We start from the raw sequence: 61,383 nt of genomic DNA, 5'->3' as shown, positions 1-61,383 counted from the left end.
ATTTAGCCCAACCATCAAATGCATGTTAAAAGAAATGGTTACAACAGAGAATTTCGACCAAACTCTCTACATTCTATATTTCTATGTATAGATTGGTCACAGAGAAAATGGCTCAAATATGTGTTTGGTTAAGGATTTCTTTTATTTATTTTTTTGTAGATCTCCAAAAGAAGTAGTGTGCCTCTCACTGCCCTTGTGCATCCACGCCCCTTTGTCCAAGTGTCTCCTCCTCCCCGGTGATTACCTAACCTCCACCACCTGTGTCTTGTTAACTCCTCTGTATATATACCTGCCACTTCCTGCCCCTTCTCTTTTGTTTGTTACTCTGAACTGATCCATTGTTTTTAAGTCTAGCCTGTGTGACCTCACTGCTGTAGCCTAGCGCTTTAATGCTTGTCCATGTTCCTATGTTTTGTCAGCATGTTTGACCAGGTTTTCTTAGGGTCTTTCATGAGGGCGCTTGTCTCATGAAGCCACGATGTTAGAAACTGTTGCTATAAAGTGAATCTTCCTGAGAATTAACATGAGCTGTGCTAAAACAATTTAGCCATAGCAGCTAAATACAGGGTAACTGGTTTCTTGAAAATGTTTCACAGCTCAAATACCATTTTCACACTCAATCCTTCATCTACTTGGTCTACTCGGATAAAATAAACTGAATAACAATTTACTTTTTTTTCTTTTCCGGATTTGACGTTTTATTAATAAATAAGACACATTTGCATTCTGAAAAATAAAACCAATTTTATTTTCAGGGAACACAGATAGTAAAATACATTTAATTAGTTCAAAAAAACCAGAGAGTATTTTTGGAGGACACAATTGTATCGTAACCTCAATTGTATCGTAACCTCTGACTGGTTCCGTTAATGTCTGCCTCCTTCAGCACGGAAATGTGGCGTCTGTCTCACGTCAGCGATGGCTTGACCATTTAGACTGTAGTCACCTCAAAAAAAATATGAAAGAGAGTACAAGCAAAAAGGTGGCCTGGATCTGGAGTCAGATCAAGAAAATCCAAAACAAATTCAGGAAATCATATAAGGGTCAAATGATGGCAAAAAGTCAGTTTGGACCACATTTGTCTGCAGGGCGAAGAGAAACAGAGAAAAAGCTGCTGCTTTTTATGATGTTGAGACCAGACCTTGACTTAAAAATAAAAAAGGTCCTGACAGAATTCACTTTTTAAAGGCAATGTAGCAAAATAACACTGAAAATAATTAACTGAATGAAACAATGTTTGCTATCCTGGCAAAGAGACAAAAAATAAGTTCTAATAATGGATTAAAACCCAAATTTTTTTGACTTGAACATCAAATCATCGACTCTTATCTTTATCTTTCCATAGTCATCCATCACACCAGTCCACTGCTCCACCTGTGCTCTAACTCAGCCTGATTATCTCAAACTTGTTGGGCCTCCTATCCTGCAGGGGGCGAGGCAGTCGTCCACCCTGCCTGTCACCCGTCTCCCCTCCTTCTTCCTGTGCATCGTTCTCCGAGCCTCCCTGTCCTCCCTGTCCTGTGTCCACACTTCCCGTCTGTCTATCCTTGGGACAATCCCCGTTGTAGGTTTTGATGTAGTCCTCCACGCGCCAACCCTTGAACTCCGACGGTGCTGTGCAGATCAGACCCGAGTAAGCGACGCCCGGGTGGTGCTTCAGCCAGTACATCAAGTAGTGGATGTTGTAGTCGCAGATCCAGGGGTTGTTGTCCAGCGGGAGCTTCCGTAGGAAGTAAAGGTCTTCTAGCACGCCGTACTGGAAGTGGTGGAGGCTGTTGTTGGACAAGTCAAGCTCACGGAGGTACAGCAGGCCTGCGAATGCAGCTGAGAGAGAGAAGACAAAAACCAGAACAAAATGAGATCATGGAGCTGTAGGAGAACCTAAAATATTATCCTTCCTCCCTGGAAACTTCCGGTGTTGCTGCCTGTGTGATTTAAACCAGAGCTAAAAATCGTGTTGTGTTTTTATACAGCTCTTCTCATAGAGACGTCGACGTTTAACAATCCTTAGATAACAAGGTGACTGTTGGCATTATTAAGAGATCCCAGACATTGTGTGTGTGTGTGTATGAGTGGGAGTAATGAGACAGTGGAGACAGCTTCACACTGACTACTGTAGCCCCGGGACAAGCTTTCATCTTCAAAGGCAAAAAAACAACATAGACCGTACAGAGGTAATGGACGTAGGCACCTGGTTTTTAAAAGTGAAGCTCTGTAGCACTTTGTAATTTGTTTGTGCTTTGGTCTGTGTCACCAGTCTGCAACCTTAGACACTTAGACACAACCTTAGAAAAAGTGATCATTTAACCCTGCAAACGCCACGACATGATGTTGTTGTTTAACCTATTTATACACAAAGCCAAGATTAATACCATCACAGTAGCAGGCAGTATTCAGTATGACATGCTTACTCAATCACCGGCAGTGACTAAAGAAAAACTGCATAACTAAGCTTTGTTTAAAGAGGACAGTTACAATATGTTATTTTGCTGTTAGCAAGCAAGCTGAACATTAAGTATAACACATACGTTTGGTTTGATCGTGATTTTTTTTATAGCTGTGCTATGTAAACCAGCTGAAGTCGATGCATCAGCCATAAATGTATTTTTTACGAAAATTTAGTATGACACATACGTTTGGTTTGATCATGATTTTTTTTTAATAGCTGTGCTATGTAAACCAGATGAAGTTGATGCATCAGCCATAAATGTATTTTTTATATTAGCACAGTATGGCTAACTACAAATATAATCTAGCAGGAAGCCAATGCAAAGAAGCTAAAGAGCCACAGGTCGCAAACAACTGTTCCATCAGACTAAAAAAGCCTACATTTTAAATGATCACTGACAGTATGGCCAACTTGTCCATCCATATTTGAATATAATTAGATTTTGACGATCCTATTTAGAAAGAAATAGAGAGTAAAGCACAGGGGAGGAGTGCCGACGCTCTGCCAACCTTTGCTGCACGGGAATTATATAGGTTCCTAAACACAGGCAACTGCTGTTGCTTTAGAGGTTTGATTTTTACTTGCTGTCAAGCTAAATTAAGCTAGCTAAGTTAGCTTCTGCCCTCTTGCCCGCTGTTCTCTTCTCCCCAGCTTTTACTGCTGTCAGTGGAACAAATGACTTAAAGCCTGTTGTCTTTAATCCAACATCCCTCCGGCATGACACATCCATAACACATAGCACCCACTTAGACTAATGCCTCAGAAAACACTGTAATTATTTTTCCTGTCAGTGTATATGCACTTGGATTAATATGTGTTAAGTGAGTGTAATTTATCAGTGCAGAGATGATGAATTGAAACACCTCCAGGCGTGTCTCGATCTAAGCAAGTCTTCCTACGAATCTCCAACCAATCACAACAGCTATGTCAGCACAACCACAGAGAACACAGTGGCGGGTCTGTTTCTCTGTGGTTCTTAAGGCTATATTCAGGTGCTGAATTCTAATGCACTGTATTCAAAATGTTAAGTCATTACACAAGAAATGTATATGTCTAAAAAAGTGAAGCATTTAGACAGAAACAAAACGGCAAGAAAAAGTTACAAAAGCAATTAATGGTTAATGGCTATTAGCCTAGCAGCTAGCCAAAAAATAACTAAATAAATAAGTAAATAAAATAAGCCAACAGATAAAGATCAAAAATAGATTGGAGTTAGACAAAAGAAAATGTTTAGCGTTTGCAACTGTGGAACTGTAATTGTAAAACCTCAACTTTAACATAACTTTTTTTTCCTTCTTGTTAAATAGGTGTGCCTTATGTAACACCTTGAATTCCTAGGTTGGGCCTGAATGCAGCCTTGGATATGCATGACTTGGAGGAAGATATGGCTCATAATGTTTGACGTTGACATTTATAAAAAAAGTAGACGGAAATGTCCTTCAGCTGTGTTTGCATATATAAAGTCAAGCCGATTCCCCACTAGGATAATTCCTACAATGTGAAGTTATTAAACCCAGGGATACGCAGCAAATGGACCTTCACATACAATGCGTTTCCCTGTGACTGGTTAAATTATCAGTCTGTCAGTCTCAGTGGTGTCCTTCCTGGAAAAGCCACAACCATCTGGCATAACATTCAGCCACAACAGCAATAAAAGGAAAAACTCAACTTAAATAAATAATAACACAAAATGGCTTTTTATTCTTTTTTTCTTCCCTCTCTGGGAAACCTCCACATTTAAAAAGAGGCTTAAAACATCATCTACAAAACATTCCTTTGTGTTTTAATTTTATTCCTTCAAAACAACTCAACACGGCTTTAGAGACAACTTTAAAAAACCCACAGTTTCACTTTCCAGTTTTCAAAAACTCGTTCCTAGTTGATTGGGCCGTGTTTGGGTGCATTGGGGGAGATTGTTTACATGTGTTGCCGGTGATGAATGGAACAGCAAGCTTTTGTAAAGGATTCCCTCTAGGACAGGGCAGCGTAAGCCAAAACATCATCAGCCGGGAAGGAGTAATGAGACGGCAATTTTTCTTTTGTTGTTGCTGCCGTTGCAGTGTAAAGGCAAAGGAAGGAGTCAATGAAACGGTAGAATGTGGTGATTCATAAACGGAAGACACAAACGAGAGCCAAGAGAATAAGAGTAGAGTGGGTGAACTGTTGGAAAGGCAGGGACAGGAGCAGTGAAAGTGTCTAAATCATGGGGGCGTGGAGCTAAGATTGATATTTACTCTGACAAAATAACTCAGAAAAAAACAAACAATTCTCTTAGCCTTTCGTAGCTTGGTCGTAGCTCGGAATTATATGGGGCAGAGCATTTCTCTCATGTGTTCGACATCTGGTTTGTGATTGGTCACGATACAAGCGCTGATAAAACCATGAATCTAAGTCCTGGTTCTCTCAAGTCAGGACTTTGAATTTGTACTTTGCGAGAAATTTGACAGATACAAAAAAGCGACAGTGAAAAAGGCAGTTACCGAGGAATTGGAGGAGAAAAAGGAGGAGGAGGAGAATGAACATGGCTGAAGAGGAGGAGAAGGAAGATGTGTTGTTATAATATAGGATTTATCGAAAAGATGGAGGAAAAAGTGAAGATAGGTGGCACTATAAACAACCAGAGATGGAAACGGTGGATTTTGATTGGTGGTGACCAGGAACCCAAACATTAAGTCACATCAAGTGTCAGGATGTAGTAGATCTACTTTGGTCCCCGTCCTCCCCCCGCACTCCCCTCCGAATTGATCAGCCAATAGAGGATCTAGGTTTGGAATGTGGTTTACCAGTGTCTATATGATGCAAGTTGTTGCTGCTAAGGTTGAGCAGTTTGAGGTCTTTGGAGAGCAGGAACTGCTTGGCCCTGAGATGTTTGATACTGTTGCTGGACAAGTCCATCTTCACTATATCGGATGGCAGGTCAGATGGGACGTGGTCCAAACCTGCAGACAAAGACAAAAACAGATGAATGTTAGGCTTGGGAAAAATAGATACAAATCCAGCTAGAAGTTGTACGTGCGTCCCAGAGGATATGATGTCGGCTGGAAAGTCCAACGTGTATCGGATCGTCAGCAGGTTTTAATGTGAGTAATGTCTGGATAAAGGTAGTGGTTTCCAGTGTGGGAGAAGCTCCATCCCTGGACTTGTAATGACAATTTGCGTACAGACCTGTATGGGTGTGTCGGGATTTGGAGGGCGCGGAATGTCTAGGGTGGCACGCATATTTGGTTGTTTTTGCTCCTTGGGGGAGGCCCACAATGTTAGACCCCAATGAATCATTGACCTCAGGGGATGAAAATGCACCATTGTTTTCACACCTGGTATTAGATTCACATGGACTGAGGCAGATGTTCACAAGAAGTGAGTCAGAGTAAACAGACAAAACCCAAAATCAAGATATGGGACAACGTCCACTCCGTCTGGATCTTTATACATGCATAATTCCAAGACGATGTGTGGGCCGCGTACAACATTTCAAGATGGGGTCTTGAGTGAGACGACGTGTACAACAGTGTTTCCAGTCTCTCTCTCTCTCTCTTTCTCTCTCTTTCTCTCTCTTTCCTCACACCCACACACCTCCCCTTCGCCCCCAGTAAGAGACCTTTTGAAGACACCACTGTAATGATAGAAACAGGGATATCCCACATGGTTCCACTGCAACCCTCGCTGGAGCGTTCAATCACAACCCCACTCTGAGGTCATTCCTGTAACATTCTAGGGATTGGAAGTGGTGATAATAGAAATCTGTCACAGCCATTAGGCAAATGCCAACAAAGGAGAAGCTTCAGTTCTTCATATGCAGAGCTCGTATACACACGGAACATAGATCTGGATCTCACAGATTTGGATTTGTATTAACACAGTCGCTGCCAATGTGAGATTTTCATTGTGTTTATCACCTGGCATTGCAATGCCTTGCTGTTCCACAAGGGGCTGTCAACTGCAACCTTTAATTGCCTTGTTAAATTAGGGATGTCCAATAATATCGACCGACTGATATCATCTGACCGATATTAACATAATTATGTAATATCTGTAAGAAACATGTTTTTCCTCATTGTTTTCTCTTTTTATCATTGTTTTTTCCTCTTCTTCCTCTGAAAACCCAATAACCCAATGCCTGTGTTTGCCAAATAGGCTGGAATTGCTTGCAGGGTCCTGAGACGTTTACTACAGTTTTCGTGGCAAACGGCTGCATATATCGGTATCGGTTGATATCAGAATCGAAAGTGATTTGGACAATATTGGCCCGTCGGATATTGTCAAAAAGTTAATATTGGACATCCTTACTTTTATCTGCTTCATCAAAAGTATAGACTGTGTTTAAAGGAATAGATGGACCACAAAGATCAGTAAAGGCTAGTTCTTGGCTGGTTTATTATAATCCAGTTAAAAGGAAAATTAAAAGATAAAGCAGGACAGACGAAGGTACATGAGTACTGGGTCTGAAAACTCAGTTAAAAAACTTTTCTATTCATTTCTTCGAAAACCAAATGACAGAAAGTTGCTGCATCTTAAAGTCATTATCCAGTGAATTCCAGTCTCTGCTTTCTGTCTTTTTTTAATGGAAATCCAACACCACAACTAGTACAATTAGCACTTAGCTAAGTTTTGGGTGAGATTAGAGTAGTGCTGAAGAATGCTTATGGGAGACTTTTGTTGTGCAGATGTTGCCGTCTTGATGCATCACTAACACAGATGTTGTAACCAGTTTATCGTGGAAGCGTGTTGTCATAAATCACCTCCGATTTTTATAAAACGTAATCACCCACACATGGGCTCACACACACATACACACACGCATCGTACAGCTAGCAGGCTGAGCCAGTACAGTCAGGAAATGTAATAATTATTGTTCATGGTCATGTGACACCCAAACGATAGCAGCAGAGAGAACATCAGGCGGAGACATTAACACAACTGGCAGTTAAGTCACAGGTTACAAGCCGCAGTAACAACGTTTTGTCTGAGTAGCTTTCCGCAGGTGTCAATTTGTCCAAAACTAAAAAGAATCAACAGTTGAAGGGAGAATTTGCTTGAATTGTTTTTGGGTTGGTGTCAAATATTAGGGAGGACATCACAATAAAATGATGTGGCTCTGAGATATGATCTGAGTAATCCTTCAAATAGTTTTCAGTTTGGATAATCTTAAAAAAAAAGAAAAAAAAAGAAGGAGAAAGTGAACTCCTTGTCATTGTGACACAGAACACCACTGCACACCCGACCAACCCTAACCTCTGCTTTTAACCCATCACCAAAGTGAACAGTGGAGCAGTGTGTGGGGACGGTGCCACGGTCAGAGACCACCTCAGTGGTAACTTGGCAGCTGGTGGACTCCAACCTGAAACCTTCTGGACCCACGTCCACTGCCCCCTATAGTAGTATTCAATAATAATAAATGCAATAATGATAAATCTTTAGAAAACGATTTATTATAATAAAAATTGTTCAAATTTGTGTAGGAGTGACTCTGATCTCATCCTGGGCTCTCACACCCAAAACCTTTCTGGTATGGGTGGGAGCATTGTTAGCATTGTTTACATTGCATTACTGCCACCTACTGGGTAGGTAGCAGCACTAATGAATATTTTGTCTTTGAAAAGAGTGAAACATTTAATAAAATAAAGTAATATTAAATTCATCCATCCTTCCATCCATCTTCTGCCCCCTTCTGGCCAAAGTACTTACAGTACTGTAACCTTTGGTCCCTGAAGTATGCTGTTGAGAAAGTGCTCCAAAAAGACAAAATCAGTTTTTTCCTGTTTATTGACCTGCTGTCTCAAGTGTTTTGATCACTGGTTGTCATGACGGCCGATGATCTGGTAAATCTTTTGCCTGAAGTTCAGGCGGTTTGTCAGTTCCAGGAGCATCATCAGGTTTTTGTTTTCCCACCTTAAATCTTTCAGATAGAGAATTACTTTCTCCCTGGTTCGACATCTGTTACATACATCTTCACAGAACAATGAAACATGAAGGAAGGAAGGAAGGTGAACATGTCAGCGAAAGTGGAGGTCGTTTATTCATGACTGGACTTGGAGCTGCTTTTTGCTGAATCTGCTGAAGTAATTGCTTCACGAACATCAACATCTGCGCCACTTTGTGACAAATGTATCTGTGGGGGTGTGAGTGTGCTGCATTGGAAAGCACATTATCTGACTTCAGCTCAGCCTTAGCCAGTTTTGACCATTAGCCGTCACATATCGGAGGTATTTCATAACTAATCCCCTTATAATTTAAAGTAAAGCACCTGTTTTAAGTCAAAGTGTCGGGCCGAAATCGGTCACCCGGCAACACACTTTGCGGAGGAGCTGTGGTTTGCAAAGCTTACACATGTACAGTGAGAGATGCGTCAACGTAGCACATGGATCACCTTACTGCAGCAGTATTTACACAACGCTAAGTTGTTAGCATGATTTACTATAATACTGTAGGAGTGCTAATATATCTGGACTTTTATCTACTGTAGCCCACTCTGGGGACCACTGGTTAGTGGATTATTATATATGGGTTCACATGATGTGAAACAAGCCCAAAAGAAGACTGTAAACTGATAAGATTTCTTTCCAAAAGTCCAAGTATTTTTTTCTTGTTTAGTTTTTTTTTTTTCAAAAGTGATATACATCCTCACATCTGCAACGTATAACGGTGAATCTGGAGCAGGTGGTGCAGAGCGTCGGATGACATGTGGAAGGTAAAAAAAGAACTGCAGTCAATAGATTTTACAGCACTATGTGATTACTTCAGGGTCAGCTGTGTCGTAAATTCTCTGGTTTGGATCCACAGGCCAGACCCGACAGGAAGTCAGGTTTAGTCTAAAGTTTCTAATGATTTCTTAGCAATTGTAGATGCACGTAGTGCCGCTAAGTATTTTGTTAAAAGATTTTTGGTGTTTGTATAGTAGTGTATGTATAACCTAAATTATATTGGATAGACTGCATACAATAGACAGATACTGTAGATACAGTATGCTAATATAATGGTTAAAATTAAGCGATTCTGCTGTGTCTGTGGTCCATAAACTAAGCTGAAAATGTTGGGTTTTTTTAATTTCTTAATTAGTAATGTGAGACAAATGTTTGACTTTTATTTCATTTTATCTGCGTGTCCAGACGCCCAAGCTGTCTGTCCAGAAAAATCTGTTCCTCTGCCAAATTTAGTTGGGGATCGACGAGTCTTTGGGAAACAATGTTTTAAGCAAATGTCTGAGGTCATCTCTTCTTGAACATGACAGAAACTGCAGCCTGGTTCTGTGATTGGTCAGCAGATACACTGATTCTGACCTCTTTTAAATTCACACCTCAAACCCTGCCTGTAACTTAAATGACAATGAATGGTACATTTTTGTTTTGCTGACTCGACGCCTAGCACCAGAGTGTGTTTGGAGAGCTGCCATGACGTTACAAACTCTGCATGAATCAGCGTTTGGCTGTGTACTTAAACAGTCCAAACGTTAAACCCTGGTGGATTTAGATGACATTAAAAAAAGAAAGTTTGAGTTCTCGACTTTATGTGCATAGTCTTGCATGCAAAGTCTACGATCAGGCCAAAATTTAATTTAAGTTTGAGGGTTTTCATTTCAGGATGCTCCCATAAGCCTTAATAAGTCTTAACCAGAGCACGATCTTCTGCTGTTTTTAGGATGCTCCCATAAGCCGGTCTTAACCAGAGCACGATCTTCTGCTGTGCAGTTATATATCATTTATTCCACATCCCATAGCCCTGAAGAGGTACTATATATCAGCCCACTACCATACTGTAGAGCATTGATCCTCCAGTGAAGTACAACATGGAGCCTGGAGTCTGCTGTGGTTCACCTCAGAGAAAAAGTCTTCAAACCAGAGGGAGGGGAGACACCAAGTGTAGGGATAAAAACAGGGGGGGAGGAAGTGGAAAATAAAAGGGTTCATAGACCAGGAGATCAGCGTATGTTTCCACTCTCCTCGGGGCACGTCGCAGCCTTTGTTTGCCTCACTCTATCATTGTAAAAGAGGACAACACACAGCATTTGTTTCTTACTTTGTATCTGACTGTATCTTAGCACTGCTATCAGTCGAATCAATCAACTCTGACTCAAGGTTCCTCGGTCCCTGTAGTTGTTATGTCATAACTAAATCACAGATTTATGCCTTTAATTATTTTGTGATTATTGTGTGTTATTAATGTTTCCATGTAAAGCTGTTCCAAATAGAGGAATTAGCAGTGCGAAGCTAGCAGTTTCACCTGCTTCAGAGTTTTGTTAAACTGTATAAAAAGAGATTTGAACCAAGGATGTATGACCACACCCTCACAGGGTGACAAGCTTGTTGTGTTGTTGTAGAGGGCAGAGGATTCAACATAAAACATAAAACATAGCCGGCGTCTGAAGCAGCTGACTAATGTTGATGACCGGTCGTATTCTTGAGAAAGACACAACAAACGCACATTCTGAGGAAAGAAAAGGCCAAGTGTGGAAAATTACACAAGAACTGGTTTGAAGATCAACAGTCGAAGGTCTCACAAAATAACAAGTTTAAACTTCAACCAGTTTCAGTGTCTGTAAACAAAAACATAAGTCACTTTGTATCTTCAGTAAATCAAAGGAGAGGCTCTGTCATAGTTTGGGGCTACATTTTAGCCAGTGGTGGTCGTACCTAATGCAACCATTATGTTTAAGAGTCTTTAAAAAATAAAAGAAATGATTGAGTTTTGTTTATTTTCCAACATCCCAAAACCAAAATTTGGATGAGATTATGATTCTACGTCTTTTCTTAGTGTATATCGTAGTTTTAATGGCTTCCTTCATCTGTTTTCAAACATCATTTACGAACAAGTTCTCATGAGTTGCACTTAAATATTTAAAATATGACACATTTTCTGAGAAAATCCCATTAAACTTGGGTTGTTGGTGGCGTCTTATGTTTCCCAGCAGAACAACTGAAATAATGTTGATCATCGTGCATTTGTTGGCCTGATGTTTTATAGGCTTTTAGGCGGCACATCAGACCAAAGATCTGCCACCATGTGTAAGTGTTTAGCAGGGTTACAAAGAGACTTTTACACTTTTGTCACAACTGATTGACAGATACAAACAATTAAATCAAGGTGACGGTCGCTAACGTTGACTTCCTGTTGGGTTGCCATGTCTGTGTCCTTGAAAATAATAATGCAAAAAATCTGAAACCTGTAGAATCGGCGCTATGCACTACATCTGTGTTAAATTATGCAACATCCACACATCACATACCGCTTTCATGGTTTTAGATGAAGGAGTGAGGATGAAGAGAATCATTACTGGTTTGAAAAAAAAAATTCAAATGTGTGGAGAGGTGAATGGGAGTACAAGGCTGTGAGGGAAACAGAGAGTCCTTGTAGTGGTAAAGATAAAGAAATGATTCAAAATGTCAAAAGTAGAAAATGAGGAAAATATGCAAAGAGCTTCCTCCAGCATTTACGTCTCACAGATGTAGCATTGTGTGCTTTTTTTGGACTTTGACTGTGAAGGACTGCTTTCTCTGAAGTGCATTAACTCCCCATTTGCAGATGCATTCGAGTGGTACTCAAATCTGGAAGCTGCCTCGGCCTCGGCAGACACTTTCCCAGCTGTGGCAATTGATGTTATTTGGGCGTCAGAGGCCTTTTGTTTGTGTCTTTGAAGAAGACATTGATAAAGGAGATAAACAGACACAGCAGTATGGATGAAAGGGGTGAACGCCACCGGGGCAATTAATTATAGAGACGGATTATAAGCAACAAGCAGTGATGTGAGTGGCAACTTTTACAGACGGAGAAAGGGGGAGTTCACCAGATGTGAAAACTGGAGGAGCTAGTAGAAAATTGCCTGATGGCTGCCAGTTTAAATCTTCTCTGCAGCTTTCTGCCCACGCTGACTCACTGGCAAAATTAAAAACAAACACATGAAGTATACAGTAGGTTGACTGTTTTCTCTAATGTAGTGGAGAAAAAAACCATTCTGCAGAAAACTGATGGACAGAAATGTTCTAGGACGGAGGAGACAGAATCATGTCTCCAAGTGAACTTCAAAAACCTTGGACAAGTTCTGAAATAATGTCTTTGTCAGGTGTGGTCTTGTGTCATTCATTCAATCAATTCATTTTGAAATCGATACTAATATTGATATTGGGTCAGATACTTAATTCAAATACTCAAAAACATGCACTAACAGCGTCTCACTACCGCCACCCTTGCCCTGATCAGTGTTATTACACAAATAATAAGAAAAGTACACATGTTAAAATACTTCGTACTTGCGAATAATAAGAAGTAGAACTACACATGTTAAAATACTTCGTACTTGCATTGATTTGTTCACTCGTATGAGGACAACCCTACTCCAAACTGAACCTTGAGTGAGTGAGTTATGGAACCGTCGCTCGCAGCTGCTTCTAGACATGATATTTGTCTTAGAACTTTTTGACCTCTCCTCATATAATTTCAATCACAATACTGCTTTTATGGTGCTGTATGTGCAAAAGAAACATGAGACCACCCAAGAAGGGAACGCGTGCACAAAACGCAGCTCATCAAAACTGTCAAATAAATTAAAGACGAGAACTCTATGATCGAATCCTCTTTAATCAGTAGGAACTACGGAGGACGCGGCTCAGATGTAGCTAACCTGATTAAACAAACACAACCGCGCTGGCTCAGCCCAGCTGGGACCAAAACATTAGACAGCAATAAATGATCCTCATGGCCAATTTCACTGCAAGCAAAACTCTTGAACAGACGCTACATAAATCTCAGCATTTGTTTTTTTTTAAATAAGAAGATGCTTCTGTGCCAGGGTTACTGTTGTTTGTCTGAGGTGAAATTGCCAGGAAAACTACATTACAACTTCTGAAAAGGAGCAAAACTTCAGTACAACACACAGCAGGGTTTGTTTTCACTCCACTTTGGCTCTAAATGAACAATTTCTGATGCAGGCAAAAGGAAACTGAAATCATTGTGTGAGTCAAAACGTTCGCTCCTGTTCATTGGGTTTAGGGTTGGCCCTGTTCTACGTACATGGTTTCTGGAATGCTTTTTCTTTCTGTCCATCAAAGTCAAAAAGGTCCAGCAAGGACCTGTTTACGGCCCCTTTTGGGTTTGTCTGCAGATTTAATAAAGGCTCCTCACAAACCATTCATTCTTTGTAATGCACTGATGGCTGTTGGTCTGTCAAACAGGTTGAGCTCATTTTAGGCCACACTGATAGTCGAAGAATTTATAAATATGACTCTACAACTAGACCAGTGGTTCTCAATTATTTTCTGTCATGCTCCCCCTAGGGGACAGAATTTTTTTCCACACTCCCCATTAATTGAAAAACTATTTAGAAACCTGACAATATATATTTTCTTATCTGTACAAATCACTGTATGACTTGCTGCCACCTAGTGATTGGAGGGTTGTTCCCTCCCACATCTAACCTCCCCAGCCCCTAGCATCTCACTGCATCCTGTCCCCTCAGGGGGGCCCGCCCCACTATTTGCGAAGTACTAAACTTCACCAAAAAAATAGATCAGTTTTAAAAAACTCAAAGGAAAAGTGAGTTGTGGTCTACCTTTAACAACATCTATCCAACCATTTACAGCTGCTCAAGTACACAGTTGATACATGTCATTATTTACGCACACTTTGGGAAAACATCTTTAGGTACAAACTCAAAACTGCCAATTGTGGCAGTGGAAACCGCAGCAATCATATTTTAATTCTCCTTAAGGACATTGAGACAACGAGCTGCGGTCATCATGACATTTGTGTCTCTGCTCGTGACCATTTGTTTCCACCTGAGGTGCATTACGTTGCTTGCCCACAAGAGGGTGAGTTTTGCTCTTTCTGACAGTATTTTTGTTTGGAAATACCATTGCCCACAAAACAGGCTCGCTAATACCAGACGGCCTCTTACCTTTGTGGCTGCAGTCCAGCAGAGGTTTAGGGAACATGTAGGTGTGACACATGGACGTGGCCTCTGGCTTCACCTTGATGGGCAGCTTTGGTCGTCCACCGTCCTTGTCCCCCGGCCTCCTGTCGGCCTCACACAACGCATCCACGTTTATTTTCTTCAGTTTTTGGCCCGACAGTGAATGAGGTTCCGCACATTTGGCGTAGTTGCCCAGGTTGCGGTTGCTGGGTAGCTGCAGCTTTCTGATCAGGCTGTCCAATGAGCAGAGGCAGCTCCAGGGGTTGTCGTACAGACGGAGGTAGGTGAGGCGGGGCAGAGGGAGCAGGACGTCCTCGGAGGCTGTTCTTAGTCCGTTGTGCTGCAGCAGCAGGGTGGTGAGCTTGGAGAGGCCCGTGAAGGCTCCGTCCTCCATCATGGAGATGTCGTTCTGCTGGAGGTCCAAGCTTTTCAGTTGTGTGAACGCTGAGAACATGTTGTCCCTCAAGATCTAAACAGAGAGACAGGAGCAGTTAGTGCGATGATAGGGAACCCAGGAAACGCCCTCGGGCCCCGAACTGCAAGGCGCCGCAAGAGACGGCTGACGTTTGTGCAACACCAACCATTGGGAAGGCAGAAGGACCCCGCCATGGTCTGGGCTGAGGCCGTATTTTTAAGGGCTTCTGGTAACATTTCTTCTGCTGTCCAGCAGAAGCTAAAGCAGCTCCAGCACTAATCCGATATTTGTTAGCTAAAGAACAACATGGTGACTATTTGATCTCAAAGTTTAAAAATGGGGACCCAGAGGAGAGGCTCATTCTGGGGGAAAATATTATCAGAAGCTGAAACTGATTTTGGACTGGTTGTCCAAATGTCAGTTTAAATCCTGCAGATTGTATCTTGATCCAGAAAACCTTTCTAAGATAATAAATCCGTTCATAAATCAGTCATTATCTGTGGAATTTTGAATTTTGTCGTATTTCATCATTTTTTATACCAAAATCTGCAGTATTTAAATACAAATACTAAAAGGTACTTCTAAAAGTAATAATGTAAATTTGGGGAAATGGCTGGAAACTAGAATAAAAAAAACAAACAAACAAACAATTATTTTTTTGATTCATAAACTTTCAATTAACCACGTGTGGCAGGGCATTCATTTGCGTCTTTACATAAACTCATTCACCAGTTTCACCTTTATTTTAACAAAACAATAACCTAAAAAAGTCCTTTGGTTTTCACTCCCTGATCAGCTGCTCTCGTCTCACACCTGTTTCTCATCACCTCGTCAGCCCATCAGTCTATTTAAGCCCCGCCCACCAGAGCTCAGTTTTCCTTTGTCTTCAAACTTGTCAGCAGCTTCTGTCCTCGTGTCCTGTAGCATTTTATTATTATTGATTTATTTTTCTTTCTTTTTTCTTCCTGGTTTTGTCAACCTGCCACCGTGTTGTGTCATGATGGGTTATTTTGGGCTCCATGTGTTTGATCAGTGTCAATAGTGTGTGTGTGTGTGTATGAATCTGAAGGTGACTTACTCTCCAGTTGTACGTATGTGTGAAATGTGTGTTGATCTGGTCTCTGCAACAGCTGACTTTTATCTGATCAGCTGATCCACACTTTGATTTGTTGTTCTTTTGTTTGTTTGTTTTTTCAATCAGACATGAAAAGACATTTAATCTGAAAAAAGCCAAACCACTTAATTCTTCCACTTCCTCCACTATCTCTGTCTTTGAACACAGACGGGCTTGATTACGGCATCGTTTCATCGTGTTAATCACCCTATTTGAAATCCTTTATTCTCTTCCTTGCTGCCAAAGCGTTTTTGTTCCTCCCAGCACCTGTGATACACATCCTGTGTGTTTGCAAACACACACATACACAAAGCATTGTGCAGCACACACACGGTTTGATCTCAAGACCAAGTGACTGGTGAACAGATGTTCCTGGTATGAACTATTACTACAAGGTCGGAGCAGTTAGCTTAAACAAGATAAGTCTGCTGATCTGTGTTAGTTTTCCAGGTTTTTTTTTTTTTTACCTTTTGCTAGTGTGCATACCTGAATTTTGTTCCTGGCCAGCAGCAGGTGGTGAATATCTTTTGGCCAGTCCTGCATCACCGTGGTCAGCTGCCTGTCCTGACAGTCCAGGTACTTCTCCCCCGCCTCCATGTACTCCTTACACCCCTGGATCTGTCGTCTTGTTACCCCTGCCCTGCCTCTTCCTCTAACGCGGCCGCCGGTGCCCTTCTCTCGTGCCCCCGACCGAGGGCCTCTGCGAGGCTCGGCCGATCGCAGGAGCAGCAGGAGGAGTAGGAGGAGGAGGGAGGTGAACGGACGCATGGTGGGAAAGGAAGGGAGGCCTCTCAGTAATCAGGTCAGCGTCCGGAGACTGTTGCGGGAAGATTTGTGACAGGACAGTGGCAGCCGGTCACAGCTGTGTGTACGAAGAGGGAAAACAAAAGGAAGAGGCAAAAGGAGCAGATTTTTATTCAAAAGTTGGCAGTGGTTCGAAAGCCAAGTTCATATTTCATCAAGTGTGCAGCCAGAAAAGATTACCAAGCAAACACACTAATTACAAAAGTGTACGAAGAAAAAATAAATCACAACAGGAAAAACAGAACAGCAGTTTTCTGTATTCCCAGGGAAGACTGAAATGGAAATAGCTTCAGTCCCAAATGCACCAAACCAACAGGAATTTGTCCTGGTGGCATCTTGAGTCATGGTGAAAGGCATGGCAACGCTCCACATGTTGAAGGAATTAGCAGAAGACGTAGCAGGAGAGGAAAGTTGGGAAAGGAAAGAGGAAAATGGGTGAGAAGGAAAGAGAAACATTCTTCATGTGTTCACGTCTCAAGGGTTAAATGTGGTCGACTTTCTGTAAAACACCAAACGGGAGTTTACTCTGCATCTGTGAGCACGATTCTTGCTGCGCAAATAGCTACTGGTTGCATAAAATTCAGAGTAATTTGAGGCAAACTCAACCTAATAGGTTGGAATCACAGTTAGCCTCGTCTTTCCGCGCTGCCTTTAATCATTAGCCCTCTCTTCTTCTCCGTCTGTGCTGCGGCCAAGCTTCCTCATGGTTTGTTCTGCCAGACTATTAAACTATTATCAGCCGCAAATTTGAAGATGGGAAGCCTGGAAATAAAAATATTTATAGGTGAGTAATGATGGGGTCTGTCATTTATTTCTGCCACATACTCAGTTGCCCCTGAGTCTCCTTTTTTACTGATTCTGAGTAAATAGGAGAGTCAAGAAACTTTAGTGATCAGAGTCAAAGAGCTCAAGGCCAAGAAGTAAAACTACTGTATAAATACAGACCAGTGCCCCATCTGCAGTACATGTGTTACTTTGTAATGAGTATCAATTGTCTTTGAGATCAATTAAACCTTAGCGTAACACATTTTTCTCTTGGGATTTGTATTTCTGGTGCTAACTTTCAGACAATGTTTTAAAAGTTATTTCTGTGGATAAACGCTTGCTTTTTCACGACATAACTTATCCTCCTGTATATGGTACTTTGGTACTTACGATACTGGAGTTAAAATGACCTAGCTGCTCACGACATGACAGCAAATCAAAGCTGTGTGATTTGGTGATATTTTAACTTCGCAACCGTTGTGGCAGATTTCACAGTGTCTTTTAAATCAGACAGAGAGACAGTTTCAAAGGCGTTTTGCTACGAACCCTCTGTGATTTTTTTTTTTTTTTAGCCTTATGACTAATTCCAGCTGAACTCAAACCACAGCCCCCCCTCCAGCTTTTCAGTTTCTGAAACAGTGGAACAACCTTGTCAATGCAGATGTACTGTAGTTGTTCCATTGTGCATAACAGACTGGGCATGCTAGGGAGAAACAGACAGGAAACAGCTGAGAATGTACCGTATCTCTGTCCCAGCCATCAGTCATTCTAAATGAAGCGTCAACATTTGATTTTCTTTTTATACGACAAATACACGTCTACTGAGCTGCTGCTCCAAACACAACAGGAACTCAATGAATTTGGTCTTAGTCGTAGCTGCAGGCAGTCTGTCTTTCATCCTTCTGTATTATAGACATACCAGTAAGCCTTCATTAAAGTGTGTGTGTGTGTGTGTGTGTGTACTGTACTCTAATATAACTGCAAAACACATGTTTTCACGTCTGCCTTGCGTGATTGGTTGGCTGCTGAGAGAAGCATTTCGACACAACGCGAGAGTCAGTCCAGGCAAAACAGGCTACTGGACTAGACTGTGGGGGACAGTTTCAAGATGTCTTGAAAAGTTCCAGACTCCACTTGATTTTTTTTTTTTTTTTTAAAGAAGAACTTTTCAGACTTAGGTCATTTGTAAGTGTTCTTGTCAGTAAATAGTGGAATTCTCACTGCAATTTTTTAGTGAGATAAGTCGCACCAGCCAAAAAATGCACAACAAAGAAAAAACAAAAACAAAACCATATGTCGCTCTGGAGTATAAGTCGCACCAGTGCCTTCTAGCGGCTGCTAGTGAGAAAGTAACAAACACGTACATTTTCAGTGGTATGGGAGTAGCAGATACACATATACTGCTGCTAGAGGGCAGTCTGTCTGTGTAAAAATAGCGAACATTTGAAATTATACATTTTAATATATAAGCCGCATCCGAGTATAAGTCGCAAACCCAGCCAAAGGGGGGAAAAAAAGTACGACTTATAGTCCGGAAAAACGGGTATCTCCCTGAAGTGACCTGCATGTGAGGAAGCCAAAATCCTAATCTGCATCTTTGAACAGATCAAAACATTTGTTTCAAACAACTTTCTGTCCACTGCATCGGTTTCAACAGTAGGTTTTCAAAACCTGATCATAATCTCTTTTGCTGTAATTCATCAAATATCTCCAAACTATCTGGACAGTTTTGTTACAGCTCAACACTTTTCCAAAATTGCTGTTTTTTGCTCTGGAAAACTTTTTCCTTCCATACAAAACGAGAGAGACGGCCAGTCCCCGAATTGAAATTCCACTCAGGACTATAACAAGACTGTCCGGCCAAGCCCAACTTTGTGGTTCACCTCATGCCCATACCAGACCAAATTAGTCCTTCCAGTCTGGTATTATAAATAATTCTCCTCCTGCCCAGCTCCATCTGGTCACTCAATGCCAACCCCAAGAAACATTGAGGCAGTGCTTCCGCCTGATATTTCTTCGGTGGCACTGTTCTAAATTACCTGGGTATGGCTGCTACGGTCTTCTGACCAGAACCAGAATAAAGTCTGGTGTGGACTGAAAATGTGGCAGCAACATGTTCTCAAACTCAAAGACTTGAAAAAAAAAAATGGGGATTGGTCCTTGTCTTCACACTCAGGTTTGAACGATGCAGTAGGGAGAGTATTTTAATTACTGCATATCTACAGACACGTACCGTTATATATGATAATATGGTTATGTCAGTGTTATTGTACAACTACGGTCTGTATTCTGTAAAACTTTCAAATAACAAAACAGTTCAGCACTTCGTGGACAGAACGTACTCAGTGCTGCGTTAGCCTGCGCTGAGTCAAAACAAACCACTGGATAAATGTTCAAGGATGTAGGGAATTATTTTGGAGGAAATGTCTTGCAGGGAGTACTGACTCGGAACTAACCGCAAACTTCCAAAAACATATGGTTTCACCTTTTGCTCCACCAGCTTTAATACTCTAGGTCAGGGGTCACCGACCACATTTGTCGGAGGGCGAGAATTTTACGGGACAGACACCTCTGGGGGGCCGGACACTCAAATTAAATTAAATAAAAATCACATTTGTCTATAATTGTTAATAGGGATGTTCGATATGAACTTTTTGCCGACACAACGATATTGTCCAAGCACTTAATTTCCGATTCCGATATATCAACTGATACCGATAAAGGCCTGGTAATACTTATGTATTTATCTGTACAAACCAGTAGTATGAGATTAGTTAAATAAGCTGCAATGCTGCCATCTAGTGACTTTCACTTTAATTTACAGCTGTTTATCTCCAAAACTATTTTGGCACACATCATTTGGTGAAACCCAGACATTGCATTATTGGGTTTTCATTATTGGAGGAAAAACTAATAATAACTACATAATATGTTTATCTGGGCCGATAATGGCGGTCGGCTAATATTCTCGGACATTCCTAATTATTGGTTGATGTTTATTTTGGAATCCAGTTGTGGACTGAATTGCATGGTTTGATGGGTCAGATTGGGTCCACAGGCCGCTAATTGATAATTACTACCGTATGCTTTGTTTTAACCATGTGTAAAAAGGTAAAAATGCACGTTTTTTTTTCTAGAGTCATCTAGAGCAACTTATCGTGACATTTGGCAGAAGTCCAGTGAGTTTCAAATACCACACTGTCATATCCTCAAAATGAATGAAAATGAATCCACACAAAACCAAAGTGAGGTACATGACCCTGAAGGAGCACTGATGGAGGTAAAAAAAATTTTAAAAAATCCCAGAGGAGACGCTCACCACCTCGTCTACACATGTATGTTTAATAAAACTAAAAAATGTCCCGGGGCCCACATGGGTCATTTAGCTTCAGCAGACCAGAGGAAACAAAGGCTGGTGGGTCTCTGACATCACGGCTAACTATGCCGCCTACATCAGGAGAGAGGAGGTGGGTATACAGAAATACAGATGGAGGCAGCTTACAAAGTCAAAAACCATGTCCAAACAATGTGTTCAGTGAAAGGGAAACGAAAGGACAGCGTGTAAAAAACAGAAGATCAAAAAAAAAAAAAAAACGCATATAAAGATAAGACCTATTTCAACATTGAAAGTTGCGTGGGATCAGAACGTTTTATGATGTCAGCTGGAGGGAAATTCCCTCTGGCAAAGAGGTCAGTGAGTGAAATGCTGATCTGCTTCTGCTAATCCACCGTCACATGAGATGTTGAGCTGAAGAAGCAGTTACAACTGCACAACCCAAACAGGATCACTACGTCAACTCAGGAAAGCAAATCAGACCATGCGATTGATTTGGTTGCCAGCAGGGGGCAAAATAATTTATTTTGAAAATATTTAGAAGCCAACAAGAAAGGAAAATGTTTCAAAGCTTTTGGAGAAACTTCTAACATTTGCCTGACCCACCGCCTTTACACAGACATACAAACTAAATGGTTCTTGATTGTCTGTCCTCCAAAACTTCAACAAGGCGAAGCATATAGTACGTCAAACCTGTAATCACAGAGTCCTGACATCAAACCGGTAGAAAATCTGTGGAGTGAACAAAACCAAATTAGTCCAAGGGCAATACTGGATCTGGAAAGGTTTCATTATTTGGTCTTTAAAAAAAAAAAATCCCTGCTTCATAAAAACCCGCTAACAGACTTCTCTGCTTCATAAAAACCCGCTAACAGACTGATGACTAAGCAACATCTGCCTGTAAAAGTCTTAGTCATGTCACAGCCTCAAACCCACAAAGCCCAGGGAGTGTGCAGAGTCAGGCGGTACCTGCTCTCAGTCTTTTCACGCCCGGGTTACCTTGGACGGACCAGTGGAGGTGGACTCAGTTCAGACCTCCATTTAGAAACACAAGGGCCACAGTGTTAGGGGAAAGGAAGTAGGAACAAGTATGGGAGGCCGCAGAAACACCAAGACACTTTATATGTAGACGCTCATGCGTGTACATCCAAAGTAAGGGGCGGGGGCCATGCTTGTACTTGGATTCTGTTTCTTATAACGCAAACAATAGAGTGGGATACTACAACAGCAATGACAAAAAGTTGAATTTACTACTTTTGGTAAATTTTTGTTTACATTTTCGAGGCTAATTTAGTTTTATTTTTATTTTTTTTTTGTTTTATTTTTCTCCAGTTGAACACTTTCTCTAACTATTGTACCAGGCTTAGTATGTTTTAAAAGACATTCGTATTTGGATGAAGTAATACTCCTGCAAGCGAAGTTTTGTTTCTAATTTTAGCTGTTTCTGGCCATATTAAAATCTCACTTGTTATGCTACTGTTGGTAGTTTCTAGGGTAACTTTTTTTTTTGACCAATTTTCTCATTGTGATCTCATTTGCTTACTTTTTGATTTTTTTCAAAAACACTTTTTGCTAGTTTTGTCCTACTTTTGGGCATTTTCTGGGAATTCTCCTACTTTAAAATGTTGTTCTAAATGCTTGCTTTGGCAAGTCAGTTCTATTGCCAATGATTGATTGGCACTTGGCTTCTGGATCGAGTCCTAACCACTCTTTGGTATTTCACCTCATTTAATCCGTGCTCCTTGGAAGAGGTTAGACAACAGTGCGCTAATAGAAAATGTTAGCATTCGGCCAAGTTGTCTGCCTGGATAAACTGAATGCAGAGAGAGTTGTTGAGGTGGATAATTAGAAAAAAACAAAACAAATATATTGTTGGAAAGTTAAAACTTAAAGATTTGTTTATAGAAGGCCACTCTCTGCCAGGGAACCTCCCAGTGAGCAGCCTGCGCTCTGTTAGCTTTGGGCTGAGTTTCCATTGTGAGGGCATGTCCAAAGGTCTGTGGCTTGTTACCATGTACAGGATCTAACCCTGCAGCTGGGAGGCAGATACAGAGGAGGAATGATGAATACAGAGAATGGGAGGAAGGTGGGTGTTAAAACCACTGACCTGATGTCCTAAATCAGAGGACACAGGCAGCCGACAAGACAAGAAGCCGTGCACATCGCTAACAGTCTAACTGGAACCAGATCAGCTCTTCACTCCAACGGGGGAATACGTTTTTGACATTTTTTTCCCCGACCAGGTCAAATGTGATGAACCCAAAAATGCAACTGAACGAACCCAGTAATCTTTTGTCTGCCTCATGCCTCCCTTGTATTGCCCAATGCTACAGAAATAGCATCAGAAATTAGCATGAAAAATGGCCAGTTTCTCATAAAAACATTTTTTAAATCACAGATATGAGCAGACTCTGTGGTGGTCTGGTATTAGGTTAAACGTGTTCTGAAAAGTTCAGCTACAAAACCATTCATTTTTATCATAAAACGATCAAAACCCAGGATTACTGTCGAGCTGAAATGTGTCTGGTTTATAAATCCTGTGTCAGAAAGATCGGGGAGAACTGTGGGAAGGGTTTGTTCTCAGTGTCGTGTAATAGTCTACTGTGTTTTCACTCGTCTGTGTCAAAGTCCTCACGACTGCAGACGACTTCATTCACACCAGGGACAAAACCAGTTTTCATTGGACGTTCAATGACAATCAAACACTGACGCACAAATGCACATTGTCCTCACTGCCAACCGGCAATGTTGATTAGTTTGGTCCAGCGCCAGACACATGAGGACACACACACACATACTGTTAATTATGACTTGTGGAGACAACATTTTTATAATCATTTCATTATATCATAAATAATAATAACTGCATGTTGGAGCCACTTGCATGATGGGTACTAGCCAAGAAGTTGATGAAGTCATTTAACCAGTGTGACAACAAGGTAACATGTTTGTTTTGTTTCCCACCTGGAAGTGCTGTACCTCACTCTCCCACCAGGGGCACAGTCTGTTTGACCAATTGTTACTTTCTTTTGTTATAGATTTGTTTATATCTACATTTTATACCATTGTTTGAGCAGGAGTGTATTTATGTCACATGATTTTTGAAAATTGGTTAGTTTTTCAGCATTTTTTCTTTTTTTTTGTGAAGTTCACCTTTAATAGAATCTCATGACCGTGGGATTTGTGAGGTGTTTGTGTATGTTTGTCTTGCAAAGAACAAGACACCAAAGGTCTTACTCATTTTACCATAAGCTGAAATGGCAGAAATCCAGGGCAAGGGTCTCACACCTCGTAATCAACTTACATACTGCACTCGGCTGGAATTTTACTTCAGCTTACACAGGAACATGTACTGTGACTTCCTCTGCAGCTACACACACACACACACACAGAGGGAGTGTGTGTCTTGTAATTTTACCCATAAAATTTTATTCCTGGATGAGACAACAAGTCAAAGCTAACACCTGATTCTCCAAACCTCACTGTATTTCATTATTTAACAACCTGGAAATGAGACAAAGGATCCAGCCTGCATGAGTCACTGCGGCTGGGGTTTCTTACAAGTTAAGAGGGTCCAAGTAGGTGAATGAACCCCTTCATCTGACTGTGTTTGTACTTGAGTGATGCAACCCCTGAAAGTGATTTGCACTCGTCAAAACCAAAACTTGACAATTAGAAAGTCACTGTTTTGAAGTTTGTCTTTCGTGACTCCGGTAGAATCCCACAGAGCTACAGAGTTGCCTGTTGACGCAACCACGTTTCCCATCCTGTAACTAACTCACTATAGTCTGCTCTTCATTCTCTCTGCAAAGCTTTTCCTGTTTTAATTTTTTTTTCTTTTTTTGGGACTCTTTTGGTCAAACATCTGCGCTGCCTCTGACCTGATGAAGACCCGATAACGGACACGTGTTGTAATGTTGTGTTTCTGCAGGTCGTCGCTAACGTTTGAAGACGGAGACTCCTGCACAAATGCATTGCATTCATTCTTTTCCCATTCAATGTGTGTGTCTATGTTGTCAGAGAGAAACAAAGGGAGGGAGACACACATCTGGCAAAAAAGGAAAAAAAAAACGGAAATGAAATACTACTTTTAGGTTGATTCAATTACACAGCCTTAAGGAGTAGGATGGTTTTTATATTTGAGGTTAAAGTCTGCTCACTCTGTGGCTTGCTTTATGATAAAGCAAAGTTTGTCTTTTTTTTTTGTTTTGTTTTGCAGTTTTCTTTAAGCTTTAGCATTGCATCTCATGGTGTTATACAGTTCTTTTGTAGTCCTACCTGTACTAAATGAGAATCTGGCTCAGGATTGTCCACAAGGACCCGCAGATCTCCGGTTGGTCCCGCGTCCCAGGCTCCTAATCCTGTCATGAGCGCTGCGTCCAAGCCAAAAAAAATCCTGCCTTGCTGTCTGTAAGTTTAGAGCCTGGAGTGAGGCACAAATAAGTGGCTGCTCCTCCACTCACACTCTCTCTCTCTCTCTCTCTCTCTCTCTCTCTCCCTCTCTCACTCCCTTGCTTTTCACCCACTCAGCTGGATTGCACTGAGTGAGGGGAGAAAGAAAGTCTGTGAGCAGAAGAAAAAATCTGATTCTCAAAGGGGCCACAAGCCTAAGACTGGTGTAGCATTACTTATACACACACACACACGCACGCACACGCACACACACACACGTGTAATGCATTCTGTACACTGGTGAACATGGACTTATGGAGAATCTGGGTGGCAGACCACTAACTCTCTTAGCAACCAATGCTAACACCCGCGTCGGTTGTTCTGTGGCGTCATGATACATTTGCACAAGTGAGGCCAGATTCCATCCAAAAACAACCCGGGTCCACATCCAACATCTGCCTTTGATCGCCACTGCCTCGCTGGAACAGCACCCTCTTGTTGTTGTTAGGGTTTTCGGAGGATTTTGCTCTGCATGTTGCAGCAGCAGTTTCCAAATATTTCAACACTTGTCATTTGTATTTTTTACAAGTTGTGCATGTGCTCAATGTGAAATCAATTAATACCGGCTTAGCTCACTGTGTCTGAGCCGGTGGTTCCCAAAGTGGGGGACGGGGATGAGGCAAAGATGTTGAATTTGAATCTAATCTTAGTTAGTTTAGTTGAATGACTTGTTGTTTCAGCAGTCTGAATCTAATCTTAGTAGTTGAATGACTTGTTGTTTCAGCAGTTTTGTTGGTGTTAAATTGTTTTAAATAGCTCATTGGAATTGAATGGGAATGGATCACAACCACTGATAGGAGCATTGACTTGACATCGGTGACATCAGAATGCTATTGCGTGGCTGATTGGTCTGTTCCTCCAGTACTTTTACTGTCAGTATTTGAACAAAAAATCTCATCTGTGTCTGTTTGGAAGAATGGGATTAAACGTTGTGAACAGGTTTTGAAAGTTTCGGGATGTTTGTGTTGACCGTGAGGACACAGAAGGTACTGCATAATGTGTGTATTGCTGACACGGCATCCTTAAATCTGGTTTTGTCGTCACGATCTATTTAAATCATGTGTTCTTTTTCAGTAGTACAATTTGTCAGATTTTGTGCAACTAGTATTTCCAGTAATGGCCGCGGTCGCTCCTTATCCCTGAGACAAAACTGTTCTGGTGGGATTAGAGTTGTCTGCTCTGGAGGTTCAGAGTAATTTTGTAGAGACAAAAGACAGTAATACTTTCTCTCTCTCTCTCTCTCCCCGTCCCTCTCTATCGTCTTCTGCTGAGCAGCGCTGAGAGACACAGCTCCATATTAGGAACAACACACTGCACCGTCTGAAATGGATTGTTTACTGTCACAGAGACATCAAACAGTCAGCGGGCACTGGCCCTGACGGTCTAACAGTCTGCTGTTAGTAATAGTAGGAGTTTATACTATTGAAAAGTGGCGTCGCCTGTTAAATGGTCACACACTGGACTATGGTACAGTACAGTACAGTACAGTACAGTACAGTACAGTACAGTGCAGTAGCCCTGCAACACTTCCTACACACATACATCAGGAAAAAGCACACGCTGAGGACCAGAATCTGTGCCTGCAGAACATGTGTGTGTATTTGTGTGTGTGTGTGTGTGTGTGTGTGTGTGTGTGCGCCCATTAGAAAGGGCTGTGATTCAAGGCCAGGCCTGCGGTGGTGCCAAATGGTGAACACGCACCTTGTTAAAATACTTCAGTGCATTCTTCCACCTTCCTCCTGGGGGTTGGAACCCGGTGTGTATTTTTTATATTTTTCCCTGTTCTGCATAAATGTCAAAATAAAAACTTAATTAAGTTAATAAACATAAATCTGTTTATGTCTGTGCTGGGTTTAGTCCAGTTTTATTTAAATGCAAGTGTCAGACATTTGTTTGTTTGTTTTTTCTTTAATTTTTTTTAACATTTGGAAATTGCGTTTCATATCAGGTCATTTAATGTGTAAAAATCTAAATATCTGAAAATAGCTGGACTACGAAATGTTAACCACTTTACGTTAGCCAGAAGGATTCAAGTCATCTGCTAAAGGGAGCCAATATGCTAGCTAAAACGTAAACAAGTGGAAAAATAGCTGAAAAATCTGGCTTTCCCGAAAAAAGTTTGGAATACATTGTTGTACATTTAAAAGTAAAATGTACGTGAAAAATAACTGAGGATTGGGACCAGCTAATAGTTAGCACGGTCAAAGATGAGCTAAAAAAAGATATGCTACAGGATAACAAAAATGTTGTCCCCAATACAGCAAATTTTAAGCATAAAATATAGCAAAAGAGCTTAAATTAAAGCGAAACATGGACTAAATAACACTAAAAGCCAGCATGAATGTATATTTAGCGTAGCCAAAAGGAATTATACCCTAGACACCAGACTCAGTAGCAACTAAAATGCAAAGGATAGCTACATTTAGCTAAATAGAGCTACAAGTGTTTTGCTGTAAAATGAAGCGCGCTCTATGTCGCGAAGTGTTTCCTCACTGCTGTAAAATGAAGCGCGCTCTATGTCTTTGTCTGTAAACCAATTTATTCTGAGTGAATGCTTCAGAGACAGGGTGGTACTTATGTTGCGTAAACACATAACTACTACCATTCAATTAAGCTAAATGACATCTTCCTGCATTCTCGACCGTGGCCACAGGGTCAGAATTCTGTGAATGTTGCATTCAGCGACTTCCTGCTGCACACAACAACTCCCTAAAGTAAATATGTCTTCATTATTCCTATCTGTGCCTCAGCTGTCAAGGCCCAGTGATAGGAGAGTAGACATGGGTGTGGCAGAGATGAATGCCTGTGTACACAGCACACAGATGCTATTTATTACACTACTGTGTTGCTGTGTCACTAATAAACCGTCCTTACGTACAGCTGCTATGATTTTTTTATATATATATTTAATGTGAAGGAGGAATCAGATGACGGGTTCTTAGCCACAGCAACAGGCAGCTATAAGTAAATGTGCCTTTATAAGCCTGCCACCTGTTGAGTACAAATACAGTCGACTCCTGGGGCCCAACCATGTTTGGCTGGTGATCTCATTTTGACATCACAAATTTCTGTTGGCCCAGAGACATTTTTCTTCCTCTTCTAAAATTACTTTTTAATCGTGTTTGTTATGTATGTACTGTTTTGGAAATACAGAGTAGCCAGATTAGTGTGTGTGATGTTAAAAAATCATAATTTAAAAAGAATAATAATTAGTTGAAAAACATTTTTTTAATTATTTATCAATTACTAGATTACCGTATTTTCCAGGCTATAAGCCGCTCCCGGAGTATGAAGACTCTCCAAGTTGCACCAACCAAGAAATAGATAATAAAGAAGACAAAAACATACAAGTAGCTCTGGAGTATAAGTCGCACCAGCCAGCTACAGTGCCCTCTAGAGGCTGTCAGTATAAAAATAACGGACTGGTACATTTTCAGTGGTACAGGCGTAGCTGATACTGGTACACAAGCCTAGAGTGCCCTCTAGTGGCTGTCAGTCTAAAAATAACAAACATGAAATTATATATTTTAATATATAAGTCGCACCTGAGTATCAGTCACAAACCCATCTAAAGGATTAAAAAAAGTGCGACTTATAGTCCGGAAAATACGGTACTACTTTCAAATGGCCTCATTTGAACTCCAGGCAACCCAACATGGCGTGGGGACCCAGAGGTTGAAAAACACTGCACATGTCATGGTAAAAAGGGGAAAAGTCTGATTACATTTGTATTTGTTTTTTGTTTTACCTTTATCTTATTTATCGTTTATTTATTTTATCTGAATTTGAAGTATCGTCGAATTGACAGGAAGTCAAAGTCAAGTAACGATAAGTGTGTGCAGTACACGTCTGTCTCACTTCTTTTTTTTTACACTACAGCAAACATGTTTAATCGGTTAAGTGTATCTCCTGTTGTTTTCCATGCCTGTCTTTATTTGGCTTCTTCGTCGAGGTCTGTCCGACTCCCTGATGCGCTGCTCCCTCCCCAGTCGGCGTCCCATGCTCTCTGTCTCGCCACGCTTCAGAGCAGACTGGAAACACGTTGCAGCGACACATGTACACACAAACACAGCCGTGTGGATTATTTAGACAAACCAAATGACCCTGTGGTGCATCTGCTGGGGCCATAAACCTGAACCCGGTTCCATTGAATCCTCGTGCACCGAGTCCTTTAACAGTAAAGTCTGCGAGTTTGGTTTGGTCCTCTTCACGAGGCAACGTTTTTGGTCCAATAACTGCTTTATGAGTCTTATAAAACAAACTGGCATCCCATCCATGTGTTATCTGAGGCTTTTTCGACCGTTTTCACTCTTTTTTTTTTAATCGCGCTTCCACCCTCATGTGCTTTCAACTCTTATTTTCCTGAGTTTTTTTTTTCCTCAACTTTCTCTCTCCCGTTTTTCCATCCTCGTTGATTCCTGTGAGCCAGAAAATGGAGACATGAATTTACACAGGAAGACTTTAATCATGAGGCAAAGTTTTTTTTTGTCATGCTGCTGTTTTAAAATAGCATGTATGTGCTGGTATGGGGTTTGTACCCTCTGATTTGTACCTATTCCAGTTTTTTTTAACAAACCAGTACAAGTACAAGTTTATGTTTTGGTTTTTTTGTGTACTTGTCGTAGGCAGTATTATGTACACTAGTTGGCACAAACTATTTTGTTATGAAGAAAAAGTCATTAAACAGGCATCGTTGTCACATTAGCAATACTTATATATAAATATTTAAAAATAAAATCAATTTCACTTCCTGTATAGGTAACACAACTAACTAACCGGAAAGTGAGCAGAGCTTTGAAGCCCTTGTTAACAATCAAAAGAAAAAGTCAGTCCTGGTTTGTCAACATGTTACTTGTTTGTTATTTGATAATGGTTCGGACTCACATGAATTGCATGTGAAGCTGTGAGAGAGAAAAAAAAAACCTATAAACAACTATTACCAAAACTTGTTGAATTGAGCTTTGCTAATATATGTTTCGCTTTAAGTGTCAATAAAGAACATAAACGACACGGCTGTGTGTGAGGCTGTGTCTGCGGTTGTATCTCTCTGCAGACCAGGCTTTAGATGTGAGAAGGACTTTATTAATCCCCTGTGGGAAGCTCACAAAAGGGATTTAAGCTAAAGTAATTTTAGCCCAGAGTCTGAATCATTTTTCTCCCAATAAGGAGTTCAACCTGGGGTCACCAGCACGAGTTATACACTGCCGGAAACTTCCTCTGCCAAAGAAACCTTAGACCAAGGAAGTGAAGTCTTTTCAGAGCCGGGAGGAAATGAAATACTTTTAAATGAAATAGAAATCCATAGGTGTTGAATCTAACCCAGAAATCTAAACCATCTTCAATGTTCACGTCTGTGCATGTGACTGTTGATGCATTTTTACATTTGTTTTCTGTGTAATTCACTGTGTGACAAAAGGTTGGGAGGAGAAGAGGGAAAATGAATAACAGTTCCGTATCTTCCAGTCGTAATTAAGTTTAACTGAGGAATTTTCATCACAGTGGAATGATGTGATGTTCAGACTATGGAAGGGATGGAGAAATTATTGATTACATCAAAATGTCTTTCATCCACAGTTCTGGGCGCAGTTCTGTTCTGCGCCAAAAATCAAAAACCTTTCTGGACATGTATGACACTGTATGGCTGCAGTCGAGAACTGCGGACAAGTCCAGAGAAACAGGCAGAAGTTTTGGCAGAATTAGATTGAAACTGTTGAATCATATTTACTGCGAGCAGATGTGTTTGCTGGCTCCTGTGTTTTCTTACATTTCAGTTTGAATCATTTCAATCTTTTAAGGTGGAATCCAAAAACAGTGTCCTGTGTCCAGGACCGACTACCTTCATGTCCAAAATACCATGTATCTCTTTAAAATGATTTACTGTGACCCAGTAACACTACATGGTTAACATACCTGCTCCACATGTCTTTTGTAAAAGTACATAAATTAAAGGACATGTGAAAATGAGAGGAAACACCTGAACTAAATGAAATATGTCAAAAGTGTTTAAGGCTCATTTTTGCGCAAAATACTTTTTTCTTTTTTTTTCTCTCCCCCCCCCACAGATGGTCTGTCCAATCACCTGCCAAGTAGTTTATTTTCTTCTTCATCTGCATCCAAACAGCTTCTGTACCAAAAAAATATTTGGCATTTCCAGTTGAAGACATTCGCACATCCATCTCCTCCTGAGGGAGAGGAATTTGATTGGTTTCATAATTGGTCTCCCTTTTCTGAAACGATGAGGCATTTTCCACTTCATCAAAATCAGATAATAGAAAACAGTGGATGGAAAGCGTCTTGGAGGCTTTTCTTCACCTCCAACATGTCGGTGAGCTCATGAGACATCTGGTCATCCTTTAATCCTGCACCGTGATCTGGGGGCTGCCACACGTTGGAGGCATCCCAGGTTGGAGGTGGAAAAACATGGTTTGGAAAGAAGACAATAATTGCACAATTTAAATACTTGGCTGGATTTGGTTGACAATGAAAAGTGAGAACACCCCGCCCACTCCCCCGTAGATTGTATACTGTATTTTCTCACAATGTTGAAATTATTACAGTACGTAAACTGGTTTGGACCGTTTTACCAGTTGAGGATTGGCATGTGTTTCTCAATATTTGCTGCTCCTTTGTTTTCAGAAATCCCATATATGATATTTGTTTTCCAAAGTTAGTTCTTAGTCAGTCATTTCCCGCAATTTAATCAGTGGGGAGCTGTGATTTGTCATGCTGGATATTCCACCAGTCCATTTCAGAGGGAAAAAAACAACCATTTATACTAAGATTCACACCTTTGGTCAAATTAGAGTTCTTGCTGAGAGGACTTGGATACGCAATCATGCACACATGCTGTGCAGCAAGAGCACTCCCCCGCCCTGCCATCGTGTGGCGCTTCATTGATATTTTATGTATGACTTAACAACATGCATTCAAAGGACTTCAAAGTGTACATATCCCAATTTTCTCTCTGTTGTGGGTTAGGAAAGTTGGTACTTGGGGGTTCGATTCCATCCGCATGCCATTGTGTCCATGGCAACCAAACGTTGAAGCGCCGAAACTGCTTTGTGCTGTCAAACTTGGCAGAAGTGGGAAGAACTACATCAGGAAAATTGTGTTTTTTTCTCTCAGTGTTGCATTTAATTGCAGACTGATTAAAGTGTTTCCCTCACTCCTGCTGCGCTAACTCAAAGTCTCCGAGTCTCTTAATGACCTCTGCAGCTCCGTGTGGAATGGAACTTTATGTCCTTTTAACTGCCTGTTGCTTTGAATGCTTATGAATCTTTAATTTGTTCCTTTTGTGGAGATGTTTTCTCTTAACTACTGCAATCTGCGATTTCAGCAGGCCTTCACCACCGGAGTCGACGACCGCTAATAGAGTCCACGCTGTGTCACAGTGTTCAGATGTCGTGCCACCCTTTGCTGTCGTCCGTTAATACCGTCAGATTTCACATGCCGTTAAAAAATAGATTTAAAAAAAAAACATGCAATTATCCTTTTACCAAAGACAATTTTTTTTACAGTCTGTTTTTTGCATGACTGTTAAAGCTATGAATAGTAGCTGTAAATGTGACTTATGTGCTATGGTAAAATACTCAGCAGTGCAATGTTTTGCAGTGTAATTACAAATCTGTATTTGTTACTTTGAATAAGATTCAACACAGATTAATGAGAAAATACACTGGTTATAGACACACTGCGCCTCAGTTTAAGTGCTGTGTTTTATCTCCAGTGGTGGAATTTACTTAAGCTTCCAGATCTTGCAATAATATATCTCCTCAATAATGTTTCAGCATTACTGCTGATCCCAGCATGCTAATAAAGCAAATATTAATTATGTATATTTAAGCGTCAGATAATGAGCCTGTTTAAAGACTCTCTCACTCATGGATTTAGAAATCAGCAGTTGGCACAGTGGCTAAACTGGGAGCAGAGATGACTCAACCGTAAAATTTGTTGTCCAGGTTTACAAACTGGTGATGGTTTTGTCACGATATGAGAAAAGAAAAAACGATGCCCCATGGAGAACAGAACAGTTAATGCAGCATTTTTCAATCTTAGGGTCGCATCACCACATGGGGTTGCCTGAAAGGTCTTGTAATTGATTTAATCTGTATGTTATTATTTTACTTGACTGCAAAAGTAACCAAAATGAAATGAAATGTGCGATGTCAGAATGGGGTCACAAGACTTCCCACTTACCGCTCACATTTAAATCTGAATCTAAAGTTGAATCTGAAACCATACAGCAGGGAGTGACGTTTTTCTGAAGTTAACTTGACTTTCACCTCCTCTTGATCCCACTTCAGTTACTGATACAATCTGTGACCTGCTAAGAGACTTGAGCGACTCTACACTTGAAGAGCTTCATTCAGCTCACACTGCGCGTTCCTCTCGGAGCTTCTCAGTCCTCCGACCTTCACTCTCTTCTTATCCTTAGCCTGAACCTCCTGCCTGACATGGAAAACACTCACTTCTACTCTTAATACAAACAAACCACTATCTTCCTTTATCTAATGTGTATTTATCTTATGTATATTTTTCTAAAGTTTACTTTAATTTTAGAGTGCTTTTTGCTTTTTAGTTCTTTTTACTCTATTTATTGTGTTAACTCCTCTTCTCTCTTTTTCTGCACTGCCACTTGCTACTGTACTAGTATGTTTCCCCCAAGGTGGATGAATAAAGCCCTACTCTACTCTACTCTAATAATTTTTAGACTGGGATCTATGTTTTTAATAATCCTCTCATCCCCTCTTGGAGCAAAGTCTTGGTAATTTATGGTGCTCTGGTTTTGTTTTTGGTGTTTCTGAAGTTGATTTGGCATGAAGGGCAAGTTGTCACTAGAACATCTGCTTCTCCACCCCTGACTAGTCTTGGATAATAATGACATGCTTGTGCATGTGTTTGTGGGTTTTGTTGCTGATAATACTTTGTTCTAAACTCGTGCTCCTGCATCATATCTACCCAACTGTCCAATCATATCATTTTATTGCACATTTCACAGATTCTTTTTGAGGGACTACTACAAAGTGCAAAAAATAGTTCTTTGTAGAGAAAAGGGAAATGGGTGAGAAAGGCACCATGGGAGTTTCCCAAGCAGTCTAGGCTTGTAACAACAGTAGCATATCAGTCATTTTAAACATATATGGATGGTAGGTTACTAGCTGGTCTTTGGTCTCTGATAAGTTTTTTGTACTTTTCCTGGTATACACATCTGCTGGGATATTTATTAATAAACAAAAGTTATTTGACAGATTACATGTCGGAGAATGTAGAGACAGTAACACAAAGAAGCAAAATGGGGCTAAAAGCCATTCATTTTATAGTTCTTGTTTTACAAGCATATTTTTTTTCAATCACATTTTAACAAAAAACTTTTGTTTTGTGTACTGTATTTTATTGCAGCAAGTCATTAAATGAAACACTGAACTGAGTATAACTGACAACAAGATGAATTAGTGCCTATAAATAAGACAAATACAACATTAGAGCAGTAGCACAACAAACAATTCCGAAAATATGGATCCCCTACCATGTCTGCCCCTCAGAAAAAACGCTTCAGACACGAACATCTGGTCAGCTTACTAAAACTAAAAAGCCCAAAAAGCATGCCTGATCTCCAATGTTCCTATTAAATTATTTTAAAAAAAGTTGGACTCTCCTACTGTTTTTGTTTGATATCACTGATCTGTGGAATCAAAAAGAATAACGCTGTTGCAAGAAATAAACATCAAACCATTGAACTATACCCTGGAGGGTCTTGAAAAGGCTAAAGAATGAATTGTGGGAAGTGAAGTTATTGAAAGATTGTGAAAAACACTGAAACAAATTGTACTGCATAATATGTGATCACAAAGAAAAGAGTTTACAAAGGGCTATTATAGATTCCCCATGCATTGTAAGGCAGCTATACCACATGTTCATGACATCTTGTAAATTGAAAATGTATTTTTACTATTTTGCTTTCCAACGCCAGCCTTCCACTTTCTCCAGGCTTGGGAAAAGCACTATGTGGCCAGGGAATCATCTGCTCTAGTTGGAATTCAACCAAGGTCAAAAGGATGGAAAACAAACTCCCACTTGTGAAGGTTTGACTGAAAGAATGATAACACTCAAAATTGCTTATTCAAAAATCCCTTCCTGATCAATGTGAATTTCTCAAATTCTCATTGAAGGTTCGATGCTGTTGATATTTTTAGGTTCCTGAGGTCGATTTCTAGTTGTTTGAATATACATAAGACTCCACTAAAATATTTTTTTCACCACTGAGAGGAAAATCTGCAACAAAGAAAGAAAAAAAAAAAGCCACAACATACCTCCATAAAATCTGCAACAAAAAAAGAAAAAAAAAACATACCATACAACATACCTCCATGCATACATGTTTATAATCTGCATGCAGGTTCAGACATGCATACGTGTTTATAATCTGCATGCAGGTTCAGACACTAGTCAACATACCAGAAGGCTTAGTGAGGGGTCAAAGGTCCAGAAGCTCCCAGCGCCCTGAGCTACTTACTTCCACCACTGGGCATCTGCTTTCTCTCACTTTTAAAAACAAAAACATCATTAACGCTGTTTGTTGACGGGTCGCTGCCCTCAAATGTTTTGGTGTCAGAGTGCCCGTCGAGCACGACTTCATCTGGTCCCGTGGCAGATACAGTATCTGTGTTTTTCTTCCCACCTTTTTTGACTGGGTTTGAATCCTCGTAAAAATGGCCACTGGATCATGGAGCTGTGAGGTTTTGGGAATGTAAGGAACTCGAGAAGGACTTGGAAGTTCTAGACTTTAATAGCCTGCCTTAGAGCAAAGCAGACAGTGAGTCACGACCTTTGTCTCAGTTCCCAAAAAATGAGGAGCCGGGAGAAGCCAGCATCTATAGTTGGGTCATCGTTGGGAAACTATCTATCCGTCTGTTTCTAAAGTAAAAAGGTTTAAAGGTGCTTTGGTTTCCTGTACAGGAACAGCCTTTTGCATCATTGTAGTTTGATACTCCCTCCCCTCCACCTCAGCCACAGCTCTCTGCTCTCTGTAATTTTGGTTTCGGGGTGTAGGCTGCTCCCTCAGGACTGAACAGAAAAACTGTCCGTATGGCACAAAAACATTTCCAACCAGTAACTCACCACAGACGGGAAAACACATGCACGAAAGTTATGGATTATAGCATATCATTCAACAATAACAAAGTGTGGCCTTCTTGGAGATGACACCGGTAACCATGGAAAATTACAGCGTTTTTCTGTGGTTCTCGCAAATTGACGAACTGAAACTGAAACGATGAAAAAAAATAAATAAATAAAAAAGTCATATCTATCGCAAAGAGAAATAAGGACAAGTAAAAGTGTTTTCTTCAAACTTTTTTGCAATGGTTTATTTGAAACAACTGTCACGTATATAAAGACCAGATGACGATGACTTCTAAGCGGCGGTGCGTCCGTAGTCGCTTGTGCCAGGTTGCCATTAAAACAGCAACACAACGTGCGTTTGTTTAGACAATGATGTCATGTGATTGGTTATAAACTTTCAGTTCAATGCAAAGCAATAAATTGATCCTGGTGATGGAGCGCGGGAATGATCAGAGAGCTCGTTAATGGTAACCTTCTGTAAAACCTCATATCAAATCACATAATTTCCTTTAATAGGAATAGAACTAAACCATTCAGAGACCACGGAACACACAGAGACAACTTTCCAATGGGAAACATTAGACTGTTGAAGCTTCTCCAGAAGTTTAAAAAAAGAGGCACATTTTCCTCCTGGAGATTCGCTTTTTCATCATTTATTAGAGCTGTTGACAGACAGCGTCTACCAGGTGTAGATCTGTGTCGGAAAAGGGTTAGTAAAGCAAGAGCACATGCAAAAAGGAAGATGTTTCACAACGTTGGAGTGACGGGAAATGACTGAGATATATGATTTTATGTCCTGCATGTTCTGTCGGACAAACCATCAAAACCAGGGAGGGCAGACGTTTGCAAGGATGTGGCTGTCTGGAGTTGACTGAGGCCGGGAGGAAAGAGGAGGAGGAGGAGGAGGGAAGGGAGTGTGGAGGATCCATGGGGAACACTGAGAAACACACACACACACATACACAGATACACACCCGCACTAGAACGCATATAAGGCTGGTGAGCAGATGATGTTAATTGTTAACAGAGGGGAATTAATCACAGAGACGCACAAAGACACTATTTCTTCATATCTGTCTGTGTAGTTTCTCAGCCTCAAAGATGTGTCAACATATCTTATAGGTCAGTGTTCTTTTCTTTTTTCTTTTTTTTTTTTTGCAGACTAACTTAAATAATATAATATGTATGTCTGTTTTTTTTCATGGCCCAATTCCTAATGAGCCATGACCGTGTACTGGTCCCCAACCCGGCAGTTGGGGACACCTTGTTTCAGGTGACATTTTTGTCTCCCGAAAGTTCTAAGACAGGCGTTCACGACTCGTCTCCCGATTCATACAATTTCAAGTCAAAAAGTTCTAAGACAGGCGTTCACGACTCAAAATCAAATATTCATAGCGAACCACTAGTGCAGTTGGGGTTTTTGTTTATTGTTCAATCCCACGGTTTATTTTTAAACAACATGGTGACATCATTACCCTGTTTCACTCAGCGGAGGTCCGACCTGAACGCTCAGTAATCTGATTCCTTCTTTGTCAGAGTCAGGTTGACCTGCTGCAACTTCTTCAGGCAGACTCAGCTGGACTCACTCCGACGTTCTACCTCTCCATGAGGTTCATTTAACCTGTGGGGACCTCTTCTAGGGAGAGGACGGGGGGAGTGGGGGAACTCTAGTAACCTCATAGTCTTGACAATGAGATTGAGAGAGTGTTGTTGAGAAGAAGTAAAAACAGGGGGAGAGAAAATCCATAGTGAGAGCAGGATGATGTTGGTAATTTCACTCTAATCCCTCTGGACGTTTGCAGGGTGTCCATGGATACATTCCACACTAGAGGTCAAGCAGGGTCACATACCTGCTGTCCATTATCAAGCAGTTCCACCCTTTCAAAGTCATTTTTAACATAGAAGTTTAGCTTCTCAAAATTGTAGATTTTGATTTTAAGGTGCAATACGTTGACAGTGACAGAAATCTGGTTTTGAAATAATATTTAATATAAACCCAATATTTCAAAAGTTGTGTGGTAACACACTGACAAATGAAAATGTTAAAGCATCTTGTCAAGATTTGCATTGACGTTTGAACGCCCAGGACCGCCACCATGCTTCTGATCATGCTATTGACGTTATTAAACGTTAGCCTGATCCACAGATGATTAGATTGTTGTTGTATGCGCAAAACCACATGTGCTTTCATCACGAGCTTACAGCAAAGACCACATCAAAGTTGGGAATAAGAGAAGGGGGTTAACATGGGTTGGTCTCCCCGTCAGGAGACAAACTACAATATATGAGTGGACAAGCCCTTCATCAATTTAAACATGTTTGTGCAAAAAGCAAGAGAATATTTTTATTTATTTATTTATTTATTTTTATAAAGACAAGTACTGGGTCGTGGACCATGGGTGGCTGCTCTGCTATGCCTGCGGCCTGAGGGGCTTTTTCACAGGGCTACCGTTAGCCTAGCCTAAAACTAAAGACATGTCTAAAACTTTTACTAAACTTATTTTCACTAGCATTAGGCTAACTTTATTTATTTATCAACAGATTTCTGGAATCTTTAGACCAATTTTACCACACTTTTAATCACATGTAAGTACAATGGGCTTTTTTCACATGCACTTAAGACGCTACCATGAAGTGCTACAGTGTTAAATTGCTTTAAATGAATTAGCATGAACTGCAGAGCTAAACAAAAGCGCTTTTTCTTTAGCAAATATATATTTATACTGCATATATATAAACAAAGCAGTAAATTGCTGTACAGTTCATATTAAACAGTAACTGTCATGTGACCTGCTTCTGTATTTTGCAGCCGTCCGTCCTGTTTTGGGCGTCGTTTTGTAACATATATCAATTTTAAACTATTGCGCGACGGAAGACTGGCTTTTTTCCCAAATGACTCACAACACCCTTGAGATAAAGTAATCAGTTGTTACCGAGGCCCACATATGGCTGTGGATGACAGGGCTTAGAGACACACTGAAAACACAGGCAGTGCTGACAGCTGCATATGGTTCTCAGAGCAGCACAGAAGGGGGTACGACAGTCAGTCAGTCTGTGGTAAAAAAAACAGCACCCTGGGGTCTTTGCTCTGCCCGCTGACACACTGTGCAACAATGTGTCCTGGATTCAGCACGAAGAAGCACTGCCGACTCTGGAGAATGACATCAGAACCACCACTTTTCCAGATGCCCCGTATATAAAAAAAAAACCCATGTTCTGCCTGATTTATGTTAAAAAACATCAGGCAATAAAGTCTGAAATATTTACAGGACATAAATATTTAGGATGTGACGTTTGATTCTTTTTTTTATTACAGTACATTCAAGTGCAGTACAGTAATAGTTCCATTGAATGGCTGTTTTTTAAGCTACGCCTGATGCATTAATAATAATAGAGTTTAAATACACCTTGTGTGATGGAAGGGCACAGATGATTTCAGCATCTATAAAAGTTGGTCTCAGAGCTTAAAGAGACTTTAAACAATCCTTTTACGAACTGTCTACAGACGCTTTGTCTGAAGGACCACGAACTATAGGAGCAGCCGACGGGTATGGGAAAAACCATGTGAGTGTGTGTGATAGAGAAAATGGTGATGTTTAAAACAGGCCCAGCAGACATGAAAGGCAGGATCTTGGAGAAAAGAAAGGCTTTTAAAAATTACCTCTGACCCACAGGTTGTATTTGTTGTGACCACGATCCAGCTGTAAAACACAGATCTGGACTTTTTCCATAAGCTTGACTTACGCAACGGTCACGGACCAGAAAAGGTCGAACAATGCTAGGTTGAGTCAAAAGGTTCTGAGACGGATGTTATCATTTCAGAACGCCTACAGACGTGTTTCTTAAGCGGGGGATGGCTGACAGATTTGAAAACAGTTATGAAATCAGAGTGTATTTACTGAACTTTAATCTGTTAACAATTTTCAAAGCATTGGTTTAGTGCAAGTTCATGTGTCCATACAATGGATTGGTAGTGTGGTAGAAAATGAATCAATTCCAGACTGATTTAAGCCATTCACAAGTTACTCAAAACTGACTTGAGGTGTGAATTTTAGTGTGAATGGTTGTGTCTCTATTTGCGCCCCTGTGATGGACTGACGAAGTTTCCCTAAAATGGATTGATAGAGTGGTAGAAAATAAACAAATGGATTCCAGATTGGTTAAAGTCTTTCACTAGTGACTCCTAATTGAGCAAAGGTGTGAATGTGAGCGTGAACAGTTGTTATAAAGCACCAAGGTCCATGTTTTACTGTTGTGTAAAAATCTCTGGTCAGTTTTTATACAGTACAGTGTGTTGCTTTTCTATTTTCTGCTGAGAATGTTACACAAGTATTGACTTCAGCTGCGTGCCCTGGTAACTGGATTTACCGTTAACGTCCACATCTGTGATGCATTAAAGCTTCAACTTCTCAGAGTTTACTGTGAACTGTACAGGAGAGAAAAAAAACCCAGAACAGGAAAATTTGGGGGGAAAAAAGTTTTTTTAGAGTGTTGTCATTTTATAAAACTTAAAAAAAAAGATAAAATGTCCGTGGCCTTCACAGTCAACAAATCAGAAGGTTGACGCTGCGCTCTAAAAATAGGCACAAAATGTTTGATTTCTCCAAAAATGGCAATACACCCTTGTGCACAATCTTATTTTAGTGGTTTTTCAAAGCAGGAAAACTGGGACTTATCTGTTGGAATATCCAGACTACTGCATAGGTTTGGAGGTTTACTAAGGTGTTGAGCCCTAAAAGAGAGCCTTATGTGATGTTTTTATTGCTCTCTCATCTTGTGGTTGTTTTCTTTCAACGCGTATCTGATGTGCATGTGAATTCACTGGGGTTATTTAAAGACTTTAATTTTTCACACTGACAACCACTAGAGGGCACTCTAGGCTTGTGCACCAGTATCTGCTTCTCCTGTACCACTGAAAATTTACGTTTGTTATTTTCACACTGACGGCCGCTAGAGGGCACTGGTGCGACTTATACTCCGGAGTGACTTATAGTCCCGAAAATATGATAGTCTGTTTGTCGACATCTGTTGAAATACACATTTGTATTTTCATTTGTATGCCTTGTCGCCACCAAAGGCCCGGTAGATGAATATCTTGGTACCGCACAAACTGAGAGAGAGTTCTTCAAGGACGGCAGCTCAGTAACACACCTTAATGGAATATGATCCGGAACATTCTCCCATCATACATCGCTGACAGCGACTCGAGCCTTCGCCATATGGAGCTCCTTGTTTGTTTGGTGGCCCGCAGCATTTTTTAGCAGTTATATCACGTCTTTATCAGAACAGCCTGTATCCCATCCATACAGATTGTGTGCACACACATGTTGGCACACACACATACATACAGTACACACACATACACATACATGGCTGACTGAGATCCCAGCATGCAGCTGTTGCATGGGGTTGAGTTGTCGGTCACAGTATCTTCCAGAATAATCAGTGGTAAAAAAGGTGACAAGGAGAACAGCAGTGTTACGTTACTGTAACCATCATCGCCATCACTTTCACCTTGGATCCAGGTCAGATGAATCCACTTTCAGTTTCAGTGCTTTCACTGCCCAGTGATTCGTCGTGTTCATCCAGCGGGTCTTTTATTCAGTCCAATAAATTACGTATACAGTAAATGTGCGCCGGAAGTTACCGTTAAACGACTGTTTACTCCCATCTGGTGGCCAGTCTCTGCAAGTACAAACAGGAATATTTTAATGCGTGACTATCAATTTTACAAAACAAAGATGCAAAAACAACAACCTTTTTTGTGTGTAAGCTGACGACGGTGTTGGGTTGTTTTATTTCCCATGTGTAGAAATCGCTACAAAGATTCCACCGGAAGTTTTGGGGACCTGTTGAGCCGTTACTATGGTAAGCACAACACGACACTAAGCCATCCGAGTCGAAACTGTGATTTTTTTTCCCTCTTTCAATTTAATTTAAATTCACTGCAAATTAACTCTGTACGGACACATTTTTATTTCACTGAGAGGAAACGTCGTCAAGGCGGAAAGTAAAGCGTGAAGACATTCAAAAGTAAGACTTTTACAGACGTTTCTTGTTTTTTAAAGAATGAAAAACAAAACAAACAAAAGAAATAAACAAACAAAGTAGATAGGCTTCTTTCGCACTCGATTACTCGTTCTAAATATAACGCTTAAAAATATTTAATTTACGTCAAAATAATTTAAAAATAGTATTAAATTAAAAAGGGAAACGTAAATTAAACACCGACGTGTAAACACGTGTATCACTTACTTGTCGTCTTTAGTCCAATAAGACGTGTTTTTGTGTTTTTTTACCTATGTATTTGATTAAAAATGATATTTCAAACTGTTGTTTTTTAACATGATGTTAATAATTTTAATAATATTTATAAACTTTTATGCTACTCTGTTTTTAATATTTATAAACTTTTATGCTACTCTTTTCATTATTATTTTAAACTCAATATAATACTAGCTGCCTGGTTGCGGTTTCAGGTTTGTTTTAGGTGGATGGTCTTAATTGTAATTTCAGTTAAAAAACGAAAAGTCCTTTTAGGCAAAATGTGTTTTGTGACTTTGGGCTACAGAAAAAAAAAATGACTCAAACTGGCGTAAAACACTTTGGACTTACACTTCTTCTTCTTGTAAGCTACATCCATTAAACCTTTTTTTTTTGTTTGTTTGTTTGTTTGTTTTTGCTAACATAACTTAACAGCATACTTAATAGATAACTTTTAAATGTTTAATCTACCATACAGTATTTTATTTGCCCATTAATGCAATTAACTTGATACATTTGAAAAAACACAATATGGGAGGATGTTCATATGACTTATGACTCATATATTTTTTTTACATAACATATTGAGTTCTCTATTAGTTTACATTTCTTATATTTGATGACAAATGCTACGGCTGAAAAGACTGTTTACATTTCTTATAGTTGTTGACAAATGCTACGGCTGAAAAGACTGTCTCTATTTTAAGTATTTGTTTCATTATCATATCTCTCTCTCTCTGTCTGATCTTCAGTGAGTCTGTCTGAAGAGGAAGTCAGCATGACATCCAGTAGAGGTGAAATGGAGGTGAGGGAACAGGTGAAGAACAAGGAGGAGGAAGAGGGGATGAAGGAGGACTTCCCTCTTGTGGCACTTGCACCTGATGCTTCGCTTCCAGAAGAGCAGCTTCCAGTCAGCACCGATGTTTGTGTTTGTCCTGTTTCCCGGTGCATTGATGAGGTAAGATAACACAGTGATGTTAACTGACTAACTTGTATGCTGGGAAGAAATACTGGGAAATGGAAATCATTGCATGACTGAGCACAATACAGTTTATTAGCTTGATCTTCACATACAGTGTACAGACATTAAAGTGACTGGCCCACAGTTTAGACAGAAATCCTGCGTAATTTCCCTCTCATGTTGCTCTCGATCCCTTCCTAAATGAGCGGACATCTTCTTATCCCTCAGATTTCACACCCACAATACAAGAAGGCAGACACTTCAGAGTTTCTACTCATGCTGAACATGTATACACACACGTATACACTCGTTTAAAGTTTGCTTCCATACAGAAGATGCTGGGAAAGTAGGCAAAATGGCATCAATGTTATGTAAAACTACCAAACACTGCAATGTACACAGCCTTGAACTTTATTCATATTTTTTAATATATATATTTTTATATAGAAAAGTGCATATCTTTTGGCATGACGGTTGAATATGAGCGATAGAAAAGATCCATATATTACAAAAAACGATGCTGCAAATACGCACATCTTCACCATGAATGGTCACGACAATGCACGGCCCTCGTCAACAATCATCACACTTTGTACTTTGTATTTGAACCATGATTTTATATATAAAAGCTATCGTAACCTCTCAAAAAAATAAAATAAATACTATACACATCCTCAACTTTAACACATCCGGTCCCATTCACAGTGTAGAAAATGGATTAAATGATGCTATGCCGCTTTCTAACGTTAGGTAGCAGTATTGTACAAGTGAAAAGAGGGGTTTTTTTTGTCCTTTTTTTAACATGAAAATTGGTGCTTGGCTTCAAGGGCTGTGCAGTAGTCCAGTGCACCCAAATTATGGGTGAAAAAAAAGGTTTTTAATACGTATATTCATAAATTTCACAGCAACGTCCTGTCTGTGGCTGCTGTCAAGCACAGTTTGCAAACTCATCCATCATGCACAACGTACTAAGGAATTGAGCCAGTACAAATTTATCTCAGGTTATCATATATTTAGACCAGGATGCTTTATGTTGTGTTGGATGATGGGACATTAATGACATGTCCTGCTGTAGTTGAATCAATGTCACAGAAGCAAATTGACTTCTTCACTTAGAGACTTTAAATAAAAATCTTGCTTTGCCTCGTCGTCTGCAGACCCTTTTAAGTTTGATTCCGACCCTGGCTCAGAGGCAAAAAGAACCCAAGATCCTGCACAAAACTGTAACATCAGCTCTCGTATACCTCACATGAGTGGTTGCTGTTAATTATGAAGCCATTTGGAGTGCAGAAAAATGATAGCTCATTAGTTTTTACTACTTCTGTGTGCTGCGCTGTGTGTCCTGGCTGGGTTTATAGCGAGAGGCAGCACAACAGGAACTGGAAATGTCAGAGAAGAATTGAAAAATCTCTGTCGGTAACCCTCCGTATAATATTACAGCTCCTGTAGGAGGCTGCCCTTTACACTGTGTGGTTTCTTTTTTTATTAGTCCATCATCGTTAATAGTCCATTTTCTTTTATTGTTATGATTGGAATACAACATTTCTGGGGCCACACACACACACACATACACACCACAGAATGAAAAAAATAATGGCACATTTAATTATTTTTTTTCTTCTCAACACCTACTGCATTAAAACTTCTGTGGGACTTTGAGTCTTTTTTAGTGTGCAGGTGTAGTTGAGGATGAATGCTTTAGCCCCCGAGGAAATCTAAACCGAAAGTTTTTCCTTAGTGATTTTATGCAGAGCAAAGGCTTTCTAACTATAATGATGAAAAATGCTCAATTAGGAATCGTACGTTTTCCCCCACTTTTCATTTCACATTGAGAAGTTTTTTGATAAACTACAGATCAAACCAGGAGATTTTTTTGATAAACTACAGATCAAACCAGGGGCGTGTGTTGACATGATGTAAGTCTTTTGAGTGCTTACTTTTTAGATTGTCACGACAATTACGAAAAAGAAATGAGAATCACAAAGCACGAGTAAGATAGGCTGGGCTGAAAGAACGCAGCTGTTGAGAACTGAACAATAATACTGAGGTCAGACAGATCCATACAGAACTTTAGAAAGAAGACTAGTAAGAGATTTGACCAAAGGTACCGATGCTCTACTGAATGTCTTAGAGCCAGAAACGAAGGGATTCAAAAATAGAGCATCACCAAAGTACCAGATAACAACCAGGAGATTTAAATATCTGACCCAAATTTTGCTAAAGACACGTAAATGCAACCTGGAGAACAATAGAATCAAAAAGGAAGTCGTATTTCTTCCAATCAGACACAACAATATATCTGACCTATATTTTGAAACAAGTCAAGAGAGGCATTTAACCCAGAGAACACCATCCTCACAGCGAAACAAAGAAGTTTAGGTTTGATATGTGAAAGGAACTGGAAGATAAAAGAAGACTACTGTTTCTACTGCGTAAAACATTCCTTGCTCTGTATAAAAGCTCTATGAATCATTTCTTGAAGGGGGGGGCAGGGGTATTAATTAACTTTATGCCTGTGTGTGCAGGTCCAGGACAATGCACATGTGTGAGCTTTAACTCAAATTGTTCTACTTTTCTGTCCATGTGACTATACCTTTTTTTTTACCTGTCCTCCTAAGGAGCATAGTTTTTGGGCCGTATCATCATCTTAACCGTTTTGAAGGCCTGTCTGTAGTTGGTGGGGTAGTACTCCGTCGACATGTTGTGCCACGTTCCCCAGAAGATCCCGTTTCTGACTCCTTTGTACCTCTTGTGGTAGTACTTCCCGTTGAGATTGGCGGACATGCAGGCATCGAACCACCAACCGGAGCTGTAGTAGGCGCCGCAGTTTCCAGAGGGATACATGTCATTGTCGCGATCAGGCGTAGTGAAGAACTTCTGGTCGTGGTTAAAGTGCTTGTTGAAACTGATGGCATTTCCAGCAGTTCCACTGAAATGACACATGTTCAGTGATTAAACAATTTGACCTTTGACTTTGGTTCCACATTGAATTTAAATAAACAAAAACTAAGTGAAATTTGATACCTGTATCCACTGATTGACAGACGGTAGCGGAGGAACTCGTTGGACACGTAGAACTGGTCGAACTTTGCATATTCCCGGACTCCTTCAAAGTCCTCCAGCTCAATACGCAGAATCATGTCTTTGGCCTTTGTCAGCAGGTGGATGTGGTCGTTGCCCAACCAGAACTCACCTCTGCGTGAGAAGAGAGTAAAATTAGAGGAAAGGTTGTCTGTAAGATGCCGATTCTCAACCACCTTGTGCCGTGTCAGTGTGCTGTGAGAAATCCACAGAAATCCATATATGTTCCATATATTTGCACAAATGTCAATGAAATTCTTGATAAAAGAAATTATGGATTTTTTTTAGTTTTTTATAGTGACATGTTTTTAGACTTTATTGATGAACTGTACAGTTGGCAGTCATATTTTCTTAACTTTATGATTATTGGTATGGTGTTTTGGGGAATAGTTTTGGCAAATTCTGCCACATTTGTTGCATTTTTTCATTGAGTTTTGAGTCCATCTGTCTATGACTTGGTGTGTCTTGGTGACATGTCATTTCATCAGCATTTTACCACAGCACATTCAACAGCTGAAGGTTTTATCTGATGTTTGACTTTGGCTTGACAGACTAATGACCATGTTGAGTGTTTTTTCAGTGTTGTTTTGAACATGGGAATCCATCGTTGATGATGAAAAACAGGTGGTGAAAAACAGCAAACAGGTGGTGAATAATCAGTGATAGTGAACACAGGTTTGCCTCATTTGGCTGCTGGGACTGGATTCTTACATGTAGTTGAAGCAGGGGAGATGTTGTGTCTCCATATGAGATATATTTACATTATTTTGACACACTTGTGCACCCCGACGACTGCCTGAGGAAATAGAAGCTTCCAGATAAGAGAAAATATAAAGACTGTCACTTCCCTTTAACAAATGTTTGACACTGGGGTGTTGCAGTGGGGTTTTTTTATTTTTTTTTATCATCATTTTATGAAATTGTGGCTGACTTGTTTGTTTCTTGGTGTGCTGAGTTTACCACTTTCTCTCACTATGAATTATCTCTAAAATGTACTGTAAGAAAGTTACAGAGTTCAGATCCGTGACCTTGTGTCTGACTCTAGAAGACGGATCGAATCAAATCCATTTCAGTGCAATTTGATTTAAAAAAAATAAGGAAAAAAACAAGGTGCGGTACCTGAGGCTGCCGAAGCCCTTTTTATACTCTGCCCAGGTGCGGTTAAAGCTGACAGAGCCATTAAGTCGCTGCTGAATCACAGTCCATCCTCCTCCATATGACTCCATGTCACAGAAAACATCAAAAGTTCCATTGCGGGGATCAGGGGTCACGCCATACACGCCGTTCTTCCTCGTCTCCAGCGCGTTGTAGTCAGAACATTCTCTCGGGGCCAAGATGACTGCAGAGAGATGAGAACAAAGCGGGAAAAGGATTTTTAGAAGGGCTTTAATGGTATTTAACATGAAGTATTTGATTATTTTTTTCACATAACCTCAGAAACAGCGCTTAAGGCTTGGAGTTGCAGAAAAATGTACTAAAGTGACATTTTATTTTATTTTTAACTTTTGTTCTGTTTCTCTTTGTAAAACAGTCGGTTCCCAAGCTTTTCTAACTTCCCCCTTCCTGTTTCTAAAAACTCCTGTACATATCAGCCTACTCCTCCACTTTCCAGCCAGGTACCCTTTATCTTAAAATCATATTGAGGATGGGAACGGTCCAAGTGGAAATAAAATATATATGAAAGGACAAAGTCCAGTGTCAGGCCATAAGTCAGGGAACATCCCCTGAGCTGTGCCACAGTCTCATTTCAAAAAGCTCCTCTTTCTCTTCAGACGTCTCCTTTCTTTCTCTTTGTACTTTCCCTATTTCCCCATATTCCTCCACATCTTCGCTCAATACTCTGTGCTGCAGCGCTGGCCACTGACCCATCCCGAATTGGAGGTCCAAAAGCCCCTGTCAGTTAGCATTTGGCCACTGAAAGGAACAGACTTGTCAAAATGTGGGAAAGTGTAAAAGTGGATTAGAGAGGCGTACCCCCCTCCCTGCACGTTCGACACCTGGGGCCTAAATCATCCTGACGTCGGGCAGGCAGCATGCAGAGTCTTCCTGAGTTTGAGTCTCCCTGCGGTTGATACGGTTTTGTTAGACTGTTAAATCAATTTAGAGGTTTAATAGGTTATAAAAGCACGGGCGGGGGGGCATATGTACATCAGATTTCCTATGGTGGAGGCAGAAGTCTACATTTTAAGGATGGCATAAGATGTTGGGGTTGTTATGGTACCCTGCTTTTCAATACCGTCTTTTGCAATTTTTGTATGGTGACTCCTACCAACCCGTTTCAAGTGAGCTGCTTTTACACTATTCATGATATTTAGTCCAAGTACCAAACTGTTCAATGTAACTTCACATTAAGTCCGAGCTAGTTCCCGGAGCTCTGGGAGTTGTTGAATCGTATGATGTGAAGGTTTAAATCGAGCATTTTGAAAAATGGAGTCATGTCCGAGCATTTAGAATTAAGTTTACTCCCCAGAACTAAAAATATGGAGAAAATCTTATGTCTAATCCTTGGGATTTGTGATTTAATTCCAGGTCAAGAAAATTCCGTTAGTAGCTCCTAGATTTGAGCCCCAAATAAGGTTTGGAAGTAAGAATATAATGGTGTTTATGTGAAGTCAGGAGTCACACACCTGAGTAGTGTAACGTTCAATGACCACACAAATTGTCACAGTATATACAGCACCCTCTGTAGGTAATTGTTCTCTAAAAAGAACAGTCTGGGAGTTAAGTGTGTGGCCAACATTTACCCTTGTCACGTAAACAGCTTTGGCCGCACTTGGCATTCACAGTATTGACCTGTTGTTTCTTCCAGTGTCTCCTTCACTTTAAGTGTCGACCTGGACTTTCTCCACTCACACATCTCCCTCTCGTCGTTTGTCTCCATCTATCTGAGCCTGGCTGCCAGTGTCCCAAGACAGACATGAGCCAACCTCATCACACTCCCACTGGCACTGAGCCTGACCTGAATAACTTTGATATCAGCCACTCACCAATGCCCAAATGACTGTTAGCTGATTGGCTGACTCACTGTTGAGCTGGCTGAGTCAATTGACCCAGCTGATTGCTTTGTGTGTCCCCGTGTTCGTGTCATTTCCTCGAGTCTCACGCTGTCCTCCTCCAACCCGACAGCAGCTTTGACTGATGAGTTTTAATGGACTTTCTGTCAATCTGACGGCTCGAGTAAAACACGACTTGTTTCGCTCTTGACGTATAATAGGAGTCAGCCGCATTATCAAGGCCATATTCAAAGAGATAACTGGTCTAAAAGTGGCACATGTGGATGTAAGGAAACGTGTATCCAAACTGATAATATAATCTTCACCAACAAAAACACCTCAACACCACTTCTGTCACTCATCGCCCTTCCTTCAGGAAGCTGTCTTCGTATCACAAGAGAGCAGTTCCTGGCAAAGAGAAGGCGCTCGCCTTTAAAGACGGGGCTGTAGCAAACATGAATTGCTCTTTATTCACCTCAGGTAGACTTTTATGGCAGTAAATGTGAAGATTAGTGCTTGCAGCAAGAGCTAAAAAAAAGTACAGGCAGCACCGCGAGCTGTGAGAGATAAACGGACCTTGACAATTGCATTATTATTCCTTCTTGATGGTGAAATTGCCTATACACCAGTGTTTTATTAGCGACATGTTCCTAATCAGCTTTTCTGTTTTTAGGCTCTGAATGAAATGGTGTGGATAAAAGGATAAAACGTTCGAGGGGAAAATGACATTTTCCGAGTGTCCTCAGATGCCTCTGACTGAAGCCAAAATGCCTCCGTTTTGTTTGAGCTCTAACATAATGGTCTGTACCATTGTCACTCTAGTTTCTAGTTCCTTGCACATGTAAGTCATTAAACGTTTGCATGCCAATCATCCATCACTACAGCTCCCTGGAGATGCGGACAAACATCTGTCTCTGACGATGTCTTCCAAAATAGTCACATCAGCTTGTCTGCCTGGTTTGCATCAAGATGAACATTTGAGTTTGTGTTTTTGCAAGTTCTCTTTCACCAAAGATGATACAAAGCGGAATCTGAGCAGTTTGTATCCGATATTGGCAAAGCCTTTAGTGGAGTTATGCCTTAGTCAGCATGTTTTCACTACAGCATTAATTGCAAAAAGTGAGACATCATTTCAGTATTGAGAGGGATGAGAGGAAATTTTACTTTTCTTGCCAAAACGGGATTTAATTAGCTTTGGCATATAAAATGTTTGAGGTTTTTTTTTTTAATCTCTTGGATCAAGGACCATTAGTCTCATGATGTAAGACAAGTGCCCTTGTTTATTTTTCAGGTTTACAGCAGCAGATGATTTTTGTCTCTGTTGAAATTCACCCAGAACTTAGTCAGAGATGATTTCCAAGAGAAAGCCTGAAAGAGTGATGTAGAAAGACAAGTGTTTTGACCCTGTGTTCTGTACGTGACTAATGTTGGGAGAGCTGCCTATATTACTTGTGTTGTTGGCAGGAGGGAAAAAATGAGTTATTAGTTTTATGCAGGAATGAGCACTGAAGAGCATGACCTCCCGAACAAGATGGGTCAGAGGAGAGGAAGAAGAGAAGGGATTAAAAAAGAGAGGGTTGGGGGGGGGAGGAACAGCAGGGTCAGGGTAAGAGGAGATAAATTAAAATTGAGATATGAAGAGCAAGTGTGTGGTGGGTAAATCCATAAGAGAAAATGCAAATCTCAGGAGATTTGAAAAAGAAAGAGGCCAGTTTTCAAAAATAAGGAAGTGAAAACACCTGTTTCCCTTATATACCGACCTTTTCATGAAATACTGTAGCTCACTTCTGTTTCCGCATGAAAGCCCCAATACATTAACAATGCATACAGCACATACAACAACAACATTAATGTTTAAAAATGTTTTAAGAAGTTTGTCTCACAATCCCTGCTACAGACGTTGAACAGACAGATGAACCTAAACAAGCAGTTAATCACCAACTGTGGACTGAAGTGCTAACAAAATGGCAGGTGGGCTAAACATAGCGTAGAGCACTGCTTTTTGTGGTGCTGTACACCTGCAAGAACAACAAGATAAAACATTGCCTCCAGTTTTGAAGAAAACTTGAAATTTGCTTTAATTTACATTGATAAATATAAAAAATGTTGTATTTCAAGTTTTATATTTCCAATATTTTTTATCTACTAAATTGCTCTTATTATATAAGCTGATCTTGCTAACACCTGCACCTTTGTCTTCTTCTTAGAAGCTTGAAGGGCATCTCTGTTTAAACCTTGCAGATTCACCGTGTGATGATTCCATGGCATATTTGTTTAAAGAAATTGCACCACACTTGACCTTTAATCTTAGCCACCTTGTAATCAGAATCAGAATGATATCTCCAAGATTAATTTTCAGAGCTAGGCGTTTGTGTCTCTGACAGTTATTTTTCTTCCATCTGTAGTTATTCCATGTGGAAAGTGTGTAATATCTGAACTTTTATTATATAACGGGCCCTTCTAATTCCCACTTTGACCCCAGTCCCTGTATTGCTTCACTCGTGTCCAGTATGATCTAAACCTTAAAGAATTTTGTTGTTGTAATTTCTGCAGCGGCTTCAGTGAGTTGACAGAAGGAGTTGAAATGGTTTTCCTAGTAAAGTTATTTTTTATGGTAGTAGAAACTGCTTTCCTGAATAAATGAAGTCATTATAGCATGTCATAACAAGTCCATTACATGAAAAAGGACGCTGTCAGCATGGAAAATTTCATTTCCTATTTCCTTCTAGGTGATTACCCAAGGTTGCATTATTAGTGGTGATTACATGTTGACATTTCCCTGTCGGCTAAACTACATCGACTCTGTAGCAGAAATCTCATCTCTCAGCTGCCAGAGCTGCTGAATATGAGATACCACGACATCTGTGGTGAATTTGTGGGAAAAGACGATGAGAGTAAGCATGTTTCGTGATCACGCTTCTAAGAGATTAGGGAAAAATGCATGTGTGCAGAATGAAGAAATGCTTTGAAATGAGGGACTGTCACAATAAAACGTAACCCAACAACAACATCTAAATGAATGGTGCAGTCAAACAAATAGTTAGAAGCTGATCTGACTTACACTGTGGGGAATTCTGAAATGCACAATGCGATGTGCAGGTGGAGCTGAGCTTGTTGACCACCCCAGTGAGGTTCTCCACTCGTCTGTCCACTACGTCTTGCACGTTGTCCATGTTAAGCAGGCTGAGCCCCTCCAGGCGACCCTGCAGGGCTGTGATCTGATTCCTGGCGTTGCGCAGGCTGGCTGACATCTTATTCAGCTTCACCTGAGAAGGGCCAGAGACGAGAAGAAGTAGTAGATAGCGGTAGAGGAGAAGGGGTGGGGTGGTGAGGAGGGGGTTAGTCTTTGCGCACTGAATACAAAGCAGGTGGATTCCTGAAGTAACCCATCTCCTTCATTGTTCCCCCGGACAATTTGAATTTTAAACAGAAACAACTCTGCGACAGCGCGGAGACTGGACACCTGCCAAAAGTGGCTGAGAAAGTCAGCACGCTCCCCAGACAAGGGAGAATTTATGGTTCTTTGGCCAGCGTCAGAAAACCGATTCCCCACCCTGTTTACCAAAAAGGGAATTTTTTCCCGGTAAACTGGTGCCAAGTATGACCCATGAAGTGCTTTTAGCGTTTGAGCAGTTTACATTCCAGCTGGGTTCATTTGAATGGGCATGTTTAGATGGATCTGTATACAGAACTGGAACAGTTCAGTTTACTTATATAGATAGGTAAGACTGATGTTTATGTGGGGCTGAAAGGTTGTTTGAATAGTTTTGTTACTGGCATTCAGTTTTCACAGAACTTATGTATACAAACGTGTCTTAGTGATAACAGCCTTTATTTCTTCTATACGTCTTAAGTTTCTTACCTGCATCTCCTGCATCGTGCTTGGACTTGGGGATTGCTTTCCAAAACCTGAACCGTGTCCCAGTCCAGTACCATCCACAGAAGTTCCGGGGACCATACCATCCCCCCTCTCCTCAAGACTTGACCCACCTAGCACTTCTTGTCCTGTCAGATCCTGTCTCACTTCTTCTCCAGCATCCCTCTGCACTTCAGCCTGCTGCTGTCCAAATGCTCCACTGCCCCGCGTGCCGCGGCACTCGTGGCATCCACTCCGTAGCTTGTTCACTGCCTCTTTCAGACTCTGCACCTCCTTAATGGTCTTTTCCAGCAGCCTGAACTGCTTGGGCAGCTGGATGGTGAGCGGGGGCAAGGTGATCTGGTATGGACACTCTTCACCTTCATCTGCCCCAGAGCTCACACACTGGCCAGAGGGTCTCAGCTTCATGGGGCAGGAGGCAGGTGAGCTGGATTCAGATCCCAAAGTGTAAGGTCCTTTAGCATCCCATCTCTGGTGCGAGTTGGCAGGGAAGTCCGCTGCGTGGCCGCTGGTGGCAGCCAGCAGTAGAGTGGCACAAACGCACAGCACACTTGTCCTCATTCTTCTGCGTAACAGGAAAGAAGTGTAGAAACCGAAAGAGTGAACAACTGCCTCTGGTGTAGAAAAACAAAACTCCCAACAACTGTAAATGTGTATCTTTCACTATGCGAGCAACTGTCTGTCCACAATCCTACGGTTCAAGAGTGTAAAGTGTAGTCTGCAGGAGGGAGAGAGCGCAGAGAAACTGCCGCTGCCTCAGATAGCTGTGTCATTAATATCAGGAGGAGTGAGAGAGAGGGGAAGGAGAGAGAGAGGGTGGGAGAGAGATGGCACAGTGCTGAGTTTTTAAAGGTTGGGAGGGGCAGCTCTATTGCGTAATGTAAAACACCATATCAGCAGCATTGTGAAAAAGCACAGATGCGGGGGCTGGTGGGGGTGTGGATGTAGAAGGGGGTGGTGATGCAGGGTAGGAGGTGGAGAGAGAAAAGAGGGAAAAGAGGAGCCTGCAGGTGGTGCATGGTGCCTTACTCTAGAGTCAGGTCATTTCCTTGGAGAAGATGAAATGAATCATTGCACAGAAACAGCCAGTTCAAATATGTTTTTGGACGAGTGTCTGTTTTTGTGGTCCTGGTCTTCACCCTCATCAGTTTCCAAATGTCTTCTTCATGCCTAGGCTTCTCCTTGCAGGTCCAGATTAGGATCACATGACCACTTTTGAAAGCCAAATTATTGTTTGATCAAAACCATGCTTGATGTGTCATTACTGACTCTTTGTGTTGTAATAGTGCAATGACTAAGAGTTCATGGCAACACTTTTGGCTGGTAAAATTCCACTGAAGGCAGTTCCTATAGCTTTTCTCAGAATGCATGACGTGTGCTCAGAACATTGTGCATTAAGTGTAAGATTCATTAGTGTTATAAAATAAATCAGTTTTTCCTGAATCCCATTTCACATCTTTGAATACTAAGTGCCTGCCTATACCCTGCCCCTGATCTGATTTATATTTTATAGCGTAATACACATGCAGAATGTTCATCTTATATGACTCTCACTGAATACATCTCAGTACTGTTTAGGCAATGTTGTAGCCGATGCCCAAGAATCATTAAAACCTGCCATTTGATTGCTCGTCACAGAAATGTGTCTTCCTGAATTCTTCGGCTTGTCCTCCTGACTGACAACTTAATCTTCGACATCCTTTGTCCAATGTATTCAGTATCTTTCCTCAGAACTTGTCTCAACTTTGCCTCAGAGCAACATTATCTCCAAACTACTTTATAATCCTGTTCCTCCTGGTGCCTCCTAATAAAACCCTGAGCACTTTAACTCTTTTAAATCCTGTAGCTGGGCACACTTTGATCTTTCCTTTCATTCTTGCCTTCATCCCGCTGTTAAACTGCTGTCCAGAGTCAGTCAGAGCTGATCCATGACAAACCCTGTCTCTACCCTGTACCCATCTGTCTCTCCGACTGCACAGCTTTTGTCTTTGTACAAGTTCGGCACCCATTTCACATACTTTTCTGCCACATCTCCACATAATACCAGAGTATCTCTTTTGATCTCTTTTTCTGCTTTTTTTTAAGATGTTGTCTGTGGCACTTAATGTCTGTGGTCTATGAACTTTCTGTTTTTGATACAGGGTAATCAGGGGCATTAGGGGCTGTCTTCCTTTGAAAAGTTACAGGTCTGTGTGTCAAAAGATTTCCTTAATTGCGTTTCAAATTAAAGCCGGGTTTAATAACATAACATTCATAATGAAAACCTGTTTAAATCATCACCGTGTATTTTCTACCTGAAGAGACCCCTTGATAAAGGTACCAGAAATGTGTTTCCATAAAATGGAACCTTAACCTTCTGTTAAAGCAAAAGGATCATTTGACTTTAGGAACACTGTGCAATTTGTGTTTCATGGCTATTCTATCAAGAAATGATGTCATTCACACCTACTGGTCCTGCAATTTAACCAGTGGGTGTGATTTTTTTTTCCCAACAGCAGATGTCTCAAAAACATGTTCGTGTTCTACAGAAATGACCCCATTTTGGGAATCATCTCATTCGGTTCCCCAGTTCTGAAGAAGAAAAAAGAAATATCACGGCCAAAATACATGAGATCAACCCATTACATTTGGCTGTGGTGTCCTCCCGTCAGAAAGAAAATGAGATCCTTCTCAGGAGGTGGTGGATCTGCACACAGAAAGATGGTTTTCTTCATCACACACTGGAATGGAGCTGTGTGCCTCCTGGTGTTGATCATTACTTTTTGCCCTGAGGGTGCAGGCTATTAAAGCCCACAGCTTCTTTTTTCTGTTGCGCACTCATTCACTGAAAGGCTCTGGCAGCGTAGGAGAAGCTGACAGGTCCTCGTGGCCATGTGCTTGCATAAATATCTCCTGGTGATTGTCTGTATCACACTTCAAAGATGCAGTGCCACATGTGCGCCCTTGCCCTGGAAAAGCCTTCAATATTTTACACCGCTAAAAAGATAAGTCTCGGTAACTGAATTCAGACGGGCTGTCGGAACACTCTCCAGGCTGCCACTCTCAGATATGTCCCTGCTGTTTGTCTGAGATGTCTGCCCTGTCACTGATATGCCATGTATGTTTCCAGACACATAAAACTGCCCTGTTTCAACTCAGTGAGATCATTAATTAGTTTTCCCCGAAGACGATATCACATGGTTTGACAAAAGCTGTACTCAACAGGGATCAAATAACATCAAAAGAGTAAAGGGTTTTCAACAACACAGACCACATAATGGTGCTCACCTTGTGGTCAGGTGACCTTGAGGGAAAAGGGTTTTCAACAACACAGACCACGTAATGGTGTTCACCTTGTGGTCAGGTGACCTTGAGGGACTAATAATCCTCCCTGAATGGGAAACAGAATGAATCATACGAACAAGAGTCCTAATCTGTGTCATTCACCAATGTAAGTCTTCATCCTCTCAGTCCTCCACACGGGGTCTTTTGACAACAGAGAGATAAACATAATGGAACGACATAATCCCCAATGTTTGAAGTCACCCACAGATATCTGGCTGTGTGTTTTCCTGTGTGTGTCCTCAGATATAGCAGCTCTTTGATACAAGCGAGGCTATCCCTCATTACTCCCAACCTGGCTCTCAAGATAAGAGCAAAACAACACGTGTCCTTTGTTTCTATCACTTTAAGCCCACAGAAAGAAAATCCACTACAACTCCGGCAGATAATTCAGTTTTTGTTTGTTGGGACTTTTTTTGCTAAACTTTTTTTTTCTTCCTTGCTATCTTTTTCCGTGCTGTGTTTTGTTGCTCGGTTTCCACCGAGACATTGCAGCTGTGAATCTGGCTTTATCTTCCTTTTGTAAATCAGACCTTACGCTACGTTAGTTATTTATGAGTCATTTTCAATAATTTGTCCTCCCCCTTTGAGTCTGCGGTTGGCACAGATAAGGTGTTCTGATACGGGGGAAGATAAATGTCTATTTGACCCCACTTTGGTTGAAAGTTTGCTGTGGCTTAGATGGATAAAAGGAACTAATTCAGCTGATCAGCATCTTATGGCTGCAACAAAGCTCTTTCTTTTTTTTCGCCAAAGAGCTAAGCTATTGTGAAACCTAAAGCTTTTGGTTTCTCCTGGGATCAAGTTTTAGAACTTCTTGAACTTAATTTCATCACAAAACAATATTACACAAAACTGCTTACAGTTACTGTAAGAACTTCCATTTCTAGCAAGAGTGCCCAGCTGCATTATTTTATCCAGGAGAAAGAGTGGGGGAAAAAACGGTACCAGGAGATTTTACAGTATACTGTAGCTTTTATACCGACAGCTCTGGGTCAGATCAAAGACTCTGAAATATTAAAACCTGAGCTGGCACCCTGATGAAGGAAAATCTTTAACCCACGAAGCCAAACAATTTAGGGCGGCTGCAATGTTTGGATTCCGTCAGCTGGATTGTCCAGATATGAATGATCGACAAAAGGAAATGATTGAAATCCAGTCATTTAGGAGAAATATTTATTATTAGTCCATTCCAAAGTCTGGCTGTAGGACCAATTGTGGCACTTCAATATCGTAATAGTGGCCAAGATGTATTTTTTGTTTTGAATTGTGGTTCTCTTTTGTAAAATTGATTTTTTTACTTAGTTTTAGTTTAGCTCATTTTTACTGTTTTGGGGAAAAGATACACTCTGATTCATTGTTAATTTTGAAAAAAAAAAATCAGAAATGGAGTAGCTTGAATTTGCCAGTAATATTGTTCAACTGCAAATCTGCCAACAATAGTTTAAACCACAGAGAGCGATATCACCTTTGATTATTTAGGAAATTGTCCTGCCCACTACTGTCTGTAGGTTGAAGCTACAGCTCTGCTATTGTACGACATAAGTAAATAAAAACGTGTGAGAAACTTGTCACTGACACAGTATTATGACAAAGCATTGACTTTTATTTTAAAACAAACCAAATGTTCCTCATGTGCATCGTCTCTGATCTTTCTCAGTTGTTGTTGTTGGACCAGATCGACACGACCAGAGTAACCAGACTGAAAACCAGCTACAGGCATCTGCAGGACACTCTGAAGTCGTAAGTGTCCCCGTTTGACCTCACTACACAAGTATATATTTGTGTTTGCAAGGATGCAGAAAGTAAAGTAAAGTACATTAGAGAAATAAATAGGGCGTCATCCGTCCAGAAGCCAGAGTGCAAGCAACAGAAGTGTCCTTGAAAATGTATTAAATGCTTTATCAGATTTAGTTATGCAGCTCCTATATACAGTTTAGGGGGAGGGGGAAAAAAAAAACGATGAAGCATCTGTGATATTACCCCCTGGCTCTTTAGGAGACAGTTTTACTATAGTGAAGCCAAAAAACAAGATAGTAATTTGAGCAAAAAGCTGGTTGCAGGTGTGAAGCTCAGGCAATATGATCTGAGATGCAGCCACTGCTGCTCAGTGTAATACTCCAGGTTAGCTGTCCAGGACTTGCCCCAAAGCACACTTCCCTTTAAGCTTCATTAAATTCATGAACAGTGACTCTCATAATCCCTGCCAAGACACATAAGAGGGAAGTGAAATTAACTTTCAACACCCACATTTTTAGTGAAGGTGATAGGGAGGGAAAACAGTGAATATTGTATTTAATTGGCTCCTTATTCCAGGTATATCTTGAAAATCACATAATCAACTGTGTCCACATGTCTTTTTTGCACCATTTGATGTACATTGTTAAAGACAATTCACACTAATATTTTACATTTTAAAGGAAATAGTAAAATAAAATTGTTAATGCCCTGAAAATGTAAGTTTTAAGGGCTGTCAAATGTATGCTTTAACTGGTATAATTATATTCTGAATTATTAATTAGTCTCTACTCTAGTAGAGTTTTTAATACATTTCGACATGTTGGGGCAGAAAGACCGTCCTACTTCCATCCACTTATTCAGTATCCTACTTCCATCCACTTCAGTACTTCAATTCAGTACTCGTTATTTGCACATGCTAGTCCTACTTCCATCCACTTATTCAGTACTCGTTATTTGCACATGCTAAAAAACACCATAGCTCTCCAGCCTAAGATAGACTGTTTCTGTTCTATAATTTTTAATCAAATATGGATTATTCACACATTAAAACAGGTGTGAGACACATGGATCCACCTGTGGTTATTTGCCTTTCTGTAACAGCAATATGCTGTAGGAATGTTGATTTATCTTGACTATTCATGGTTAATTGTGATTAAAGGTGAATAATCCACAGCTGCCCCTCTGATTAAACAGACTACAGACCTGGAGCCAGTGTAAATGTCACTCGGTATGTTGCGTTTGTTTTGCTCTAACCTCACTTTGAAATAACTGTTTGTTTCACAGTAGTCAGGACTGTGAGCTCCAGCGTTTGGAAGAGGCAAAAAGGTGTCGTGCTGAGCTGCAGAGAGTGCACGCTGAGCTGGAGAAAACAGAGGAGCAGAGCACCTCCGAGGAGCCTGAGAGTGAGGTCAAAGAACTGAGGCAACAGCTCCTTCAGGCATACAATGAACTGAAGACTGCCGAGAACACAGAGTACAAAACACAGCACCAGCTGAAGTGGTGAGCCCTCTGTGCACACACTCCACCAGGATGCGGCAGTAAAAACATGCAATCATTGCAATTGCTCATGCCAAAAATTAAATTTTGAGACACACATTCAACAACAACAACAAAAACATTCAACAGAGAATACTTTCTTTAAAAAAAAAAAGAAAAATCACATTTTGGTAAAAAGCTTAAATTCTAGGCTCTTTACACTTTCACGTACAAGCTTCTATACACTAAACAAGAAGAGGCTTAAAGTGGAATTACATTTCTTTTCACCTGAAAAAAGAAACAAGAAAACTTTTATCTGAATCTATTTTAAAAACATCAACGGCTTTTGAATTCACGAGCATAGAAAAGGCGTAACTACGCCTTCTAAGGGTGTTTTCATCTTTTATTCTTGAAGCTTCTGTTTGCTCACCTTGATTGCTGACCAGTCAAATGAGCTGTCATTGTTTGCTATACTATGTTAACAAATTCACCAAATGTCATAAATCTGTCAGTTTTGAGTGCTTAAATGTCCGAGTAAAACTAAAAATAGGTTTTTATAGTTCACTAATTCCTAAATTGTTCCCCTACCTGTGCCTTCTTTTCTCATATTTATGTCAAGGCTGGGGTGTGAACAGACAATTCTGAGTAATATTTTATGTCTAACTGTGGTAGTCATGCATCCTGTTGGGGTTTTAAATCTGTTTACTCCCTGCACTTCCATCATTTTCACGTCAGTCCTCTGCTTGTTTTTCTTCCTCTCTCCTTTTCCCTCTCCTCTCATCGCAACATTTTTCCTATTTTTCTGGTTTCCCCTTTAACTCACTCATCACAATCTCTCATCGCATCATTTTTCCTATTTTTCTGGAGCAGGTTTCCCCTTTAACTCACTCATCACAACTGTCCGTGCATCCAAAGGGTCAGACACACCCACCGAAAAGGAAAATAACATGTTCACCCGAACACACTATCGCACTCTCTCTCCCCACTCTGTATGCAAACTTGTCGGTTTCAGCGTCTGGTTACAGCTGGTTTTTGGACCATTGCTTAGTAACGTGGTAAAACATGTTTGTTTTTAACCACAGCTGCCAAAAAAATAGGCTGGAAAAGTAATGGCTGGAATTCAACACACTGAATAGTTAGTGTCACAAAGTTCGCCCCAGTTCTTCATTGCATTACGTAGACTGAGAAAGGGGAAAAAAAGGCTTTAAAAGTTAATGTGAGGAATAAAAAAAGATGAAGCAATAATGAAGTACAAAGGGTTTTTTAAAGTGTAAATGAGGTTTCTATGTGAAAATTAGTAGGGGTAAAGAAGTTATA

The 61,383-nt window shown here is 40.6% G+C and overlaps 3 protein-coding genes across 5 annotated transcripts in view; 1 reads left to right on the top strand and 2 right to left on the bottom strand.

The window, feature by feature from the left end:
* Nucleotides 1–724: 724 nt before the first annotated feature.
* On the bottom strand, nucleotides 725–25,249 carry lrrc17 (leucine rich repeat containing 17). The gene is made up of 5 exons (XM_008315779.3): nucleotides 25,059–25,249; nucleotides 16,364–16,739; nucleotides 14,334–14,817; nucleotides 5,233–5,388; nucleotides 725–1,824 (listed from the first exon to the last, which is right to left on the bottom strand). The coding sequence occupies exons 2-5, from the start codon at nucleotides 16,643–16,645 to the stop codon at nucleotides 1,382–1,384; spliced, it is 1,365 nt and encodes a 454-aa protein (XP_008314001.1). The 5' UTR covers nucleotides 16,646–16,739; nucleotides 25,059–25,249; the 3' UTR covers nucleotides 725–1,381.
* A 16,143-nt stretch (nucleotides 25,250–41,392) lies between these two features.
* The window catches only part of ccdc146 (coiled-coil domain containing 146), a 49,871-nt gene continuing 29,880 nt past the window's right edge, over nucleotides 41,393–61,383 (top strand). Inside the window, exons 1-4 of one of the 3 annotated variants that reach the window (XM_025057431.1) lie at nucleotides 41,393–42,221; nucleotides 43,370–43,575; nucleotides 58,511–58,593; nucleotides 59,875–60,090. In XM_025057431.1, the coding sequence (XP_024913199.1) occupies nucleotides 42,158–42,221; nucleotides 43,370–43,575; nucleotides 58,511–58,593; nucleotides 59,875–60,090 (569 nt within the window). In that variant the 5' untranslated portion in view covers nucleotides 41,393–42,157. The other 2 variants (XM_025057430.1, XM_008315782.3) reach the window with 2 other exon arrangements.
* On the bottom strand, nucleotides 45,488–54,090 carry fgl2a (fibrinogen-like 2a). Its single transcript, XM_008315780.3, has 5 exons — nucleotides 53,515–54,090; nucleotides 52,714–52,918; nucleotides 47,779–47,998; nucleotides 46,603–46,773; nucleotides 45,488–46,507 (listed from the first exon to the last, which is right to left on the bottom strand). Exons 1-5 carry the CDS (start codon nucleotides 54,088–54,090, stop codon nucleotides 46,192–46,194), a joined length of 1,488 nt encoding a protein of 495 aa, XP_008314002.1. The 3' UTR covers nucleotides 45,488–46,191.

This window comes from Cynoglossus semilaevis, chromosome 8, assembly GCF_000523025.1.
Source record: "Cynoglossus semilaevis isolate Cse_v1.0 chromosome 8, Cse_v1.0, whole genome shotgun sequence".
Lineage (NCBI taxonomy): Eukaryota > Metazoa > Chordata > Actinopteri > Pleuronectiformes > Cynoglossidae > Cynoglossus > Cynoglossus semilaevis.
The sequence above is the reverse complement of the archived record's forward strand: the minus strand, read 5'-3'. Positions and strand labels throughout refer to the sequence as shown.

Bases quoted from the DNA above. Each gene is read 5' to 3' on its own strand.
- fgl2a (XM_008315780.3), bottom strand. From the start codon at position 54,090: ATGAGGACAAGTGTGCTGTGCGTTTGTGCCACTCTACTGCTGGCTGCC. The intron at 52,919-53,514 runs GTAAGAAACTTA...GGCCCTTCTCAG, and splicing joins GCACGATGCAGGAGATGCAG to GTGAAGCTGAATAAGATGTC. The intron at 47,999-52,713 runs GTAAGTCAGATC...ATCTCTCTGCAG, and splicing joins ATTTCAGAATTCCCCACAGT to TCATCTTGGCCCCGAGAGAA.
- lrrc17 (XM_008315779.3), bottom strand. From the start codon at position 16,645: ATGCGTCCGTTCACCTCCCTCCTCCTCCTACTCCTCCTGCTGCTCCTG. The intron at 14,818-16,363 runs GTATGCACACTA...CTCTCTGTTTAG, and splicing joins TGGCCAGGAACAAAATTCAG to ATCTTGAGGGACAACATGTT. The intron at 1,825-5,232 runs GTAAACCACATT...TCTCTCTCTCAG, and splicing joins CTTGCATCATATAGACACTG to CTGCATTCGCAGGCCTGCTG.